The sequence below is a fragment of the Stegastes partitus genome, unplaced genomic scaffold, assembly GCF_000690725.1.
Source record: "Stegastes partitus isolate 25-593 unplaced genomic scaffold, Stegastes_partitus-1.0.2 Scaffold9, whole genome shotgun sequence".
Classification (NCBI taxonomy): domain Eukaryota; kingdom Metazoa; phylum Chordata; class Actinopteri; family Pomacentridae; genus Stegastes; species Stegastes partitus.
Window position 1 is genome coordinate 1,212,963 of NW_007577740.1, and position 57,938 is coordinate 1,270,900.

A 57,938-nucleotide genomic window follows, 5' to 3' on the forward strand; every position below is an offset into this window, starting at 1 on the left:
TTCTCCTGGAAGTTTCCTGTTCACTGTAAAATTTGTAGTGGACATGAATTGCATTTTGTCACATCAAAGACACACTGAATTGAGCAGGAATTCATAAATTAGACTACAAACATTCTGTTCCAATGAGGGAAAATCTTCAGTTGGTTAAATCACCACACACTTGGCATTTTGTGGCAAAATGTTTCTCCTTTTATCCTTGAAACTGCTGTCAAACTGATTTTTTTCTATTTTTATTTTTTAGCATTTCTGGCATTGCTCCATAAAACCGAGGGACAGAGCTGTGTTCAAAACTGTAGCTAGTTGTGCCTCTTTATTTCAGGCTAAAACAAAATGAGACACATTTTTCCAAGAGTGTGCAAAGTGTGTGGCGGTGACATATGTTTCATTAAAATTCATGTAGTTTCTTTAACACCAGCAGCCTTTGCGCTGGTCACCAGCCGCACCGTCACAGAGTCCCTCCTCCTCCTCCAGAGCAGCAAGATTAAGCTCATCATTAATGGACATCCGGAGCAGATCCAGGTCCTTTTTATTGGCTGCCAGCACCTGTTCAGCCAGTCGTGTAAAAGTCTTGGAAGGAAACACAGCCACAGGAGAAGAACAAGATGAGAGATCGAGTCATTTCTGTTGAATGCATATTGTAATTATGGCATGCGTTGATTTGATCTTGCTACTTTTCTAAACATGGTCATAGAATGTCATGAGTTCCTTCTGAACAGCAAGTCTTCAGACCTCACCTCTGTTATATTGTGGTTGGTGAAGGCACTTGTCTCAAAGAAGTCCATTCCATAAGCCTTGGCAAGCTGGAGGACAGACAACAGTGACAACAACAGGATTTCAACAACACAAGAAAGGCTTTTTGTTTTGAATTCGGAGCACAGCTTACTGACTACTTATTTCCTCTCACGCAGGTGTAGAATATGGGTTTATGAGTGTCTGCTGGCTTTCAGATGGAATTACATGTTCAAGTGCAGCTTTTAATGGGAAATGTCAGGCAACAGGAGGTGAAGCAGTAGTTAGTCTTGTCCTCACAGATCAAATTGGTGCATCAGGGACCTTAGAGCTCATTTTAGGACTAGAAACTCATGTTGGATTGAGATCCACAGAATCCACAGGGCCCAGAACTCCAATGAAAAGGTCAAAAGGGTAAAATGCGTTTTCCCCAAACCGTATGGAAATGGAATTGCAATCTTGTCAGTCAGTATTTTGGTATGTCTACATGCACTCACAGTGCCGTCTACAAATCTTCCCAACACCTTTTGCACTAATCTTTCTGTATATTTTATCACCGTTGTGAAGACTCACAATCTGATTTTTCAGTTCCTCTGGCAATTCCATTTTCCATGATGCTGACATGCAGATAGACACAGCAAATACATCTAAAACCGAGAATGTTCTGGTGTTTACAGCTCATTTAACAACCATGGTTATGCTGTTAGACTAATTAGAGATATGGTCAATTTAGTTTCACTGATCACAGCTATATTCACTTTTGTCGCTCTGTATTTTTTCAGTGTCGTCCTTTCAAAGTGTTTGTTTTATTCATAAGAGGAAATACTCCGCTGCTCAACTTAGAAATAATGCAATTATTAGGAGGTGGTACAATTTATGAATCATTTGACATTTAAATAATATTGCACAGACGTGTACTCACTGCTGTTGGATACTGTATGTGTAGTTATTCCCGTCTAATAATCCTTTGCGATGTAGTTAGAGAATAATGCCGGCCACTGACCCACCTTGATTCCTTGCTCCGTGGCCACCTGCCTCTTGTCCACCTCATCCGACTTATTCCCCACGAGAATCTTCTGGACCTTGTCAGGAGCGTACTGCAGGGGTTGTCATGTGGATATGAAGGGATATTTACAGATAAGGAAGAGGAATAGAAAACAAAATTAATGAGATAAGGGAGAGAGCGATTTCGAATGTCAAGAGACGACAGAGGGGAGAAAACACAGGAGAGACAGTGTTCAGGAAATGAGACCTAGATTAAAAGTAAGTGGGGAGCATGCCAAGATCAATAGAGAATATATTCGGACAGACCCATAGAGGAAATTAGGCCCATAATGACTAAATTAAAAGAATAGAATCATCTGGGAAATGACAGGGGGAAGTGAGGCAGACAAGGGAGCTTTATGAAGACTCAAAGCCAACAGAAAAAGTAAGTGCAAGAGGAAAAATATCTTTCCGATATTTCTGACTCCACATTTTAAAATATGATGACATATATTTGAAATGACGATGAAACATAATAAACAGAGCATCACACCATGTCAGGCATCTGTTCTTTGTCCAACCCGAGGCCTCTGCAAAGGCAGCTGATTTATTAGTTTGGTCCTTTCTACAATCTGGAAAAAATGTTTGTTGATTTCCAATGTGTCTGATTTATCTTAAATCCACAGTCTCAGTGACTCACCTCATCCACATCACTGGCCCATTTCATGATGTGCTGGAAAGATCGCTCACTCGTGATATCATACACCAGGAAGATTCCCTAAAGAGAGATTTGAAAACAACGAGCATACTTTAAAGCACCATAGAGAGTCATGTTTAAAAAATGTTCTTGAACCTTGATAGGAACTTTTTTTTTTTTAAGTAGATAAAATTGGAAACATTAATATGATTCCTGCAAGCAAACCAGACTACCACTTGGAAAATTGGCTGCCTCTACCAGCAGTGTATTTTACATTGTAAGCCACAGGCTGGATGGGAAATCCACTGAACTGTTTTATAGCACATAACTGGAACAAGACACTTGTCCTCTAATTTCATTACCAGTTTCTGGTAAATAGACAATTCACTTTTAGCCATTTTAACCCATTTATGTGCCCAAAGCAAAGGCAAAATTCATAGATAACAATGTCAGGGTGGTGGTGGTGGTGGTGGTGGTGGTGTGTGGCTGTGGAGGGAAAATCACAACATCCTCTTGTTTTTAAAAGGAAGAAACAATACATTTACAATACCACCGGTGTGAGATCAAACCTTCATGCAGTGTTGTTCTAAAATGCTACATGTAAGCACGATCCCTTTAAAAGTAACTGAAGTAGTGCCGAGGATCAGGCATGAGTTATTCTTGCAGCTGCAACAAATCTAATTTCAGGAAGAAATTAGATTTAAATTAGTTTCAGCGGTAATAATATTACATTAATATGAGGCAAATCACACACGTCACAGTAGAATCAGTGGAGGTGACTTAAGGTCAGCTACCTGTGCTCGTCTGTAGTACTGCTTAGTGATGGTCTGGTATCTTTCCTGGCCTGCAGTGTCCCTGCACAGACAACAAATATTCAGGAAAATGCACATTTCACCATTTGTAAGATTATAACACAACGACAAGCAGGGCAGTCACCAGGATTCTAGAAACTCTGAGGTCATGACTGCACACGCTCCCAGTGCAGCCTGCTCAGAAACCTGACCAGAAACCTAAAACACAATGAATATAATATATTTCACAAGCTACACTTTCTCATGAAATAAGAAAGACAGCTTTGTTTTACGCTTTGTGATGATGCATCTTGGGGGGTTTTGTAAGGGATGTCATAGTCCACTTTCAATGGATGGACCACTGTAAAATTGCTATTTTGTATTCCAAGAAAATGTGTTGGCATTGATGCTCACTCTACGACAATCATGAGCTCATAATGCTGTGCCTTGCGTTTAGTGTATGTGGGTGTAGCCAATGCAAAACTATCTTACAACACCATGCCATCAATGACCACTACATACAAGTAATAATGACTGTAATGTATGAAATCTTCAGCATGATAAGGGAATATTAACATATTTAAGTCACAAATATGCAAAACACATCAGTAACAGAAAATGTCTTTACTGCCAAAATATCCAATCTTTCAGCGCAATATCTCGCATTTTGAACAGCACATTGACATTAAAGGTACTTAAATAGTTCAAGTCATATCTGACAAAAAAGAGCTTCTCAGTTCACATGGACTGCAGAGCTGCTTATTAATGGGGACCATCAAGGCTCCATTTTGGACCCAATCCTCCTTTTAGCCCAAATAAAATCTGGTTGGATCTAAATTTTCTCAGTCTAAATGAAAATAAGACTAACATGGTTATGTTTGGTCAACCAGGCCTCTTCAACGACAATGACAGCCCTCTTGGCTCTTACAAATGATATTTTGAAAACCCTTGGACAGCTCCTTCAGGTTTAACAGACAAGTCAGCTCAGTGGTCAAAACTAACTTCTTTTCCCTGAAGACTTTCAGCTAAGGTGAAGGTTCATCTGTCTCCCAAACACTAAAAGTTATTCATGTCTTCATTACAACTCGGTTAGACTGTCGTAATTCTTTATACGTAGCTGCTCGTCTTCCAACAGGAAAAAATAAAGCGTTTCAGGATTGAGTTTAAGATTTTGTTGTTTGTTGTTGAGGTTTTTAACTGAATCAACGCCACTCTTCCATCTTTACTCTCTGCTTATAACACCAAGATAGACAAAAAAACAGAAGTTTTTGGATGTTATGAGATGCAGACACAAAAATAGAGGCAATGGAGCCTTCACAGTGGTTGTTCCTAATCACTGGAACAGTACTTAAATGTTAGAAAACAAAAAGTAGCTGCTGAAGACCTACCTCTTTTTGCATGATTACTTTGTTGTCATTTTCCCTTTTTTTTGGATTTGTCTTTTAATCCTTGTGTTTTATTGTGTTCTAATGTCTGCAATTCTAGTTGTGCTTCAGCTCTTGTTGTTTTTAAATGTGCTCTTTAGATTTGACTTTGATTTTCATGCCAGTCACTTGTGGTAATTGCAGAATAATTCTATGTTTTTATGGTTATGTTGGGACACTGTGGTCTGCTCTGACACAGGAAGGTCCACAGTGATCTGGTCTTTCCCTAACTTTAACCGAAGTGCTTTTGTTGCAGTCAACAGAAAGGACTGTGGATGTTTTTTTAAACCAACGTTCAACCCCAAACATAACCTCAAAGCTCTTCATACATGTTTCACCTAAATGTAACTGGAAAGAAAATGTAGCTATTTATAAAGTCCTAGCCTTGGTCTTTTCATTTTACTGCCAGACTGAAAGTTGATACTGGATGCTTTTTAAAAAATATAAAAACGTACACACTCTAAATTTCTTTTTTTCAATAATATCAGTGTTTCGTACCTTTGGCTAGGTTTAGAAAAAAGTCATAACTCTGCTTTATAAAGACAACTTCAATTGCAGATACATGGCAAGACACAAACTCTGGGCTCCTTAATTAAAGTGTGAATATTTTTTTGGCCAAAACTAAAACAACTGGAATCATAATACAATCAGTGACCACATTTGGCAATACAATATCCTGCAGTTTGCTAAAATCCCAAATTACCTGGATATAATAAAGACAACACAGCCTAAATAGTGCTCGAATAACATTGACTAACATACGAGTATTGTTATTGTCATGCACAAGGCCTTCCAACATTGTGTCTCGTTTCTTACCATATTTGTATCCGTACTTTGATACCATCTATTACTAGTGTCTTCATTTTGAAGTCAACTCCTGTGAGAGAAAAGACATGGTCAGGAAATGCTATATTACATTCACAGAGGAGCTCTTGATTTATTCAATATTTCTCCAGATCCAGAGAGGGCTGAGCAAAGGCTAAACGCTTTGAATGTTCTCAGAGACGAGTGTTCTTTCCACTCTGTAAGTGACTGAAATCAATTAACCCAACACGTCTTCTACAGACACGAGTTCACCAGTATCTACTCCAGCTTGGAAACATCATAGAACACAATGAGAGCTGCATCACCCCGGTATAATCAGCCTGTTAAAAGATCGAGCTAATGATTCAGCGAGCCAAGTCCTCATTTAGTTCCTCTCGGTGCATCGATTGGATGGGAGGTAAAAGGGGGCGGGGGCAGGTGGGGGGGAGGCTGAGCTCTGCATAACACCACATAGAAGAAACGAAGAAAGGAGGGCCGAGATGTGAAGGGGTTAAGTAAGAAGCCGCTCATGCTTCACTGATCTCTGATCTATCTCTGATGGCTGAGTGTAATACTGTTCACAGAAAATCACAGCCAGTTTTATATTTCTATCATGGACTGGGCATTTCTGAAGGCCAATACATATACCGAGGGAGTTTGTTTGTTTTGCATTGCTATGATAAAAACTAAATCTAAGCATTGACTAATTCCTGAGGAATGTATTCCTGTCAGGTTGGGAGAGGAGGGCTTGTAATTCTCTATAAAGAATAATAAATGGTACTAATACCACTGAATGCTGCAGCCAAGATTTCAGAAAGACTGTGGTCAGGAGTTTAAATTTCCCCCTCTCCCAGATATATTGTGCTACATGGTAGGAGGAGATGCTTCTGTACAGCTAATCCCAATGACAACAATAAGAAACAACAGCTACAGTCAGTCTATGACAGAGGTTGACCAATATGGTTTATTAATAGTGAAGAAGACCAATAACTGATATTTAAAGCTAACATACATTTAGTATAGATCTTTATTGTCAGTGTTAACAACAATGAAAGGCAGTTTAGCAGCCCTTTGGATTCAAATGTAGAATAAGACAAATTCCAACACAAAACTTCATTGAAATGTCTTTGTTTACAATGTGAACATATGTTTACCCCTCTTGGAGAAAAAAAAAAAATGTGCTCCTTAGCTCTACCAGGAAGCCATGACTTTTTTTTTTTAGGTATAACTGCAGGCTGTGTTTACAAAAAGCAGACAGTGGGACAGTATGGATGCAAAGTAAACAGTAAAATGTCTTTCTTATGTTCACCATTGTTCTTTTTTCCATATTTTTTCCAAGTATTGGTAACATCTGTGGAAACCTGGCAAAACGTTGCACATGTTGACTCCAGATTGTTACATTTTTTATTTTTTTTTTGTTAAACAGGTAAGTAAAGAAGTGAAACCTTTGTTGTTTTCTTTACTTTATGTTGCAGTGAAAAATGGAGCCGCAATAAAGAAACATGAACCCAGAAACTGCTTGGAGTTCAGAGGCCTAAACAAAGGAGAAGTTTCCAGAGTTTATCCCTGACTGTTGACTGCCTGTTGCTTGTGACATACAACCAGTCGGATAACCAGACAGAGCTGTGGACGGGACACTGCTAGAGATCCCACAGTGGAGACAACAGATAGAGAGAGGCAGCTGCATCAGAGCCAAATTAGAAGAAATCCCAATCAGATTTTTGACATTGAACTCTCTTTTTAATTTTTTTTCTTGTCTCTTTTCTCCATCTATCCTCTCAAACTAATGCATTTAGGTCAATAAAATGCAAACTCTGGCTCCTATAGACCACTACATTTCCTGCAAAATCAATTAACAGCTCATCCCAATTAACCTGACACCCGAAAACCGCATGTCACAGTCGGCATCACACTCAGAGAAAAAACTAAAGAGTCTAATCAATTCACATAACTGGAAGACCTGCTGTTTGTGGTTTTTAGAGCTTCATTTCTGCAAGGTTTATATTTCAAGAGGCTGACAGAAGGAAACAGCTGACAGATGTAGTATAGCTGGCCTCGCTAAGATTCAGACTGTACGTTTGCAAAGAACAAGCTGGAGTCAAGCGGAGACTCCTCGGAGGCTGAAGTGCTCCGGCGCGACAGCATGAGGCCTCATTTGAGCTATAATTCAGCCTTTGACTTTGCCTTTGACTAGAGAGCATTCAGAGCAAGACCGAGTGAAAGGTCAGCACAACAGTCAGTGGCTTGCCTTGCCTGAGGCTTGAGACAAGAGAGGAGACTTTTCAAAAAGGGGGCTGTCTTCCTGTGTTATCGTCCCACTGTAGTAGCAATGTAATGAGCTCTGGTTAGAATTTACTCATGCAAATTGGAACATTTTAAAGTGCAGATACAGACTAATGGATTCTCCATCTTTACAGTCCACAAAATCATGATACCTACACAAACTGGATATGTGGAAAATCAGCAGTCAGTGAGTTCTATTTTTGAGAAAACTAAACAATGCTTCAGCCCACACTGTCTGCCTCCAGCTGTTAAACAAATCAGTAGTATGGGCATCCATCTGACTGCTTTCCATTGTTTTATAACAGTTGAGCCAAATGAGGCTGTTTTGTCGAGCTAGGTGCGCTGCAGGTGGACTCCACAGGGGCAAACCAGAGTGCAAACAAGTGAATGCTAGAGACACGAGGTTACCAAGGTGTAAAGGTCTTATTAAAGGTCTGGTATTCGGATATTTTAGTTGTTTTTTTTTATCATTACAGCATAAGTCTCACTTGCTGCTTGAAGAATTTTGTTGGAAATCCTGAATGCTAGTGTTTCAGAGTTATAGGACTGAAAGTGCATACATGCTACACTGTGATGTCTTTCTATCTACCTAGAATCTAACTAAGTCTGCACCAGACACCAACACATTTCACTGACAGACTGTTTCCCGTTTGATAGGTTTTGATTTATTGCACTGTGTTTTATATGAAACGTACGACCTCCTAGGAGACAGTGCTGAGAGTCTATTGTTTTGGTTAAAGTAAGTAAAGATAACTGAAGCAAACTGTATCTGTGACTTCTACATGTTTGTATTAACCGTATGTTCACTGAATACCAAACCTTGCACTCAGCTATTGTCATTTTTTGTGTATGTAAAATCCTAAGTCTTAAAGAACAGCTTGAAAAAAAAAAGGAGGTTTTCAGGTCCCATCTTCCCTTCACAGACAACTGTGACAATGGAGACACGTGCAGCGTGCACAATGTGAGAGACAGCAGTTAATTTAACATGGCAGCATTTGACAATCAGCAGTGTGAGAGCCATGTAAAAACTAATGAGAACACACCCAAAATTGACTCGACTAATTACAAGGATGGCTATGTTTGACTATGCAAGACGGATTAGGCGCTGAGACGTGTCAGCGTGCTGTAGGTAGTGGTGACAGGCCTGCTAATAGATGGATGGATGGATGGATGGATGTTCTGGCACTGACACTAATTCACTGGGGGATGGTTCTGTCACCCATGACTATGAATACTAGCAGAAGACAGACAAAACTGTCAACAGTTGTTGTCTTTAGGGCACAGCAAGACGAAGACTGAACCTTTTTAACAATTGCAATGTTGTCACCAATCTGAAGTGAACAATTAAGCTTTGTATTAACCTACTAGACACAATTAAACATGTGTAATAACTAAGTGGTTATTTTGGTGAGGCCAGAATTAACAGCATTTATATCTGGGTCCGTACTTTAGTCCATAAGATGACTGAACCTAAGACCAGCAATCAGTTTAGCTGATGTTAGTTTATCACAAATATACAATATGCAACGAAAGTGAGTGAAATCACCTAAATGTCAAGTGATTCAGAATTGTATCTCCTCTCAGTAATGAGCAGTATTGAGCTGCTGAACAGCACAGGATTTCCTCTAATGAACAATAAAAAGCAGATTCTTTAGAAAGACTACATCGTAAAAACACACCCCAAAATAGAAAGTCAGTGTCACAAAAGTGAGTACATCTGTGATCACTGACACGCAAGTCAGAAAACCTGTGATCATGGAAACAAAATTGAGTTCCCCTGTGATTTCCAGTCAGTCTAACTGCATGAATACCTTTATACAATGACCTGTAAACAATAGAACCTTCTCCGTTCTGGACCTCTGGCCATGTTTGCCTTATGGCTCCACAGGAACTGAAAAATATAGCTAAGACTTAACACAGATGAAAAAAGATACAGAAAGAATGGTGACAAATAAAAAAATCACCACACTATCTTTCTGCCATAGAGGAAAAAACGCTGTGGTTTATATTTCTTTAAACCAATCACTGTCATCGTTGGTGGGGCTAAGCAAATGCGGGTTTGGTGTTCACTCAAAATACTGACAAGTGGAATTCTTGTGGTGGAACATTTGCAGGCAGGGAGGCGAGCACTGTGATCAAATGGGTGCTCCACCTAGAAAACATTATCAAGGCTGCCTTACTGCATGATCCAAAACCCCCGCAAAACCTTTAAGTTCAACTTTTTTGAAAAACACGTGTATAACAGTAGAGCACATATCTTTAAAAAAAAAACATTTTACACAGATTTGGCAGATCAAGATCTGGTTGCAAGTCTTGGGGACAACTAGAGAACAAAAGTTATATAAAGCTTTAGGAGAGGTTGTGAAAAACATGATGAATTTCCTCAAAAAATGTTCTGTTCTTCGGCATTGGTTGAGGCTTTAGACTATGATTTTTAAAAATAAAAAAAATATATAGAAATTTTGGCAGTGTAGAGACAAAGAGGAGTAATCTCATTACAACTGAAGCAACACCTCATCTCAGCTCACCTGTGTTGCCTTCAGCACCCCAGACCCTCCTGCTGACCAGGAGCACAAAGACCCTCTGCTGGTTGCTTTGCGCTGATTCTGAACTTTGCAGTTCACTGTGAGTCTTGCAGTGTTGTTGGAGTCCATGAAAATTAGCATTGGACAATTTTTCAACATCATTTTTTAACTCATATCAGTATAAAAATCTGGTCATGTTTTAGTTTACATTTGATTTAAAAGTAATGTGGAAAAATTTTACTTCACACTGATTTGGATTTGTTGTTCTATAGCCTATATTTAAAAGAAAAAACATTTAGATACATGTAATTGCTTGGGCAGGGGTTAAACTAGGATTTGTGCAGAAGGGAAGTCCTTATCAGGTGAGGTCGGGGCTCACAGTAATATTGACAACTCAGTAGAAGGTAGTTCTAATTACCACTGTACACAGTGTTCTGCCAATGTGGATTGACCAGAGTAACAAGGGCTGAGTTCCTGGAAAGTCGTGTTGCAGCTGAATTTTCTTAATCTTAGTTTTTCATATTGCACCACAAAATGAAATTTCTTTCACCAAATCAGTCAGATTGTACTTAAGAGAAGCCAGAACATTTTTATTTTTGTTTTATTTGTGAACGCTGTGTATTGTATTTAACTGATGGTTCAGACTGGATGCTGCTGCTATTTAATAAAGTCAACAAACAGAAGGTGACATTTCTACATTTGTTTGTTCAGTGCCACTCAGTGACCTAAAGCACCTTTCACAAGTTGTTAGTTAGTGATACTGTGATGCTAAAGGAGACAGAGCTGAACTCTGGCGGGGGGGGGGGCTCTGGCCGAGTGTAACCCCTGTGTTTAGGGTCTGTTTCATGCCTTTATAAGAAAGACACAATAAAGACAAGACCAGAAATGCGAAGAGAAAGACATGCAGCCACTTTCCAACCCTGAGGATGCCACGGTTCACAGCACCTCTAAAGCAGTTTTGAAGAGATCCTGTGACTATAATGAAAAAACAATCAGACAGTACCACACCTATAGCCTCCTTAGGGGGGTTAATAAAGAACACATCTTTCATGTTCTTAGAAAGCCAAGGAAAAGCTACATTTATGATATCACTCTTGTTCCACTGATAACCACTTTACAACCGGATAAGCATCTGTGGTGGCTGTGATGCGTCAGACTGCTGAGCTTGTCAAGCAACGGTGAGCTGAGCGTATGACCAGGTTGTGATCATATCACCACTGGGATCTCCACTATGAGGACAGCTGCTTATTAAACTATGATATATACAGCAGGGCCAGGCTGATGTTTTATAGGTGTTCTGACAGCCAGGAGCTCCGAGGAGTCCAGTGAAGAGATTGTGAGTTAACGGTGAGGAAGATTAAACTCAGCAGTGTGATCATTACTAAATCATCTCTACAGCTGTGCTTAGTCTAAGAAATATGCTCTCTCAAGTCTAGAACACAGTGACCTGTAAAAATAAAATGGGACACCTTAATAAGTGAGGGGGCACCAGTCATTCATCTAAGATCAGATTTCCACCTGCTTCAATTGCTGTCGATTTGTTGGGTTTTTATTGTTTAGGCTTGCATTTTATAGAAAACAAATAGTGTATCTGTGTCAGTGACAAGGTTTTTTACTGACTTGCCACAAAACTATTCAGAGACCATGTTAAACATGAATACAAGGGAAGGAATAAACTGCTCTGGAGACACAGGACACCTCTGTCCAACCGGGTTTGTGTAGTTTTGGTCTGAGGCTGTTGTTCATGATTTGAACCAAGCCTGTCAGTTCCAAATGAGCGACCTCATGTCGACATGACAACACCGCGTAGACAATGCAACATCCATAAAGAAATGGCTTTCTGGTGTGGAAGGACTTAACTGGCCTTGCACAGAGCCCTGACCTCAACCCTTCCCCACACCTCTGAGATGAACTGGAACTGTGTCAGACAACCACTAATGCTCCTGTGACCGAATAGAAACAAATCCCAGCAAAAAGTCTTCCTACAAGAGTGGAGGCTGATGTAGCCGCTGATAAAGATCCATGAAAGACCAACAATAATCAAAAGACACATATGAGTTTACTGTTCAGGTATCTGCACATTGCATCACCATCTGCTCATCCTCACTCTGTTTGCTGGGAGTTGTTTGTGCTGGAATTTAGGGGTTTTGCTCTTTTGAGTGACAGCGGAAGGTAAAAGAAGATACTCATCAGCTTTTTATCCTCTGATGCTTGCGGTGAAGAAAAAAATTACAGGTGAGATGTCCTTTTTTTCTGATAATTAATAGCAAAAATGGAGTGAAGGGAGCTGATGAATAATGGAGCTGCCCGTGAGGGAGACAGGGGGGAAAATTTATATCCGTCTATCACTGTGAAGGTTGGCAAATTATTCAGTGATTCTCCACAGGGGAGCACTGATGGCGGTCACTCTTGCCTGGCTCTCTCTTTGGACTTTGCGGACCTTGTTTATCTGAGGAGGAGTTCTAATCATTGCAGGCCAGTGAAAGGCCTCCCATCGAGGATTACAGACACCACCCGCTGCCCACAATTATTCTGTGCAGTATGAGTATCTGGACCTCAGCGCCAGCATCCAGCTGCGATGGTGATACATTAGGTACACGGCAACAAAAGCGCAGAAAGATCACTGCATTCATCTTTTTTTTCTGCGCACAGGTTGAACTTTTCTTGTAAGAGACAACAGAGAGGCTTGCAATGATCAGGGTGAGCATCACTCTACAGGGCGGAAGTTTCCTGTAGAGCGCTATAGGTCTTTGACTTAAAATAGCATACTGCAGTCTTTGCAAGCATTGAGCATATATTACAACAGGCAGGTGCAGGTGAGACAACACCGGCATTTAGAATTCTGTATAATGAGGCTTGAGTAATGAGCACATATAGAGACTCAAAATAGATTTTGAGCTTCGTTTTCTGTGGGGTGTTTGCAGGGCGAACACTAAAAAAAAAAAAAAAATTGCAAAGGCATTCATTTGACTACTAAAAGCTTCCAAGCAAATGCACAAGTGGAGCAAAAAAAAAACACAGTTAAAAATCCTGTTAAAATGAATAAATAGTGGTGCAGTCACATTCTTGTTGCCAGTATCTGTCTATAAATTCAAGGCTTGCCACCAGTTTCATAACTGATTGCCTTGATCTTACTTGTACAACATGTGCTCCGTCTTTTCACTAAAGACCCACATATCCAACACAACCACAGACTCTTTCTGCATCCTCCAGTCACAGCAGTTTGTCACAATTTAAAATTATTTATTGATTTGAAAAGGGAAATAGCAATTTGCAAACAGCAAAGGCTGCAGTTAAGGTGAATGTTGCAGCACGTCTGACATCACATGTTTTAAATCTGCTACATGGTAAATAGTGAACTGAAGCGTGACTTTTAAACTGCAATATCTGTCAGAAAATTTTAAATTAGATATTTTCCCCAGATCACAAAATAGGAGCTGACTGGGAGAAGATCTCTATTAAGTGGAAACACACACACACACCCAGAAAAAAACGGCCCAGTTGCCTCAGAAGAGGAGATAAGAGACTCCACTGCAGCATGTGAGGAATCCACAGCTCACTGTACATCCTTATTTCCCACACCTCAAAGTGAAGCACGGTAATGCGCCCGTAATGGTCTGCACTCTGAATCCTAACTGAGAAGGTAGAAATACTGCACAACCCGTGTTGAGGACAGGAGCTAGTTATGCTTTGCTGAGTCAATAGTCATCTTTTACCGATGTGACAAATCCACGAGTGCAGAAATGGATGCTGTAAGTTTTTTTTCTGCAAATAGATAGGGAGCTGTTAAGGCCTTGTCAAGTAAACACAGAACATTTGATTTGTGCAATAATCATCCTGAACAAAACTCATTCTGTAAATTGAGATTTAGCTGGTACTGTTCCTATTTTTATTTATTTTTTTAGTTTATGTTTCCAAAACCCTCCTTATCAGATTTCATCTTACAAGAATATGGAGTCAGTCCAGTGGCCCACATCAGCAGGAATAACAGGAATCATTCATCAGTTTGTTCAGGAACCTCATGGAGCCAACTAAAGGATAGACTCCCATATGCAAAAATCTGTGTATTTGTTGTGTGGCACTGGGCTGCCAGTGGGTGCAAGTGCTGATAGTTGGTAAACTCATCTGCATGGCTGCCAAGTGTTGGCTCTCCCCCCCTCAGGGACTCTCCAACCAATGCAACCACTGCACAGGTAACACTCTTTCTCCCATATGAAGTCACCACTCTGATTCAATCATGGCAAAGCCTTTTCAATTCCTGTTGCAACCGAATTTATGGAATCCACATTGAAAATTCAGTTTCCATAAAGACTGGCTGATGCGCAAATGACATCAATAGAAAACAATGGAAGACCGTTTAAACAAATGGAAGAGCCAGTTAACACCAAGTGCAGGGAAAAAATGAAGAAGGAAGTCCTGCTGGCAGAGCAGTGTCTTACCAATGGTGGAGATGTGAGACGGGTGGAATTCGTTGTCCGTGAATCTGCATAACAAACATGTTTTTCCAACCCCAGAATCTCCGAGAAGCAGGAGTCGGAAGAGCACATCGTACTGCTTAGCCATAGTGTTGGACGTAGTGTTGGATTCTATAGCAGCCAGAGTCAGCTAACTCAGCGACGGATGATGAGCAATACCTCCCCACCTGCAGCCCATGTCTGCTCAGAAGGTCAGCATTAGGCTTTGGCTTTGCTTCTTTTTGTTCAGTGGTGCTGGAACAAACAGGGATGCTCAGCTCTGCCTCCAGTCAGCCTCCAGCCTCAGTGGGTGGACCACCGTCAAGTTACACTCACTGCTAGACGGACACATCCGGTGGAGCTTTCCACAATAAAAAACCCATCTGCCCTGGATAACGTGATTTAGTGATGGAGGTTCTGCTGGTAAATCAAATCAAAATCACTATAAGCGCTGTGCTGTGTTCAGTGGTGGAGCCAGACAGTTTTTATATGGATGGCCAGTCTGAAAAACAATTACTCACACCTAGGTGCCAAATTGTCTCGTTCAGATTTTTATTTGCAGCAAATCTCTGCAAGTCAGACTGTTTATGTATGTATGTATGCATGTATGTATGTATGTATGTATGTATGTATGTATGTATGTATGTATGTATGTATGTATGTATGTATGTATGTATGTATGTACGTATGTATTTACTCTTATCATTATCAAGCACATGAGAACTCATATACAGTATAATAATATTTTTAATGTGACTGATAGGACATAATATGGAACGGTTTTGCTTTTGGGCTTTTAAAATTATTGATAAAGTTCATAAAACAATGAAATAAAATGAAATACGAAAAATTCATGTGAGAGATCTGCAGTGGGTGTCCTTGTTCTCTTCAGGACACCCACCTTGTTGGGACATCACACTGTGTCCATCCTTCCTTCAGTTTTGGGGGTTTTTTTTGGGTGCAGGTTCTGTTAAAGGAATTAGTGAACGGTATTATTATTGATCAGCTGCAACCATCTGAAACTGTGTACCATTACAGCTATGCATTTAATCAGGTGGTGGGAGTAGATGACTGGAGTTACTTACCAGAATGTGGGTCAGCCTTGGATTGTTCAACAACTTGTACCACTTGTTTCCAAAGCTCCTCACAATAGGTTACAGATGCATTTTTATTCTCTCTATATGCTTAACATTAATATAAAATTTTTAAATTGCTGCAATATCTGTGTCAATATTTTCTGGTTGGTCAGAAGTTCTTGCTTAAATGTGTTTAAATGGAGGTGGTTGTACTGTTAAAATCAAGTTAGATCCTGGTAATGTGATTACTTGCAAATTTGTTGTGAACATTTAGTATCGAAAACACAATATCAAATGGGTCCTCCATTATAATATAAAAGAATTGTCCCATTGCAGGATGACCACTATGGCTCTAATTAGTGGTGCTGTGGCTCTTTCTACACCTCCCCATTACTACTGTGATTGTTCCTCCACAGATTTTTAGTTGGTCTCTAATCGATCTGCATCCTTTATCACCTTTGTAAAGATTTATAATCAGATTTCTCAGTTCCTCTGGCAATTCTTTCCCATGTTGAGCCATGATGCAGACATACAGATAGACACAGCCAATACGAGTGTTTATTTTGAAGGACCAGCTGCACAGTTTCTGGTATTTCTGTGTGCAGCTCACTGCTTTCACATCAAAGTAGAAATAATACGTGCGGCTGCATTGTCTCCTCACTCCCTCTTTCGACGCCAGCATTAAAAAGCTACATAATGAACACATGACCGAGGACACACAACCATAGACAGCATGCTATGACATAAGTGATGATGAAGACTTTTCCAGGAGGCAGTACGCCTTCCTGCTCGGGCTGGTCTCCTCAGTGAGTGAAGCGGATTGAAGGATGTTTGTCCCCACGGAGACGCCGTAGCGGGTGCGTGCGCAGCTTCCTCCCACTCCAGGCTGAGCAGGAAGCGAGTAGAGTCCAGTGAAAGTGAGCGAACTACCAAAACAAACTGACATTATTGAGTCACTCTCAGTATCCTTGCTGCTAACGGTTCCCACAATCATCATGGACGGTCTGCCGACGCCTCTGCGGTGCTTCAGTGAACAGCACGCTGGAGAAATGCTGGCGGACGACGGAGTGGAGACGGTGACTTCAGTGGAGCAGGTGAGCGGAGCACAGATTAGCTCCGTTAGGTAATGTGGCTAATGCTAACGTGCTCTCCTCTCTGGATGGAGGAGTCTTTAAAGTGTGACACACATTTATCCGATGTGTATTTATACATCTTCGGACATGCGATTAAAATAGTGGTTGTTAGCTCGTTTTGCTTTATCCAGTCTGAGTTCGCAAACTTTAGGCTTTAGACAGCTAGCATTGTGCCTTAATGAGATTAAGTTTAAATGAACTTAGCCTAGCTGTTAGTTAAGTAGTTAGAAGAGATAAACCTGGGACGACACAGCCCACTTCAGTTTAAGTAAAGCCGTTAACGAGACCCCAGCGGATATAACTCCTCACCAGTGTGTTATCTAATGGTCTCCACTTCCAGCCAGTGTGTGGTACAGTTCATTCAGCGCCAGCGTTGTGCCAAAACGCGATCCACTGCCACAAACTGATTTCAGTCTATGGGAGCAATTATCCGAATGTCTCTGCATTACTGTAGCTGCTTTGTGCCCTGTACCCTGTACCCAAGCTAGTTGCTCTTACCGCATAGAAATGGCTTTAAAGACCAGTTCAACTCATGTAATGCAGTTTTGCACCTGTCAGAAAGTGATTTTAGCTTCTGCATCGTGACTTAAGTGTAATTAATGCATCAAAGTACCATGATGACTTTGTCCCTTACCATGTATAAAAGACTGTAGCTCACACTGGATAACTCCAAAAGAGATGATTTTTAAAAATGTATTTATTTCTTTTATGTCATGGTTATTACACTCTAACAGTAGACTTAGCAAACACCTTCCCCCCGATCATCAGAAGCAGTAGTATTGCCTGTCATCCTAAATGTGTGGCCTGATTACACTGTAAATTCACTTTCACTTTTCCTGCTGGGTTCTCACAATACCCCTTTACTAAATCACATCAAGTAGGGCTGAATGATGTGCAAAAAACGATGTTGAGATTATTTTGACAGATTGAGTATATTCATTTTCTCGTTTATTTTCTGCAGAAACAAATATAAAAAACAATGCTGTGATTTTTGCTGTGTTTTGTGCCACATAAGTATGTTCCCTTATATTTGGAGAATACGATTAGTAGGCTGGTGCATCTCTGTACCAACACAATGCTTCATTTATAATTGTATGCTGTGACACATTTCACTTTTATCAAGAAATTGCAGCTTCACTGATTTGAATATTGCACTTGTCCATATTGCCATTTACATAATATTTCAAGTCATTGTTCAGCCCAAGTGGTCACAGTTTCTGTTGAATAAATCATACCAGCTGTCCAACTCAACTAACAGAGTTCTCTAAAGTGAGCTGTACAAAATACAGCCGAGCTAACAAAGTTATAATATAGTAGGAAGCAATAAAACTAATAATGAATTAGTATTGTTGTGGATATTCTGTCACAGAGAAATGAGACGAGTCATACCACATTTATATAGATCTTATTAAAGCTAACAACTATTTTAAATTGTCACTAATAATTACATGATGTTTTACAAGCAGCCATACAGTGATAGTTAATGGAAATGAATATATTCTAGAATCAGCATGGTACAGTGTATGTATGTATGTATGTATGTATGTATGTATGTACGTATGTATGTATGTATGTATGTATGTATGTATGTATGTATGTATGTATATGACGTTCATGATGTCTGTTCTCTTCTTCTCTCTTCAACCAGAAAAAAGTAGAACACAGCATTGAAGAAATCATCAGTGTTTACAAGCAAATACACAGCCTACCACAGTAAGTGTCCACAGTGTCAGTGTGCTGCCAAATGAGTAGCTTCTTAAATAATGACAGGAAGTGGCAGAACTTGGCGAGTTTTGTCTTAAGTTTTTCAATGCCAGTGGGGTTTTTTGGGGGAGTTTTTTGGCTGTATTTTCTGTTGTGGTGCTGTTTCATTAGATCTAAGTAGTTTTTATGTCAGTGGTTGTTATGATGGTGCAACAACTCAGCACTTACTGCCATTTATCCCACATCTGACATGAAAATGCCCCTTACATGAAAATCCTGCCTTACTAACATTATTGTTACCGTGTTTTGTCAGGTATCAAAAGACAACAAAAAGTAAACTATCTGATTTAATGTATGCATTTTAGAATGACTGGGAGGAGATATAAACATGAAACTGTTTTTTATGTCCTAATTTTGAAGCATAGGTAATCAAATCCTGCATTGTTTTTTGGTCAGATATCCCTAGATGTTTACCTGCTGGCTTTTGAGATGAGAATACAGGATTATTTTCACTAAATGTGAATTGCATTGTGAGTGAGAAGGTATGACAAGGCAGAAGAAAGTACAGAACAAAGTTTGAATTGTGAGTCTGAATTGGTATCGAGGGCCCCATTTTTCACTGCTGTATGAAGTCCTGCACCTTTATGGCAACAGCACAACCATGACTAGAGGTAGCAAGAACTCTGTGCTATACTTGGGCAGTATAGCACAGTTGTATTGCTTTAAATTGTTTGTTTGTTTGTTTTTGTTTTTAATTAAAACAAACCTGAAATCAACATGTAAGCCCTTTGACATTTTTCCAAACACCCACAGGTGTTAACTGCGCTGAAGAAATAGTGGTTCATGTACTATAGATATTTAACTGCTTATATTTTACCATACTTGTCTTCTATCTGCTCTTTGTAAACACAACCTGCAGTGTAGCTAAAAAGTCTCTGAATTTTTGCCAGGAGACTGTTGGTCATAGTCAGTTGTCGCTTCTTGATTGCGCTCAGGAGCACAGCATTTTTTTGTTTTTGCAGAATCTGGTGCAAATGGTTGGTTTTTAGTAAATTTGAATATAGCATAAAGTAATTTTGACGAGGATTTCAAGCTTGGATTTGGTTTATTTTCCAGACAGAACTACATGTCACAACTGATGAGTTAAGTAACCGTTAAAAAGTGGAAAATCTAATAATTTTCTGTTTTGACCGTTTCTAACTCTAATAAATGGGGTAATTTTTTAAAACAACAAACATCTTTTATCCCTGCTGGCAGGTTTTGAGGTTCAGAGGCTTAAGAAGATGGAACTACCTTGTCTATTTGTAAAATATGAAAAATGATGTGGTTTTGCCTTTGATTCATGCATGTGGCCCTTTTCCAGTATTGTTACAGTAATTATGTGAAATGAGGACACTAAACTGAACTGAACTCTTCTACGTACATCTGAAAAGCTTCTAACATATACAGCTGAGTTTATAGAAGGATGTATCTTCAGACCGACGTTGACAAATAGGTCTGATATTGTGTAGCCGTACCGAGAATGGTCATCTTGTCACAGGATGCTCACAATGTTGAATACATCTACAGCCATTATGAGGCATTTCCAAGAACTCTACTGATTGGCTGTGGCTGGTTTTGATCACAAACAGCTGCTGTTTGCTAATAGCGATGGCTGCACACTGATGTATGATGGCTGTTGATCAGCCCACGTACGTTGCTGCTTTTATCAGCTGTCATCACTTCTCAGTGGGGTGACTCATTTAATTTCTATGACAACTGCTGGACCTGAATGTCACTGGTACTGCAGCCAAATGGGGAAATGCATTTGGTACTATCAGAAAGTAAATGCTATTCATCGGTAGAGGTCATGCATTTAGTAGTAATCATCTGTTTTCTGTGCTCTGGGCTGAACTCGAGGTTTTGAGGTTAATCGCTGTTTTCTTACATGACAGGAAGGCATCCAGGGTGTAGTTATTTTCTGGTCTGCATATCATACTTTTGTAGCAGTTTAATCAGAAATTCCCTGCTGCAATGTATTTGATATTGATGCTGACATATAACATATTTATGAACTGTTGTTAGAATTTAATAGAAACAAGTACTGGTGTAAAACAGGTTGTGATTTATCTTCAGACAAAATAATGTGATTGTATTCTCCTGATAGTTTGACGGTAGTATTATTAAACATTTAAAATGAGTAATAGAGCAAAATGTGTTGAAGCATTAACGGTGATTTTAACAACAAAGATCCGTATACACTTCACAAATAGTCCAGGTCGGATGAGCACCTGAATTTTCTTTTTTTTCGTAAACACGTGCATCTTTGAAGATTTGCCATTTAAAATAAATAAATAAATACATAAACACATACATACATACATACATACATACATACATACATACATACATTTTTATTTATTTATTTAGTTAGTTAGTTAGTTAGTTCGTTAGTTATTTTGAGGTTGCCTTTATTTTGCAGTTGACATTGTAAAGAGAGGCAGGAAACATGAGCAGAGAGAGATGACATGCGACTGCTGTCCATGACAGAAACCCAAGAAAGTGCTCGCTCTACGTATTTTTGTGCATGTACATATCGCTAAAACAATTTATTGTGCAGCCCTGATCTTGCGATATATGCATGCACAATAGTTACATAGCAGGAGATGTGACGTAAAGTGAGACAAATGAACTTAGTCTTTTTTGCAGTTTCATACAAAAAGAAAGCTGTGATTTTCCATGACAAGTCTGTCTTATAGAACATCATTTACTGTGATTTCAAGGTTCTCTGAGACACTGAGGTTTTTTTCTTTTTTAATTCTAAGATACAGAGTTTGTTGATATGCAGGCTCCACATATACACAGTATAGCTGGAATAATTGTGATTATGATTTTGGCTGTAATCATACAGTTCTAGTCTGTTGTATGGCTGACATATACATCTTTCAGCCACAGAAAGGATGAAGCTGAGCAGCTTTCAGGTAATGAGACGAGTCTTTCAGTCAACACGACTGATTTGTTAGACCATTTCATCAACACCAAAAAGCTGCGTGCAAAGGCAGATCTAAAGTGTCATCCAAAGCAAAAAAACGATTTCAGATGCCTTTTACCAGCCTGTGTGTGACTGTAGAGAGCAAACCTCGACCCAGGTTGGTACAATCTTCAACATTGTCACAAACATTACTGAGAGCATGACGTTGATGTTGTTAGTCATAGCCTTCAGCCCTCTGGACTATACGCCATAAGCCCATTACTTATTCAGTTAAACATTGGTAGTAAAATAAATATGACACAGATACAAATTTTAACCATTACAGCTAACATCTCTGCCCATGTCTTTGTGCAAGAATAACAGAAGTAGAAATATGAAGATGTCAATATTATTGTCCGTCAAACATCAGAGAATTAGCTCCTTTCTTCTTCAATATTTGCTCTGCTGAACTTGAGAAAGAGATTATAGGTTTAATTTGGCACGCTCATCTGTAGCCTGCTCTGCCCTCAGCATTTAGTGGGGCCAGCTGAATCCTCATGTGATGTGGTCAGTGGAACGGCTTTTAGCTGCTGAGCAGTAGTCCTGCAACACTACTGCAACGAAACCTTGATGAGTGTTCTTTGACTTTGCCTGTGCTCGCTAGAGTGTAGTTACAACCGGTGTAGTGAACAAAGGGCAGGCAGGGAAGGAACTGGGTGGGTGTTGAGGAGGGAGGAAGGGAGTGTCAGTTGTCTTTCACTCACTGACACATATACTGTCACTTGTGTGTGTGTGCAAGGACCTACAGATGCACTGTTCTTCCTGTGGTGCACGCTGACATTAAAATGATGAAGGGAACAGCTTGTGACTAAGAACCCAAAGAGATCCAGTTTGCTGTCATAGAGGAAGAAAGAAACCAGAAAATACTGACACCGAAGAAGCTGCAGTCAGAGAATTTTACCCTTTTTCTTAAAAATCACTCAAACTAATTAAGCACTTGTGAAAACAGTTGATGATTAATTTAGCAGTTGGGTGTTGATGAAGTATTTGTTGCGATCATTCCACTTGTGAGACAGTCCTCCGAAATCTTTGTTTCTTAGCCATGTTTCACTTTTTCAGTACAGTTTGATGCCATTTTTACTTTAATGTTTATTTTTATTTGCAAGTCTATAACCCAAACCAGTGCCATGTACCACAGCAGGAATGGCCTGTGTTAGTGCCAGTCCCTTAATGGTAGTGATGTGCGGATGGATCCTGAAATATTGATACTTCGGATACCAGATCTTTATGTTCTAAAATCGATTCTCAAATCTCAAATATATATATATATCTCAAATATCGATACTTTTGATACTTCAGTCATTTGTATCGGATCGGTATCAGATTGGTATCGCCGGTACCAGCCTGCATTTTACTCAGTATCGGATCGGAAAGGAAATCGGTGGTATCGAACATCATTGCCAGAAAGGGAATTTCTGTGTGTTTCTAAGTATCCCACACTATTTCTCATAGTTTCTAAATGTTCCATAGTGTTTGTCATTGTTTCTAGACTATTTGTCTTTGTTTGTAGTTATCCCAGACTTTTCCCCGTTGTTTGTAGGTGTTCTAGACTTTTCCCTCTTTGTTTCTAAGTATTCCAGACTATTTGTCATTGTTGCTAAATGTTCCATAGTGTTTGTCATTGTTTTTAGATGTTCAAGAATGTTCTTTCTTTGTTTTTGACTGTTCCAGGTTCTTTCTCATTGTTTGGAAGTGTCACGTATTATTTCTCGTTGTTTCTCGGTGTTCTAGACTTTTCCCTCTTTGTCTCTACTTGATGGGCTTTTAAAATTCTCCACACAAACAATGCGCAGTCTTTCTTTTTTTTTTCTCCCTGGTTTTGTCAAAGAAATTTCTTCCTAAAAAGAACAAGTCAGTTCAATATGATGTTTTTGTTTACAGGGATTTTTTTTTCTTAATGAGGACAGACCTAAATACTCTAGTGAATAAAAATAAGTGAGAAAATAAAAGAGAGCTACTAATTAGGCTGCTGAGACTGTGAAATGCCTGAAAGTTACAAGTAAATAAATCACAGGGGGATATGATACCACACCCTTGCATGATGAAAATAATTTTATTAACCCGTTTTCTTTAGGTTTTGTGGTACCTCATGGACAACTGATTATTTAAAATTTCTAATTTCTCATTCATAGGTTATAAATCATGTACAAGTGAACTGTGTGCTTAAATTGACATTTTCTGTTGCGTTCAATCTGCTACCTGTTTGTAATCCATCTGTCTGTCCTGTGTTTGCTCTTTAGGCCAACATTGTTGCGGGAACAACACTACCAATATCTCAAGAAGGGCTTACGTCACTTATCAGATGCGTATGAGGTAAAGTGCACTTCATTAAATAAAGAACACAAGAATTTCCTGTTGTGGATGTGTACATAGACGGTGGACATCTTTTACAAACCCAATGATACGTAATTGTTTCCCTGCAAACCATTTATATTCACCTAATTTGCCGGAGTTCCTGTTTGTGAGTAATAACCAGCGCTGACCTGTAGGACAGTGGCTCTCACTGCCACTGGATAGGTTCTTTATAAGCTCGGTCTGTTTTTCTGCTTTAAATAGAAATATTGCTAAAATATGCTTTTCTGCTTTTGGGAAAGTCACCTCTGTTTTCTGTGTGTGTGTGTGCTTCACTTTACACTCACCAGAAAAGAAAGGAAAACATTAGTGACTCTCCAGTCTCAGCTCATTTACATACTGATTTGTCTTCGGCATTTTAGTGATGTTTTCTTTAAAGGCACAAAAACGGTTTGTGTATATATTCTTTTAAACTCTGCAGCAATGGTACACAGACTCATGATTTCATATAGTAAAGCCAGCACAAAAGGCATCATACAGTCAGGTCCATAAATATTTGGACATTGACAAAATGTTCAGCATTTCACCTCTGTACGCCACCACAATGGATTTGAAATGACACAATCGATATGTGCTTTCAGTGCTGACTTTCAGCTTTAATTTGAGGGTATTTACATCCAAATCAGGTGAACGGTGTAATAACAGGACCCGCTACATTTTTAAGGGATCAAAAGTAAGTGGACAATTGGCTGCTCAGCTGTTTTATGGCCAGGTGTGTGTTGTTCCCCCATTATTTTATTTACAAAGAGCAGATTAAAGGTATTCCTGAAGTATTTCCTACACCATTCACCTGATTTGGATGTAAATACCCTCAAATTAAAGCTGAAAGTCTTGCAGCACATCGTGATTGTTTCCATTGTGGTGTATGTACCAAAACGCTAAAAAGTTGTGTCAGTATCCAAATATTTATGGCCCTGTCTGTAACTGTTCTGGTGTATCATATATACTAAACATGGTCATATTTCTACCTTCAACAGAAATAAAGAACTAAGTGGTGTAATCTATTTCTGTGGGCTGCACCACTTTCATTTTCTTCCTCTGTCTTGCAAGCTTGTTTTCCCTCATCTCTGTCTTTGACTGGCAGATCCCACTATCTCGTTTATTGCTGTAATTGGTCATCTGATGCACATTTGATCATGTGACGTGTGTGTGTGCGTGCGTGCATGCGTGTGTGTGGGGGTGGTGATGTGTTTCTCTGTGCGAGTAGTGTCTGGATGCTAGCAGACCGTGGCTTTGCTTCTGGATTCTTCACAGTCTGGAGTTACTAGAGGAGCCTATTCCTGCTGCTGTCGCCTCAGAGTGAGTCACACACAGACTCACACTCTACAACTGCACCGCTATCAGGGGGCATAAATGGAACCAGATAAAGCCTGTGTGCTGCCAAAGACTTTCAATTATTTATTGCTGTTGCAAAGTCCCCATAATTACTATAGAAAAGCACATTCCATGTAATGCAAAGATGGTAATGTTTGTAGTTGCTGTTATAGAGTGAGCCATATGTGTATAATATAGGTGGTATATTGTACATTTGCACCACATATGGACTTTTGAGACACCCAGTGTTTATTTATTTTTATGAATCTTCAACAGCACACAATTTGTAGGCATAACATGTTTTAATGCCATGTGTAGGATTTAAGGGAGGTCTGTTTTCACATGTTTAGAAGTGTGTAATCCATGGTAATTCCAAGTTGCTATGTTCTCATTAGCTAAGAATGAGCCCCTTTATTCTACGTAGGACGTGGGTCCTCTTCCACAGATCCCGCCATGTTGCGTCACCATGTTTTTACAGTAGCAAAAAATGTAGGAGTAACAACACACTGGCTCTAGAGAGGATCAGAAACACTCTGAAGCTCAAGGTGCAGGACCGGTTATCACCTGTATTCACCCCAACATCAAGTCTGTCTGCCCTGGGAGCAGGCTGCCAGGAAGGTGTTGCTGAGGTAGAGATGGTGGGGGACGCAGAGTTCTGGTTATTTTTAGACTGTTGGTCCCCATTGGGTATAGCCCCCACTAGTTTAAGTCTTATCTAGGGATGTTATCATATCCCTTGAAAATAGAGTCCTCTGTGGTTTCCGTACATGTCTCCTGAGGCATGCTAGTCTGTGACCAACTGGGTGTTTCATCTTCTCAGGGGAGAGTGAAGGGGCTCCATTGTCAAGATATCGAAGACTGTTTATGAGCCAGGGAGAGCGCACGATGAAAGTTTGCTTGTGCTACTAAAATTTTTTGTTTTCGTTACGCACTTTCATAGTGATAAAGTGTCTATTGCCTACATATATCGGCATTGTTTTAGCGCACAGGCCTAATTGTAGATTCCCCATTATAAAAGAAAAAGGAAGAGTATTCAGCTGCTTGCAATCTGCAGCCTCACCACTAGATGCCACTAAATCCTACCCACTGGACCTTGAACGTTTTTCCAAAATGGTCCCCAATATGTTAAAAGACAGATGCAAATCTTGTAACATATGTGAAATATCAGAATTCTAAAACCCAAGCTGTGTCAATGCAAACTAAACCAAAAAAATAGACAGATTATACACAATAAAAAAATAGCACACATAAAATTTATTTTCTATCCCATCGCTGTATTCCATAAGCAGACCTGATCTGACCATTTACGCCTTTGTTTCGCCTCTTATTTTTGATATTTAATGCATTTCTTGTTAGTCATTATATGCTGTATCCATCCATCCATTATCGATACACCGCTTAATCCACACTGGGGTCGCAGGGGATTGGAGCCTATCCCAGCTGATTTAGGGTGAAGGCAGGGGACACCCTAGACACGACACCAATCTATCACAGGGCTACACTTAGAGATAAACAACGAAGCACACTCACATTCACACCTACAGACAATTTAGAATCACCAATTAACCGCAACATGTTTGGGAGGAAGCTGGAGAACCTGGAGAGAACCCACACTGTATGGGGAGAACATGCAAACTCCACACAGAAAGATCCCGGGTGTCCTGGGATGCGAACCGGCGACCTTCTTGCTGCGAGGCAATGGCGCTAACCACCTTTCCACCTTGCAGCCCTCTACATGTAACATCTGCCTCAAAAACCATTCACTTCCTAAAAGACAACTCGTTTTTTAAATACAAATCCAACCAACAAAAGAATTGATTAGAGATCAACAACATCTTCCAACAAGCTCACTTAAATTATCATATGAGCAGTAAAACAAAATGACACTGAAGATATTGCTTACTCTTCCAATCCAGCTACAACATCGATTCCGGCTTTATTGTTAAATCATTTGTCGCCCTCGTTGTTTCCGTTTGTGGCTGCATCAGCTTATTCTACCTCTGCAATGGACCTCACAGTAGCCATGGTGTTGATGTTAGCAGCAGTGAGATACCGTTTTTTCTTGAAATGATCATAACTGATAATTGGCATTAAAATAAATTAGCAGAGTGGGCAGGTGTATTTTTACACATGTTCATGCAGCCATGACTTCAGACAGTGTTGCTGTTATTGCCACCAAAATGTAATTTGATTAAATTACTGCCAGTCGAAAGTAACACTCTGCTAACCACGTAGCCAGTAGCGATGCCAGGCTCCCAACCCACTCTCTCATTATTACTGTGCAGCGTGCCAGCACACCGGCTGGCACTGCCCAGCGCCAACGTGACGCCTTCGTGCTTAGACACACAAACACACTGGACCCGTTCAAGGATTTATAACAATGCAACCTACAACAGATTGCTTTCTCTGTGCCATGAAGTGCACACTGTTCTCAGGTCAGTATTGGCACCGCGCTGGTTGGCCAAAGTTAATGTAGGCTTCCCTTCCAACTCAGTTGGCTCAAGGCATCCTTACAGTTTTGTGATTTCTCTCCATGACGGAGGATGAAAAGGACATTTGTGAGCGCAGCAGCTTGGTGCACGGAGGCTGGGAAGAAAGGAAACTGTGGTTGAGATGGCCTGGGTTCTGTGACACGTCAGCTAAAGCAAAATAACTAAGTGGTGCACCAAGTTTGTGCAGGCCTGAGAAGCAGAGTTAGAGCTCTGATACTGCAGTAGATTCAAACAGTGTGTATGTGCAAGAAAACTTCGCTCGCATGCTTGTTTGCATTTGTTCTTGAATGTTAAGACAAAATTAGTTGTTCATGTGGGACATTTTTGAATATGACTCTACATTATATTCAGCATTGTGATGTGTGCGTGCATAGTAGTCCCATCAGAGGAATTGTGATGTAAAATAAGGTAAATGAGCCTAAACATATGATGCAGTAGGTTTCTTGCTGTTTGATACTAAAAGAAAACTTGCACAGTTGTCATTTTCCATGACTAATCGACAAAAGAAGCTTGTAGATTTTTTTTTTGACATGCAGGCTCTACATGTGCACAGCAAAAACAGTGAGAAACAGTGAGAAGCACTGAAATGGAAGATTTGGGTGCAGAAAGAAGCATCAGCTGTTTGATCTTTTAAATTAGCAGCACAAAGCTCTGTATTTCTAGTGCAAAGCCAAATCTGAATGTCATCCAAAGCAAAAATCTATTTTAGATGCCTTTGCCAGTGTCACTCCATATAGGGAAGGTTTTAGACTTTTTTTGTTTTTTTGCTGTGTTTAAGGTAGATGCACTCCCCCCAAATATCACCCCATTTTTTCTAGATAATCAATTCTTTGTAGAGTTATTTAGGTTATCTGTTGACAATTTCATATCACAATATATATTACAGAAAAACAAATTATTGCAACGTCAGTTTTCTCCAATATTGCACTGTTTTCATTTGGCTTTACAGACAGAGGTCACACTGGAATGTGTCCAGTGTGACCTCTGTTAGAAACTGAGCAGCTTCAGTAGGAGTTAGTGAAAGTAAGAGAGGATTCCTTAAACATAAGCAACAATCTGATGCAAAAATGTTGGACTTGATAAGCAAGTTGTCTTTGGATATAAAGGTAGGGGAATTTGGGTTTTATTAATTTATTAACTTTTTCATATAAACTACAACAATTGTGCATCAAAATTCACAATGACCATAAATCTATGCAGAGTCCTGTATCATTTAGGTGTTATCTACTGTAGCATGCTGCAGAAGCTGTACTGTAAAAGTTTTCATTATATTCATCCTGAACAGATTTTCCAAAATTGGAACCACATGGCCTCTGGTATACCTTACCTATATAAAATAATACTATAAATTATAATGTATAGATTCCTCTGGTGTTGTTGAAAGTCTGTTTTCCAGATTAGGCTCATTTCCTCACACCTACCAAACAAACATTCTCATGTTTTAGCACTTTTGTTTTAACATCTCAGTGTTAGTATAGCACCATTCAGCTGCTCATTATTCTGTTTTTTAAAATGAATTCAAACATATATTTTTTCTTCTCTCCAGTGTGTGTCAGTTTCTTGCTCGCTGTCAAAGCCCAACAGGGGGTTTCGCTGGGGGACCAGGGCAACACGCCCACCTCGCTCCCACCTACGCTGCTGTCAACGCCCTCTGCATCATTGGCACAGAGGAGGCCTATAATGTCATAGACCGGTACAGTCATGATCACACAGCCACACTAACCTCACTGTTCCACCAAATAATAGCAAAGTGGTACAATTTGACACTGACTAACACAGAAAATTTTCAGTTAAAGCAGACTTACGGATTCAGGTGATTGTCTTGTCTGCACAATCTTTCCTATTTAGTTAGATTCGGCTAAGACATCTAAAAATTAGGTCAAATACTTTCAAGCATCAGGCATGTAAGCAAAAAAATACAGTTTTGTCAATAAAAGGCCAGATGTGTGCATAACTTACTGACATTTTCTGTCATTTCTGGCTCATGAAATATTTCATTCTTTAGAAAAATCCAAACTACAGCTTTGATGTTGCAGGAATGTAGTTCACAGAAATACTTTGGATTTAAAAATATTTTTTTTTTAAAAAGCAGTCAGTTTTCCGTATTGTAAGTCTTAAACAAAAAAAAAATTAAATGCCCCAGTCAGCATTCTGTCATGCTAAAGTATGTTGGGGTACAGATAAGATTTACTAGAAATACAGGCACCACAGCAGGGACAGAAGTCAGTACACCTTTCACAACTTCATATGTCCATCTTTGTTTTCGATGACAGAGCCACATTTCTGCAGACATGTTTGCATTGTTGAGACTTTTTTTTTTTTTTTTAGCTGTGTTGCTCTGTTTTTTCTTTTTTAAATACCCAAAAGGTACAATGCCACATGGTCCGCACTTATATAGCACTCTTACCCAAAGCGCTTTACAATGTGTTTCTCATTCACACACACATTCATACACCATGCAAGGTGCTGCCTGCCATTGGGAGCAACTTCAGGTTCAGTGTCTTGCCCAAGGACACTTCGACTGTGGAGGGGCGGGGGATCCAACCACCAACCTTGCAAATGGAGGACAACCCGCTCTACCACCTGAGCCACAGCCGCCATCATCGTAATAACCGCAATGTTCTTGTAGTTGTAAGGAAACATAACAGACATACAGCATCATTTTAATGTTGTTTAAACAGTCGCTAATTGTATGAGCATTCAGAAATAATGTTTCCGTGATTTTTTTTTCATTTTCCTGAAACAAGGTGGCGTTGCTCTTGTTTACAGTGGGCTTGGGGTTCTTGTGTCACGGCACTGAAGCATATTTAGACAGCAGGTGTTGACTTTGCATTAGTGCTTTATTAAATTTGCAGCAGTCACACTGCTTCACATTCCACCTCTTTACCTTTCTTCTCTGCATTTTTGTTCTTCCCTCTATCCTCCTTCTCTTCGTTTCATCCTGTTCTGCATCTCCTCCTCCTGTCTCTAATCAACCCCTCCCTCCCTCTCCCTCCCTCTCTCTCTCCCTCCCCCTGTGCTAACCTTCTCCAGGGAGAAGCTGTTAGATTTCCTATGGTCAGTGAAGCAGCCAGATGGCTCCTTTGTGATGCACGTTGGAGGGGAGGTGGATGTCAGGTGAGAGAAGATAAAGCTGCCTCCTCCACTCTCTGTGTTCTCTCATGTCTTTTTTTTCTCCTGCAGGTTTAGAATTCCCTTTATTAGCGCCACACAGAAAGACCCACCAAAATAAAAAAACCTACAGCACAGTCACAATAAACACCCCCATATTGTTATTCATTATTGTGTATATTACAGCCAAATTATATTAGTATTCTTACCAAGTAAGACGACATTTTTGAGACTCAACCCCCTTTTTGTCCTTTATCCCTTTTCATTTTTTATGCTCTTCTGTTCCTCTTTGCCGTTGATAGAAAAGAGGAGAAATACCCACATCTTTGTTGCATAAGAGCGGATTTCTGTTGTTTGAGTTTCAGTGGGCCTGTGTTTGTTTCTCTTTTTGAATCTACTATATGTGGCTGTGGGTTTTTTTTCTTAATAAGCAGCTTTGAGCTTCTGTCTTCTATTTCAACAAAGAACGTCACAAGTCAAAGTTACTTTTCCACTCTCCGAGGAGCCTGTTATCTGTTGCCAACCAATTAGTGTCGAGCTGTCATTATGTATTAGTTAAACTCTTTCTCTCCCATGGTTTTTCTTATCAGTTCCTGTCCTGTGAAAACCGTGTTTCTCCAGAGTGTCAGCTTTTAACGAACTAAGAAAAGGAGGCTTGTTTCATTTCTGAGCTGCTCCAGTGGGCTTTAGAGCAGGGGTTCTCAACTGGTCTCACCCTGGGACCCACATTTTCCCATGGTCATTAAGTCACGACCCAGTTTTTTTAAGAATTCAGAATTCAATATATTTTCCTGTGTAACGTGTATTTCAGAGCATATAACCATGCATAGTAACTGGACCATGACCACTGCGTGTACAAAACTGTACAAAATAAATAAGGCTACAAAACAACATGTTTTCACTCCATTTGGAGCAAATTAATAAGAAACTAAGGAGGACCATGACAACTGCATGTACAAAAGTGAATAAAATAAATATCAAAACTATCGCAGTGTTATAGTGTTATAATATAATGTAAACTATCGTCATGCATCTAGGTATGTTATCTAAGTCATTGGAGACGCTGCCATTTTTAATTTCCGCAAAGGATAACACATTATTTTTATTATAAGCAACAAAACCAAAATAAACAATGGGGTTTATTCTCATGGAGTAGCTTGTAATTTATTTCCCACCCCTGCGTGACTGTTTTAGTATCTCCATGTCAGGTAGACATCACAGAGCATGATCAGAGACATCCACGAGTCGAAAATGATAAACTATAGTGGACATAGTCACTGTAATGCCACACCAGAGGGGTGTACTACGAAGTGATATTATTGGGTTAGTGAGGTATTTTGAACCTAAATCCAGAGTTTTTAATGTTGTGAAAGTGACACTGACCTGCTAGATCACGTTCTGTTTAGAGTTTGGGATTTAAATGGGATATATGAAGCTCAGACTTTCACCACTGCTTTACTCTATTCTCTGTAAGTAGTTCATCTCAGCTGAGGGGTTGTGTTGTATCTGCACACCTGTTGAGCTCTGTGTTAACAATGCCATGAACAAAAGTGGTTTTTACGCTTTGTTCTGACTTCGCTGCCCAGTCAGTTTGACACTGCTGGACCTAAATGCACTTACAAGTGTCATATTTAAATGTATGACATTTAAAGATTTCAAGCTCTAATGTGCAGCTGTCACATAAGAAATAAGCTGCTGCTGACTCCACTGAGTTGTAAAACAAATATATTCATTTACCATCAGCATTCCTCTCTGCCATCATTTGCAGCATCAGCACTTTTTTGCCAGAGAGCATTTTTATTATTTTCTTCCAGCTCTACATTATTCCAGCGTCTTCCTTGTGACTGAAGTAGGCAGTACGCCATCGGTCCATTTTGTGTGGAAAAAGAGTCACCCCCTTTTACAGGAGCACGTACAGAGTCGGAGGAAGAAAGCCTGGTTTTAAAAAAAGAAAGGTTAATAAGCACCATCATCATCATCCCAATTATCTGTGCTTGGAGTTTTAGGTTTTGTCGAGCCTGGCCTGATCGAACTTGCTTCGTAGTTCACCCCTCAGGTCTGTTCAAGTGCTTCGTTTATAATAGATATAAATTAACCTTATCCTTATCCTTGAATTCATGAAAAGTTACTAAGTCTCAGGGTTTCAAACAAACAAGCCAATATGACTTAGACATAGAAAGCAACATGGATGTGGATGTTTGGTCTGCTGGCAGTCGACAATTACAACCATTTGGAAGATAATGTTTAAGTGTAGCAGAAGCAGACTTCCTGCTCAGCCACATCTCTTGTTGTTGAGCCTGTGTTTTCCTTTTACAGGAGTGCATATTGTGCAGCGTCTGTAGCATCGCTCACAAACATCCTCACATCTAAGCTGTTTGAGGACACGACCAACTGGATCCTCAGGTACAACAGACCACCACAGCCGTCTTGTTTCTCCGTAGTGCAGTGGGTGCTGGCATTGCATGTGTATGTGACTGCTTCCTGGGTCTCTAGGTGTCAGAACTGGGAGGGAGGTCTGAGTGGAGTACCGGGTTTGGAGGCACATGGTGGTTACACTTTCTGTGGCACAGCCGCCCTCGTCATCCTGGGCAAAGAACACATGCTGGATCTCAAAGCCTTGCTGGTGAGCAAACCCACCCTCCCATCCCATAATAACCCCCCCCGTCCCAACAACCAAAAAAAGATGCAATCAATATCATTCACAACAGAGCCTTTGTGCTCAAGTATTTTATAAGAGGCTGCTCAGTGCTGTAAGCGGCCAATCAGAAACTTACAGCTGTGGTAAAATAAAAATAAAAGGTTATGACCCAGAACCAGATTCATTACATAAAAAACTGCTGGGAGATATTACAGCTATTTGTGCTTATTTTAGATGAACTGTTTTTTTTTTTTCCTGTCCCTGAGATGAGTTTCCCTGTAGGATTTTAAGAGCTTGAAGTCCTATCCTGAATTTATTCCATTTTGTACCTGGCTCTTGGCATTTTGGAGGACAAGGTTCACATCCATTTTCCTACAGCTGCTTCTGCTGCACTATCGGAATACTTTGTTGACCCCTGCAGGGAAATTCACTTGTCATTTTCATGCTTCTAGAGAAGAAGGGGGTCAGAACCACAGCCCTGGAGCTTTGGTATGAGTAGAACTGTGAGTCCTGCTCAGGGATTCTGCACCAGCATGGGTGTTTGCTGACACGAAGCTTCAGGTCATCTGGAAAAGACAGAGGGAGAAGTGTGTCAGCAGTAGGCCAGCCTGCAGCCTGTTTTACATCTTATTGAACACAGCTTGTGTTCAGAGTCAGTATGTCAAAATATCAAGCTTCTAAAGTGCTCTCTCAGCAGCTGCCGTCATACTGTCACCATCCTGCAGCTCCCATTCAAATACTGTGTGGTTTAAGTTCAATTTGCATGTGACTGATCAGAAAACCTGTTCTCCGCCTGGCTGCTCATGTCCTGTCCCTCCTTCCTCAAACAACTACAGCCCCGTAGTAACTTTCACTGATCACCCAGGCAAAGTCACAGGTCAGCTGAGCTCAACCTCTGAAGTGTCTGGTGTCGCTGGTCACCCCACAGAGACACCCAGCACATGTCTCCAGCTGGAGCAGAGATGTTCCTCTGTGGTTCAGTTAAGGTTGTAAGATGACACCAGGTCGAGAATATCTACAGCAGTGTGACTCACCTGCTCTGTCTCCTCTGCACACTTCAGTTTATGTCAGCAACTGACACCGACGGCAGTAATGCTCAACAGTGCTGAGCATTTCTCTGTTTCATGTCATCATAAGACCAACAGGTTCAGGTTTTGTAATGTTGGGCAGCGGGAAAAAAAGCAATGTTTCACTTAAAAATTGAACAGTTGATCAACAAGATAATTAACAGAATACGAAGCAATGAAAATACGCATTTATGTGTAGACGTGCTTGAAAACAGAACTAAACAGTAGCTCAATAATGATACACATTTCAAGTTCCTGAGTACCCAGTTATATAAATATTTTTGACAGCAATTTTGCTGTAATTCGCTGCAGTACAGGAGTGGGTGTGAACAAAAATGGCTTTCATAAAGTTGTCTTTTATCAAGTAATGTGGGATGAGTCACTGCATCAAAAACAGTCCCAGTTTCTTTGAGAGAATGAATTAATCAGTAACCCAGTAAAAAGATAGACGGCAGCTCTCAGATGTATGTGGCCTCATTGTATGTTTTTTTTTTTGTTTGTTTTTTTTTTTGTAGCCTAGTATTACCAAAGCTCCATTTTCATGGGGAAATATTAACACTGTCTTGATGAGCAGTTTTCTGGTTGGGTAATTTGTGCAGCAAATGCAAATCTGTGAGAACATCTAAGTAAACAAAACACACCTGCTTGTTCAAATTGCTCAAATGAAGAATAATAGTGTAAAGTAAGAAAATGCAAATTTTGCAACTGCCACTAATTAGCAACATGTATGAGTGCCAGCTACTTCATTTGGTGAGCGGGTGTTATTGGAGGACAGTAATGTACACTGATGAGCCACAGCAAGAAAACCAGTCACAGGTGAAGTGAATAGCACTGAAGATCTTGTTACAGCGCCAAGTTCTGCTTGACATTCACATGGATGACACGTACCACCCACGTACACACTGTTTAAACTGAACAAAGCTCAGCATGCATGAAGCGTTTATGATCATGCAAAAGGCCTTTTTAGATGACTTCGTGAGGAAACAAGCGTTCCATTTTGTTAAGTCCGTGAATAGAGGCGCTCAGATAGCTCCCCTTGCTGAGCGGTGCTGCTGCACTGGGGCTAGATGTCTCCACCACAGGGTTGTGGGCTGGCTACATGTCACTCCCACTTTCTACCCCTCGTCTTGCCTGTGCCTCTCCAACTGTCTGTACAATAAAGAAAGAAAAAGGTCCAAAATAATTTTTAAAAAACCTTGAATTTCAGAATGCTGCCATGGTACCAGTAAATACCCATCTGTCTGCGTCTGCTTGCTCTGTGTGCAGAATGTGTAAAAGCCAGGGTGATTCTAGAAACATCACGTGTTTCATAGTTGTACATTCGATGTATGTACCCTCTGCTGAAGCTGGCATAGTTTGAAGGAATAAAGAAGCACAGCGCTGCAGCTACACTGGACCTCCTCTTCCTCCTCCACGTCTTATTTCTTTGCTAAACATTTTCCTTCTTTAGTGACTGAAATGAATCCTTGAAGTCGTAGGCTAAGCATCCCTCCTCCCTCTTCTTTAGGCAGACTAGAACAGCAGTGTTACCCCCAATATCCCATAATTACTCAATCCAAGCTGAGCAGACTGAATCTGTGCCAATTAGCAGTTTCCATGGCAACAATATACTGTAAATTCCTTCCCATTTTGAACATAATAGACATTGCTTTTCTTTATCCTTTTTGTGGCGGCTCTGCCTCTGGTCCTGTGTGACCCTGTGGGGTTTCAGCTTGAACTCATTTCTCTGCTGCTGCAGTGCAGCAGAACACAGTTAGACTTGGTCAAAGTGTTGACGTGATGTGTTTTGTTTTTTAAAAATTGTATTTAATGCATGTTTGTGTCCTGTCCTCCTCAGCGGTGGGTGGTCAGCAGACAGATGCGATTCGAGGGAGGTTTCCAAGGCCGCTGTAATAAACTTGTGGACGGCTGCTACTCTTTCTGGCAAGCTGGACTCTTGCCTCTACTACACAGAGCCTTATTCAAAGAAGGTACCTGTTCATTTTACCTCACAGCGCTTTTGCTCATAAAAAGAAAAAAGTTGGTGTGTCCCGGCCAAGTGAATGCTATCATCACACCTTGTTAGAACGCAGGTCAGTGCTGCTTTCTTACTTCAGAGTCAACTCAGTATGATTTCACTTTTCACACTAACATGTAGGGAATAACAATTTAACCGTCTGAACTCCAAACCGTTTCTGGAATTTTTGCTGCTGTCCCCATTTTTACTCACTGTGGGTCATTTTTCACTCCAATATAAAGTCCTGCCCCTCTGTGGAAACACAACCACCATGGCTAGAAGTCATCAGAATAAATGAAAGTTAGATTTCTTGGACTATTTCGCAAATGGGAAAAACTTGATTCAGCATACAGTTACCTCCTCTCTGCTCTGTGTGAACACAGCCTGTAGTTCACCAGAAGACTGTCATGTGACTGTTGGTCATAGCTGAGTGAGTCATGGCTTCTCAGTGGAGCAGAGGAGCTCAGATTTTTATTTATATATATATGCATAGAATCATTTGCAAAGCTTTTTGGGGGAATTTTAAAATGAGACATGTAAAAGTGTAAAAGGGGTTTTAATGAAATATCTCAATTTTAAGCTTATATTTGTTTACTTTTTGACAGAACCAGAAGTTGAAAGTGTTGGAAATTGAAAACCCTTTTTTGTTTTTCACACCTTCTGGTACTGATAAATGGTCATTTTGAATTTTTATTGTTTCCTTTCATATGTGCCAGCAGGTTTTAAGGTTCACAGTGTTCAATTACTAACATTCCTATCTTCATTTTTACTTTTTCATTATTTTCATACATTTTTTTTACCTTCTCAAAACTAAAAAATAACCACTGATACATCCGCCTAATGTGTCTTTTTTTTTTTTTTTTTTTAAAGTCTTTGCTTTTTGAGACAAAAGGAAATAAAATAATGAATGATAAAATGTGTTTGTTGATGTTTGCGTTGTGGCTGGACTGTGTCTGTGCAGGAGAGTCGGAGCTGAGTCGGCAGCGGTGGATGTTTGAGCAACAGGCCTTGCAGGAGTACATCCTCCTGTGCTGTCAGAACCCAACAGGAGGCCTTTTGGATAAGCCTGGCAAGTCAGTACCACACCATCTGCTCACACACACACGAAGGCTGGCAGCAGCACACGTGACACACGCTACACAATCGAATAGGATTCATATTGTTGTTTTCTTACATGTCACGCATGCATCACTGTCCTGTACGATGTCTTCACGTGTCCAGATCCAGAGACTTCTACCACACGTGTTACTGCCTGAGCGGCCTCTCCATAGCACAGCACTTTGGAAACATGGACCTCCACCATGAGATGATCCTCGGCAGGGAGGAGAACAGATTGGTGAGGATGCAGCAGGGACAGGGAGGGAGGAGTGGAGCAAAAATGGTGGATTAATTCAGAAATGGAGACTTTACCTTTGGGAATAGAGTCATTGCAGTAGAGGAAAACAGAGTGGAGACCTCGGCAGCTGCTAATAACTTAAACTGAGTTTGATGAGAAAATAGAGGCCAGCTGGTACGTCACAGGTCTAACAATGCTGATTGCGCATAATATGTAAGCAAGTATAAACAAGCCATCGACAAATTCACAGTTTATTCTTTTCTTTCTTTTTTTTTGCTATAGATTTTTGTTATCAGTATTTGCTTGCAGATAACTTGGTTTGTAGCTTGTCAGGTGAAGCACATGTTGGATAATCTGGGTAAAGATATGTTTCCTTTCAAAAACGACCAAAACGACACCATTTATCAGAGTCAGAAACTGTCAGTCCCTTGAACTAACAATGTGTGATATATAGTTTTATCAGTACAAATATCTGCTTAAAAATCTTAATATTTCATTAAAAAAATGTACAGGCGCCCCAGTAGCTCACCTGGCAGAGCACGAACCAAGACTGCAGTTGTCCCGCCCTCTCTACTGCCACTCTGCAGCTGTCTCTGTAGTAACAGCATGGAAAACATCTTTAAAAAAAGATTCCGCCCTTCTTAGTCTAACTGAGAATCCTTTACTGACAGTCATGTGACAAAAACTCATGGACTCGTCAGGCTGTGTTCTCGCAGAGCAAAGAGGAGACAACGAGAGAGGCTGATAGAAAAACAAATCAATAAAAGAACAAATGCAGCATGGCGTAAAAAGGCGTATATAGAAGAAGGGTGTCAGTAAGTTGTTCAGCGCGGTGAGCTATCTTTCTAGACTTGATGTGCAGAGTGAAAAACAGAGTATGTAGAGGTGGTTAAAATGTAAAATATCTCAACTGTGTAGAGCCTCCTGTTATCCGCTTTTGGTAAAACCTGTGGGCACCTGAAAAAATGTTGTCCATGTTGATTTTAGGGTTTTTTTTCCCCCATTTTTGTGACAAATAATTTTAAGAAATTCCATTTTATTGATTTTGTTTTCTATTTATGGTGTGGTCATCGTGTCATACTGCACAGAAGACATTGGTGACTTATTTCTAGCCGTGGCCATGCCGTTTCCACAGAGGTGCAGAACTTTATATTGCAGTAAAAAATGAGCCCACGATGAGGAAAAACATGACAAACAACATGATGTAACCTTTTTCGCTAATTTATTGGCCGAGTCTGCAGCAGTGACTCAAGACTTGTGTATCTGCAGGTCCTTCAAATAAAGAATGACAGTTTTACAATCAAATTAGTTGAAGGCCGTAAGCCTCATTAAGTGCTTCTTTTATCTTTTAAATTTCATTTCAAGTGAATTATTAAACCAGTGACTTTTTTTTTAATTTTTTCTTTTTTATCAGGGAGCAGAAAGCATTTAGTGGAACACCTGCAATGACAGTGAATGAAGGATGAAACTGTTCTTTATTTGTTTTAAATGCACTCATTTAGTCAGTGCAGTCTGGCATTATATGAATAAAATCTAAAATGAGGAACAGTGACAGATGCTTGATGATGGGTGGAGTAGAAAAGTGAAGCAACTGAAATAAGATAAATGGTATGTGGTTCCACATTAAGGCATGAGTGGCATCAGCAGTTGTTTTTGGTTTTGTTTTCCTGTTTCCGGCTGCATTACTGACACGCACAGCAGGTTACAGTAAGTCTGCACCCTGGGCCTGCACATGCTCATCAGGCTGTGCATTCAAACAGCAGCACGGTTCAAACAGGGTCCCCACAGTGGGTTAGTTTTACCATGTCTTCAAAATGAGACACAGTCAGGTGAAGGCAAGCGTCTAAGATGTTTTGGGTTTTTTAAAATCAGAAATATTGTTTCATTTCGATTGAAAATACCATATATACCACAGCAGCCAGTTCTCTAAATCAATAAAAAGTCTCTTTGGTTTACTGTAATTTAAATGTTAAGACACCGTATAAGTCATAGTGAAACTATCATTACACCCACACCATGTCAGAAACTGGGCCACTGCTGCTATATATATGAGGATATAAAAGAGTAAACGTAAGGTCTTAAATGAAATACTGTGGTACAACAAACGCCTTGTTTTGCTCTAACTTTTAGGCTCCAACTCATCCGGTTTACAACATTTGTCCAGAGAAGGTGGCTCAGGCCGTGCAGCACTTCCTTCAGCTGCCCGTGCCCGACGACAACAGGCAGCCAGGGGCGGCTGCTGACAGGCTGGCCGAGCCCACCGCTGCCTCTACATCAGCTCCCTTTCAGTCCTAGTTAGCCCTCAGCGACGTGTCACTGTGTGTGAATCGTCCGACTCTGGGGATCGGACTCGAGCCAGAAAACGGCGGTCAGGTCTGATGTGGACAAGCCCAAGAAGCGGCAGGACGGTGGACCCTCGGCGGAGACGGGGGCTGGAGTTTAGGAGGAGTTTGCTTGAGTAAAGGTCAACAGTTATGTGTGGGCAGCTTCACATTCGGCTGAATTTTTGCTTGCTATTGTTTGTAACCTCTGAAATAAAAGTGGAAATTTCTAAGGTTTCAGTATGACCCACAGTAATAAAACTTTATATAGCTCTTCTCATAACGGTGTCATAAAATGCTTTTGAGTTCTAAATGACTGGTATGGCTCCTCAGACACACTTCAGATAAATCCTTAAGAAACAGCAGGTACAACAGTTGAGCAGTATGAGCCTCGTGGCTGACTATACACTAGTATGTAGATAAATATAAGTTGCACTTAGTAGGTTTGAGGACTTGGAGTTTAGGTTCTCTGTATTGTTCTGAGGTTGTAGCATCCTTGGCAAGTCTATGTTTATAATGTATATTTTTTATACTCTATAGTGCCAATTAGACTTATAGGACAACAAAAGATGATTCAGTACGTCTCGAACAGGAATTTGTTTATGTTAAGGAAAAAAATGTTAATTTTTTTGGAAGAAAGTTTGTATCTTGTACCAGTTACAGGGAGAGTGGAGTCACAGCTGTGAGACAGTTACTTGAATCAGAGAATTTATTCTCTTGATTTATTTACTTTGGTCCATAAAATGTCTTCTTTTCAACTTCCTAAGCAAAATAAGCAAGTACTCCAATTTTAGAAGCTCAAATGTTTGACAGATTTGCCGAATGATTGATTCTAAAAACATAATTTTTACTTTTTAATGAGCTGCTGATTTCCAGAGGAATTTCTTTGAACAGTTGAAATAATTGGACAGGCCAACTGTGTAAATAAATATAATACACAACTAATTCAAACATTTTAGATGGTTGGGTTTTGGTGCTTTGGGGTGTGGAGATATTTCTCAGATCGCCGGCTCTGCCTGAAAACGAAGGTGAAAAACAAGTCCATCCTTCAAATAAGAGACGCCAGTGTGCTGCTCTACGTCGGCTGCTGCTCAACGTGAGCTGGCCCAGTTTACCCTCCTGACCACATGGTTGAAAAAGTACTGTCGTCATGTAAGGGGAGAATTATTACATAAGCAGACAGTCTTTATACTAGACACCTGCCAGCAATCGCTGTAAACCAGAAAAACCTGAAATGATGTTTGAGTCGTCCACACCAGCACACAGTCCTTGAAGCTGCTCTGAACCCCATCGTTAAACTCACAGCAGACGCTTTTCAGAAACGCTCCTGAAAAGGCTGATACTTCTGCACTCCTTACTGTAACAGCTCAGTAACCACAGGGAGCGTGTTAAAGGATAAAATAGTTTATTTTATAGTCTCATAGTAAAGGTAGGCCTCAACTTGCAAGACAATTGTTGGCAGTATGTACAACATACTTGTAATTTCCATGGAATGGAATCGGACAAACAAAGACCTACTACACTAATTATATCCTCCTAAATGGAAATAAAATGGAAACAATATACATACACACACATTTCCTAGACACGCAAAATGGTTTCTTTTTTTCCTTGGGGGGGATTCAGCAACATTGATTTTAACTGTGTAAAGCACAACACATTGACAGGGACTGATTTTGCTTCCTTTTACTGCAAAAGACGGGAGCTACCTTTTGACATTCAATATCTATTTCATACCCTTAAAGAAAACTACAAGTGACAAATTGGTATTTTCCCATGACTTGTGTGGTTACTACAAAATGCATAACATACTTTTGAACTTGAAAACATCCAATCAATGCTTTTTTTTTTATAATATATAAAACGAGATGCCTAACGTATTCAGCCACCTAAAGTCATTCACTACTTCAAGCTAAAGGACAAAATACGATACAAGTTTAGGAATATTCTCCTTCAAAAACATCAATTTCAACAAAGGAGTTTTCTTTTCTTTTTTTAATCTTGTGTTAACAAACGTGTCAGGCAGAAAACATCTGCAATCCAGTGGGCCTGAGGTGGGTATCACTTTGCTCAAAGCATCTTCACATTCTTTAGTGGAAAAAAAGTAAGCTACAAATGTTTTCTTTTTGTATTTTAAAAAGGTAAACTTTTCCAGGACAATTTATCTAGGTGTGTGTGTGTGTAAATTCTAAACAGGTTTTTTTTATTTTTTTTTTATCAAGAATAACAAAATAAACAAAAAATATATAATATAGCAGTGCTTGGAAGAGTACACCTGGCTCACCCTTCCTCCCCAAAAAAACAACCTGGGAAGGAGGAGAGGCTTTATTGAGGGTACAAAAAAAGCATCAAGTCCTTAAGTAGCCAAGCTGCCTCTTTTTGGGTTTTGGATTGTTGATGTTGCTAGGGGGATACCAATGACGGAAAACCAAAAATGAATCAAGAAAGGGGGATGGGGAAAGGGGGAAAAACCTGAAGCTCTCTCGATGGACTGAAGCAGTCTTCCACCCTGCTTGCTTCCTCTCTTCTGCTGATGGGGGCTGGCTGGACAGACGGTGGTGGTGGCGGTGTGAGGAGATTTGAGGGGTCATGAGTCTCCAGTGCGAGCCCACCCAGAGATGGAGGAGAGAGAATGACGAGGACGGTGAGGGAGACTGGGGGTGTTGTTGGCATGAGGGAGGAGGGGTTGATAAGCCTCGAGAGCTTTGAAGGCTGCGTTTCCTCTCACCCTCCCTTGTGCCCCGCCGCCTCGGTCGTAGCCAGGTTTTAGCCGCTCGGCCGTCTAACTGGCCTCCACACGCAGCTTCTTCCTGTTGGGCGGCTCCTCTGCCTCTGACTCGGAGCTCGAGTCAGAGCCTCCATCGAACGCCGACACGGCGCTGCCTTTGGGGTTGGTGTACAGGCTGCTGTCAGACGACGAGTAGCTGGCCTGGAGTTGGGCAGAGCCCTTCACCTTCTCCAGAGCACGGACTGAATGAACACGGACAGAAGAAACGAGATAAGTAAACAGAGCGATGGAAGACACGACAAGTGCTGTTAACTCGCTGCAGTCCAGAACCCACCAGCAGGCTCCAAAGACATCTTATCTTTAAAATAATGTCAAAAATGACACCTTTTATCAGAGCCACAAACTGTGGTCACAAGTTCAACTTTCAGAGTTCTGAATCTGCTGATCTGTGACGAAACATTCCTTTAGGGGAAATAACCAAAGATATGTGGAAAAGTGATATTTCATCAAAATCACTTATCTCACTTATAAATTTGCTAAAATTAAACAGTCTGTGCCAGATCCTGTGCGAAGCACAAATCATCGGTGACTCAGCTGTGACCAGCAGCGACGTGACAAAAATTCAGAGCTGAACTGCAGCCTGTGTTTACACAGAGCAGAGAGGACACAAAAGAAATACGTAAAACTAAACATCTCTAATATGTAACGCTAACATTTCTTACCGTATTTGTTTTTTTTTTACAGATTCCAGGTTTTTATATTGTAGTGATGTGATCAAACGTGGTAGAGAAGCGTTTATCATTTCACCTGTCTGTCATGCTCTCCTCTCTCTATTTGTTCAAGTCAAACTTATCTGTTGGAGTTGAAGCAGTTAACAGCAGGAAAACATGACTAAACCACGCAACTGATCCAAACTAACGCTCAGTCTCGATCTCAAGTCCAGTTTCCCCAGCAGCCTGAATACCAACCTGACAGTGGTATTGTTACCTTGTTGCTCCAGTAATGCGTTCTGCCTCTTCAGGTCGTCGATGTCCTGCTGGTGTGTGTGGTTTTTTCGCCTCATGTACTGGATGTACTCTGTGGCTTTGTCTAGGATTTGAGCTCGAGACGCCTGTTTGGTAGACTGCTGTTAGTGACACATGCAAAAATTGAAGCAATGACGCAAGTATACAGAGTCCTTATCACATTTCTAACACAAAACATTTCTGCTCCTGTCATGATGCTACACAGACTGGCTCAGACATCAACACACTGCAGACTCAAACCACTGCAGGAGGAATCTAGGACAGCGCTGTGTGTGTTTCTACACAGCTTGCCTCCTCTTAACCTCTTGAAATCTGCTAGCACTTCAGTCTGACATCCACAGGCCAGGTCATAACCCTGAAACACTACTGTCACAGTGCTCTCCTCCTTTACAGCAGACTAAAGTACTCCAGCAGCCGTCAGAAGACCAACAAATGCTAATTTTACAACCTGCATCTCTACATTATTGTTGCTTTGCTATTATCCCTCCTTGGCGCTATGAGCTATGTGGTGAGGCCACTCACTCACTGACTTCAACTCAATAAGGCTGGGTATCATCTCCCAAGAGAAAAGCAGAGCTAGGGCCACTAGGAAGGAGAATTTGATTAAAATGCAACTAAACAACTGATGATCAAAATAGTTTGTAATAATTTTCTAATCTATTTCATATACAATGTATTTGCCGGCTGTCTAATCTGTCATCGGTGACACACCACCACAGTAAACCATTCACTGCAAAACAGTATTTTTTGATACGTTATGTAGAGATACATGACCATAGTCCAAACAACCCAATGTGTAGCTTAACAAAAGCTACCAAAAAGTTATGAAATATTGTATTTTATTTAAATGCAAGCCCAGTTCTAGTACTCTGAATGAAACATTTTGAGTACCAGGTTCTATAACTTGGCGGTCTTTGATACTGTTTGCTTTAGACACATTGAGCCTGAACTAAAAAAAATAAGTAGTGAGATGTATCACCCAGCCCAATACTCACTGCTTCTATGCTGTTCGTCTCACTAGAAACAACAGAGCATTCTGCCCCTGAGACCACGCTGCTGCCTGGTCCTGGGAGAGAAGTGGAAGCTGAGACGGCTCTAAGTCAACACTTCCTATTACTTCAAAATCACCAACAGATATTCCTCACATCGTTTCTACAGGCCCCAGCCTTCATGCTCTGTGCGATTCTTGAACTAGTCTTCTAGGGGAAAATAAAATACTGTGCCCAGTTACTGAACTCATTCCAAATGTTCTCAATGTCACTGATGTCAAAACAGGAAGAGAGCAACAAAATTTCCTCATAATAACTTCCTGACGCTGCTCCAATTATTTAGACTACATCACTGCATTGCTGCTGCCAGTCTGCACTCTTCCACCATCTGCCCTCCTCCTAGAACCTTCAACCATTTCCCTCCACACAAAAAAAACTGTCAAGACATCTGCATCCCTGAATATTCACAAGAAATCATTAAAATGACATCATGGCAGAAATGCCCTCATGGCTTAACATCCTGAACAACAGAATTCACATGTAACAGAACAGAAATGTTGTACTTCACATGTTAGCAAAATCATTGAAAAATGCAGTTGAAAAGAATCTTGTATGTGTGAATATGGTTTGTGTGCCGGGGAACTTACAGGCTGAGCTTTACCAACCTTTTCTCCCTGCAGGGCGGGTACCGAGTCCCGGAGGCTGTGAAAGCTGTCTTTGATGTGGTCCCTACGCTTGCGCTCCAGCGCATTGTGGTGTGCCCGTTTGTCTGCCTGCAATGAGAAGAGTCACAAGGCCTTCAGCCTGGCAGCAGAGCAGTGTGGGTAGAGGACAGCCGCCCCTGGTCAAACCTACACAAACCACTCTGCTGCCAAGTGCCACTCTGTCTTTACGGTAACAACACTCCTGTCATTGTGCTTTTGAATTCTGTGCAATGATCAGTATTTAAACTGAAAATAGACATCCTGATGTGTTCAAACCCAAAATATCACAAGATGATGTCAGGGCTTCAACTAATAATGGTTTGTTTTTTTGTTTTTTTAATCTGCAAATTCTATTCTTTTTTACCTTCTAATCAATAATAATATAGCCTTTGCTGACATCTACACACTGGTCTGTCTTACTAATAATCCAAACCTACTCAGTTTACTTTCATTTAAGACAGAGCAAAGCCAATCCCCATTTATGCTTCAAAATAATGTCTACTAATTATTCTCTACCTGTTCAGTATGAAAATAAGCTCAGTCATTATCCTTGGTTGAACTGAATTAAAAAATAAACTACTTTACTACAAACAATCCACACAATCAGCACTCAGAATGTTAATTAGAAAGATAAAAACTCGTGTTCAGAAGCCACCACCGGGCCTTCCACTGTGATGAGGATGAATCTAAAGATCAACTTTCATGGTCTCTACTCAGGAAACGTAGCGGCATTGTTAAGGTTGGTAAATGAGACAACACAACAGTCATACTAGTCTGCATTGTTGTGGCAGAAATGTATGCGGTTTGCATGCAGACTCATTTAACTTAATTAAGGTACTAGAATGGCATCATGTCATGTCACAGGTTTCTATTAGAGCCCAAAGCGATATTTGAAAATTCTGTCTCATTCAGAGAAACTATGTCTGTTACAACAATGAAATGACTAAAACCAAGCCATTTCAGCTATAAATACAGACTATTTGTTGCTTTGTTAAACAGTGAATCTCCAGCAAGGCCGTACCATCTAAAACAATTTATACAAACTGGCCCAATGATTTAGGGCTTTTACATTTCTTCATGAAATGCAACATGCTTGGTTTACATCTGAGAACATCTCGACGGTTATCTCTTTACTGTCCAACATAAGCTCACTATCATGGAAAAATCCACAATTTGAATACTTATCAAAACACACTTAGCAATTAATAAGATATTTGTGGGATTTATGTGCCAACTACAACAAAAAAAACCAAAACTTAAAAAATAAAGTCCTTAACAAACATAAAGACAAATAATAAATGATGCCTGACGTCAACTGACTCATCGACAGTCAGCAAAGTGAGCCTCTCGGTGTTAGAAGGACAAAATGAACTCTTGTGAGTTCAGTTGCCGTGGCCAGGAGTAGCTGTATTGTGTGGCCGTTTGCCTTCTGGCCCCGTCCTGTCCTCCCACCCCCCTCCTCCGTGGCCCATGTCGACCCCCTCCCTGCATATCTGTCCCTCCTCTCCACAGGAGCACACAGAAGTGGCCGTTCACATTCATGAGCAGGTCACAGTCAAGACATTGCAGCCATTGAGATGCATTGAGAGTGAGGGATAGGCCGACAATAACAACTGATCCTAGCTGAAGATAACACACAGACTACAACATGGAGACCAACAAAGGCCTCATGAAATGTAGACTTGTGAAGGTCTAACTGAAGATTTGTTTTTAATATACCTTAAGATTTGAGGTTTCTAAACAAAAGAATCGCATGCTTTCTTTTAGTCTCCCGTGTGATCAAACTCCACATCTAAACAACGGGCTTCATCATGACAACACAATCCTTACTTTTTGTGGCTTCCATTACCACAGATCATCTGGGAACGCACGTGTAACAGGCTATGAATTTCAATCACACATTCATATTGTAATTAGACTGTATAGGCACAAGATGGCTGCCATTATCACATGACCAGATCCAGGCAGGAGATCAGTTTGCTGCCTGTAGTTCGACCCGTTTTTAGGCCAAACCATCACAGCCTCCAATCAAATCTGATTCTGAACTAATCCATGCTGTCACCGGGCTGAGACATTAAGCTCAACACCCAATCAGAGCCTGCACAGCTCAACTGATCATCTCGCCCCACACACCTCCAACAACGCAACGACATGATTTAAATATCAGCAATCAAATGGAATGTCTGTGGTCATGAGGTTGCCTCGAGACGATGGAAGACAAGGTAGACGTCATGTGACTTAGTATCATCTGACTCATTTTGTTCACAACAAAAAAGAGTGGCCACAAGTGACACAACACACAGGTTAAAACAGGTCTCCAGTGTTTCATATGTTTGGTGGGAGGAACGGCACGTAAAGTGTGACTCAAGCACTACTTAGAGTAACAAATACAGGAGAAACATCCTGCTGAAGCAACCCACCTAGTAGCTAGACAATACATGTTGAAGAACAAGAAGTCCGACAAGCAGCTTAAATGTCGCTCGTATGGAACTGAAACTGTGTAATGACAACCAATATTGCAGTAATATTACCCACAACGCCTGTCTTGTGATTACTCTGGCTGGCACGGTCACAGCTGCTTCTGTGGACGTTTGCACAAGAGCCTCAGACCATCCAGAAGAGACAAATCCACAGGACCATGTGCTCTCAGGATCATACACTGAGACAGCGAGAGGTGTGACTCCACTCCCTCCATTATCCCTGGCATGAACAAACGCATGACTGCTGCCGATGATGTGCACAATTACAAGTCTGGCAGCCATTTTCATATGGATGGTGTTAAAGAAGAGAAAGAGAGGTTGACCAAGTTTAAAGTTCCTGTGTCTAACTGCAATACAACAGAGGGACCCTTTCTCCAGAGAACTACTTCATATCAGTAATATTTTTAAAAGGATCCAATTTTTAGACATTAGGTGGCCTTTAAATATTTACATGCATTTTTTTTTTTAAATAAACACTAACCCTAAAAAAATAAGCTTTTCTGGATGAAACCACCCCACAAACCCGAATCCAGTGATCCTACAACATTTTATATTCTAGCTGATCTCCAAAATGTTCTTTTCTCGTCAAACCCCTGCAGCATTGTTACAGGGCTTGTCACAGATATTTATAGAGGAGCTGGACCACCTTGTGTGAAACAAAGGCCACTTCTGTTAACAACAACAAAAACAGTTCATGAAATGAAACATTGGTTTTCAAGGAAAAGACGAGAGATTCTGTTTTACACAAGAAACTCAGTCCTTAACAGGTGGGGTTGTTGACTAGACACTGCTGCACAGGCATGTTAGTTCTGCTTGCATGCATGGTTTAAATTAGCACATTTCTTTAATGTCCGCCACATTAGAGAATTTGACTGATCCCTTCAATATTACAATTGATACTGAGGGTCTCCACTGTTTACAGGAGGTCAGCAAAAAAGTTATTTTCTCAAAAATAAATAGAAAATAGCCGAATGATTAAAAAAACAGACAAATTAAACAAGTTCTATACCTAACAAATGAAGCAATGATCTGAAAGTTTACACAAAAATTAAGTCAGCTGATTCTTGCTGATTTACAACACTACAAACAGCTTTTATGGAACAGCAGAATCTCTAAGGGTCTCTCTGTATATACTGTCATACTGCCCAACACACTCTACAGTTCTGTAGGACTTCAAACCCTACTTGGATTATGTTGCAATGTTTTTCATAACACTGTAGCAATGTATTTTTTATGGCGTGCTCATTTTTATTAGCATCTCATTTCTAGATTGTAATTTATAGATTAAAGAACAAACTGAGCAGCAGAAATCATGTCAGATAATTACTGTAACCTGCTCTGTGAAAGTTCACTAATATTTAACTGCTTCTATAAATACAGCTAGATGTGCTCAGACATGTTGTGGTGCCTTCTTAGCTGCATGGTATTTGCTATCTGAGTTGTTAAGCACATCAGGCCCCACAAAAACAGGTGTCCAATTACCTGAGTGCTACCATTATCAGTTCATCATAGAACCGATACCTTTTGCTGGCTGCCTAAGAGGACATGCCAGCTGAGCTGCTCCCTCCATTCTATTCATACCTGACCATGAAACATTACATAACAGCTCCAGGTGCTGAGTGGAGGAGCTGGTAGCTGCTGCTTCCAGGCGACTGATGGCCATCTCACATTCTCTGCATGAAAGCCTACACTTCTTATAGGCTGGTGGAGAACGTGGAAAACCTTCTTGCACTAACAACGGTGGAAACACCAATAAACCAGACGCTCCAGCAGGCAACTAAGACCACTGTTGCAAAAACAAAATATATAAAAGCATGAGGTTTAAAGATCGTGCTTTTTTCCTTCTTGAAAACCATTTTTAAGCAGAACTGCAACAAGGATTGGTTTCACTGTTGATTAGTTGATACATGATGTGTATTTACAAAATGTCAGCAAAAACTGAAATGTTTTCAGAGCCAACAGTGGCATCCTAAAAATATCTGGCTTTGTCTACCCAATACTGAACCTAATCATTACAGCTCAGTAGTTATGCCCAACATATGAGACAATGCAACTATACATTTCTACCCACTTCAGTCCATGACTACATGCTGCCAGTCAGCCTCTTATCTCACCTTGTAAGACCTATCTACAAACTGCAGACCCACCATATATCACTATCTATGTCTGGAAACATATTGAATGTCTGCCACACTGGAACCACCAATAGTGCTCAAAATTCCTATTTCCACACCTGTATGAACAGCTGAATGCTTGAAAACACTGTTCTGATATAAAAATCACATTTTGTTAAAGTGCAATTATAAAATCACCTATACCACATGTTTAATTAAAACATACATCATGAACAGTGCTCTAACAAGCTGTTAAAGCTTGCGGCTGCTTTTTTACAAACTGTAATGACTGCCGTTGGTGTTAAATTTACTCAGCTGTTGCTAATTCTACACAAATTCTGTAAATTTCCAAGACCACAAAAAGAAGAAATCTTGGCTGTTTCTTGGTTTACTGGTTCTCCGTAACCACTATCAGTACATTTCCACCGCACGAGAGACGGTTTTGTGAAAGAAGAAACACGCGCTATATCATATTTGTTTTGGGAAAAAAAATCAAGGAGTGGGCAGTGAGTGGTATTTATAAAAGAAAAAGACTGAGGTGATAAATGCTTTCTACATAAGCAATCAAGGTGAGCTGTGTGTTTGCAGTGTACATGACATAGCTAGTGAAGACAGCTGCCAATTATGTAATTGCATCTACACATACAGTGCTTAAGAAATTCATTAGACCACCTATCTAATTTGTTAAGCACCATGCAGCATCATGAAGTGCTTTAATGTAAACTCAGCTCTCGATGTTTTACCATTTTGAACAGGAATGAGGCCAGATTTCACTCACTAGGCTTCTCTGACAACTCAGAAATGAATCAAGCATAACATTCAACCACTAAAACTAATTTGTCTGTTCAGGAATGCAAGTAAATAACTATAATTTGACATGTTAATGAGGAAATAATGTGCTTTACTATTTTTTTTTTCTCTGTAGAACAGTACATTTAAAAATCATGGATAACAATGATGATTACATTTTAGCATTAAAAATATCACTTGGGTTAAAGAGCTTCTACATACTGGTGTATTAAGCATTACAGAACCATAAGAATGATTTTGGTAATTACAATATTGTTAATTTAAGGCAGCTGTGGCATAAACCTGACATTGAGTGGTGGTCTAATAAAATTGTTAAGGACTGTAGAAGACTATTTTTAGACGCCATTATTGCATTAATATGTTTTTGGGTTTTTTTTAAATACCACTAATGTAACATCATAACTGTTAGCTAAAATAGTGAACTTTTATATTTATGCTAAAGTTGACTTTTCTCTGACTGACGTGTGTAACCTATTTACTGTAGATTATTAATACATGACTGTAGTTCGATTTATCAAGTAACATTTCTCAATAGCAGTACTGTTATGACATAATTTCTGCATATTACTAAGGCCTATTTGTATAAGTGTAGGTTTCACAATCAAATTAACCAACAGAAACTGAACATAAAAATCAGTTCTGGGCACTAAAGTAAGGCGATCAACAGGGATTGACCAGAGGTCTGTAGGAGGGCACAAACAGAAATCTTCTTTTTAATCTTAATATCACTAATGCACATTCTACAGTTTAGCACTAGTATTTGCTGTATGCCATTTCTGCATTTTAATACTGGTTATGCGACTGGAGGTAAGGCATCGTTTTATGCAGCAACCAAGCCGTGCAGGGTGTTTTTCTCGCCGGTATGCGATGCAGCTATACGTCATTCATTTAGGCTGCCAGCCCTTTAGTGGCCTGTAGAGAGAAGATGGCTCTAATCACTGGCTGCAATACAGGAAAACATCCCGCTGCACCCCTTCCTGACACGAAGCCTTGTCCGAGATGCAGGCGCGGCTCCTCTATACATGCAACAGCCTCTGTACGCATCCTCATCACGGATACACAACAAAATATTAACCATCTCTCTTTACTGGGATGACCTACATGTGTAATTTGCAAATCTGATCATGAGCGGAATCCCCGCGGTGTGAAGTCAACCACCGGGGAAAACGACTCCGGCGACTAACCTGCTGCCACGAAGCACCGAGGGCTCGAAATTAAGCCGAAAAAATAACAAACATGCAACAAAAAAGCCTTTGTAGCGGGATAAAGCTTTGGTCTAAATATAGATGTCGTGTCACCGTCTCCCTATGGCCGTGTACACAGGATGGGGGATACCCTGCAATGCTCTGCTAGCGCCTATACCGACGAACAATCGCTACACTTTTGAAGACGCATGACGAACCAGTTTAATGCTGGAAAAAACACGGAACATTGCTGCGCACAAGCGCTCATTTATAACATCTATCTGTTGTTCTACGACACAGCAGTACTTCCACATTCGCTTTAAGGTTATATCAACCACAACTGTACAATCTTACCAATATACCCAAAAAATAAGCAAAATATGATCAATTAAATAACTTTGCACCATGAGTGAAACATTTTTTTCGACAGTGGACAAATCCCCCCAGCATTACGCACCACAGAGTGATATCTCGGTGAGTCTTCCTGCAAAGAAACAGAACAAAAAGTACAATTGTAGCCATAATTGTTCGGCAAATCTTACTGTTTCGCTGAAGTCACTAGAAAGTAAAATAATTTAGCTGTTTAGCAATGTGTTGATGCAGAAAAGGCTAGTGTTTGTTATTATCAAACTAGAAACCCGACAAAAATATTTTAAAAAAGCAAAGCTAGCCAGCTTATTGGTAGCTAACGCTAGCTGAGCGGCTAGTTCAGCTACATCGGCAGTTAGCAAAATAACATCGTTTAAGAGCGAAAAGTGGCCATACTCACGTCACTATCGACTTCGATATCATCGTTATCACTCATTCTTCGATAAAATAGTCTAGTTTAAAGGGACGGGTGGCTAAAAAAACAACATGAATCAGTTTAGCACCGAGCGGCGCTTCAACGGACAGACAGCTAACAGCTCACGTTCTGTTTGGACAGAACCGAGGTGGACTCTACCGTCTCCACGTGACTACACTCCACACACACAGCCTGCCGCTGGCCAGCACGCATGCGCAGAAACTCTAGGCCATATGGGAAGTGTAGTTGCTTGGTGGTATTCCAGCTTTTTATCAAAAGAATATCTCTCATTCTTGAAGTCTTTTTCTGCAGAGATATTTAAGAATGGATATTTTCCACATGATGATCTATAGGAATATGAACAAAATGTTTAAATATTATTTATACAACAAGGAATATTTATTCGTAAACTTCAATACCCAGGAGTCTTTGAGCTTGCTTGCAACGTCACAGCATCCTTTTCTCGAGGTGCGTTATGGGAATAGTAGTTGGAGTCATATTTGTATGTCAGATGGGCTAAATAGGGCCATGGCTGAGACACGTGGATTTCAAGAAAACACTCAAGAAACACAAACTCACACACACATTCAGGCCCAGTTACAGCGTCATACAAGTCTGCGCCTTCATCCTTTTGCTTTTATATTTTCTTGTTATTTCTCCCTCTTTTTTTTTTTTTCATTAAATCCAGATTCAAACGCTAGTGGACAAACTGATTTGTTAATCAAAAAATATTAGAATTTTTAAATATTTGAGATAATGTGTGAATGTTTTGGTAATTCTTGGCTGTTCCAGCCCCTAAAATACAAATCTTACATCGTCTTCTTGGTCTTTTATAATTGCAAATTATTAATTTTTGGATAAAATAGGTCTGCAATGTTTGATAGGCGTATAAAATTGACACAGTTGATCAAAGAAAGATTAGTGTACTAGCTAGTATGATGCAGAACTCTGTGCAGCTTATACCTTTAAGACAACTTTACATAATACTGGTGGTATAAATGTGTTGTCTAGTGTGGGGGCTGGTCTCAGAACAAATTGCAAATAATCTGCTCTGGTGCTTCCTTTTTCACAAAATTGTGCTGTAGATAAGGAGCTTACACTGTGGATTATTTTGCACTGCAACAGTGGATCAGCAAAAGTGTAAAAACAAGCTGGGGGCAGCCTCATCCATTCCTCCAGCAGGTCAAGAGGCCACAGCAGCTGCAGGCGAAACCCTGCCCTCCATCACCTCCCTGCAGATACAGAGCATTAGACCTGCACTGACCTTCATCCTGGGATCTCTTCTTCCACCTTCAAACCTCCCCTTTCTGTCTTACGTCTGTTTCTAGTCCTCTCAGCCAATTCTTGCCCCCCATCTTCTATTTCATTGAATTACGCTGCATGTCCTGCAGCGGCAAAGCCAAACAGGGTCACCCAGAAATATGGTCTGTAACAGTATAGCCTATTTAAAAGATGACAACACAATAAGGCCAGGCTTTAATAATGCATCTGCTGCAGTGAAGCCTCTCTGTCTTCATGGGTGACAACAAGAAACCATCTAGCTGTATTCATGCAATTCAATTGCATTTAAATTACCTCAAGGGATGGGTAATGTCACCGAAACATATGATAATGACATGGAGCTCACAGAAACCTCACATTTTCTGCTTTCTTGCCACACCCTTAATACTATTTCCCTCAGGCTGGACCTGAGTTATGAAGTGTTTTAGCACCATTTCAGCTCATAGTATTCAGGCTGCAGGGAGGTTCTCGAGAGCAGACACTGATTAGCTGTGGCTGGGACCGGAGAAGGAGAAACTAGTAAAAATCTAGGCATGTGAAGCACTGGGCTGTAATTATAGCTAGAGAGGTTGATCAGTCCGGGCAGAGCTTCCCTCCCCTCCCCCTATGTCCTTACAGGGCCGGCCTGTTAAACCATTAAAATGCCCTCCTTTTGTCCCCTTGCAGCATATTGCAGACTCTACTGGAAGGGCCCCAGTATGCAGTCACCATTAGAGATTTTTTTTTTTTGTTCTTGCCATTGTTGTTGATGTATGACTTATGAGATGGAGGAAGGGGGTGCGGCGTTAGATATAAAACCAGATTAAGGGCAGGGTAGTTTCAGTAAGAGAAGCATCATGTTGTTTCCAGTGCAGAGCAGCAGATTTTAAACAATCAGTCAATTAACTGCAGGGTCAACTTTTAAAAACAAACACAGTCTTCAGTTAAGAAAAACATAAATAAATTTAGAAGTGATCAAAAATATCTGATGTTTGGCTGTTCTGATGCAATATGGTCCTAGTCACTATTTTTGCTTTGTAAGACTATAAGATTTACTGTGCTGTAGGGCTAAATGATATGCACACAAAATCATACTGGAATTATTTTTGACTGATTGTGATATAAGTACACTGTAACGAAATTCCTGTAAAATGTTTCTGATCACAGCTGCCAGTATTGTTTTACAGTGTTGCAATTTACATAAACAGTTAAGAACTGTATCACTGATTACAGGACTCTGCAGGAGAACATGAGGTTTAGTGTTTAATGCTGCGGGTTCAGTCCGTGTCATTTCAGATGGTGGTGTTGGTAGATAAGTCCATATCACCATTTTCACATCTCACAATAGCAAAAAAAAAAAAACTGGAACCTTGGCTTGTCATACTTGCCACAAGAATTCACCTGATGTTAGGGGTTTTAAAAATGGGTGAGATGTCAACCAAAGGCTACAACTTTAGTATGGATACATCCACATATATACACTTACAGGGACTTTGTATGGCCTGCAACACCACTTTTGTTTGAAATTTTAAACTTTTTTCATTTCCAAGGGCATGCAATTTTAAAAAATTGCCTCAGCTAGAGCCATTAACTGCTGGAACAAGTTTTCTTCTTTTGAAATGTCTAAACAGTACCATGAAGGGCAGACAAACACCGCAAACAATAATATTTCTTTAATCTTTTTGCTCCAGACATGAGATTTACCAATGCTGTTTGACATTTTAAAAAGTATTTATTCCTAAAACACAGAAAACAATAAGGGATAAAGGATAATGTTACATGAGTTACATTTTAACACATTTCCCAAATTGTATGACAAATTGTTGTCTAATAAATCTAATTGAGAAACTAAGGAAGAACAACCTAACTTGATGTTAAAAAACATGTAAAAATGGCCTATCTCAGGGCATCCGAGTAAAGTTAGCAATAACAGGGGTGGCTACATGATTCTAGTTGCTGCTCTGAACAGCTTTTCAGCTGTTGAGTGAAGACTTGATGCTCAGTTCACACTGTCAAGTTTTACAACAGCCTGCTGTTGATGGACATTCTTGTTTTTGGCTCCAAGAAACATAATGTTTTACAGTTTCAACTGCTTTTCTTAAAATGCTGATAGAATTTGGCAGTATTTTTAAAGTAACATATTAAAGTGTGGCAATATTAGTGGGTATTGTTTTGAGGTTTTGTTTGCATTTTTTTTTCACTGCAAAAAAACAAAAACAAAAAAACAAAAAAACACAAGCATATTAATGTTCCTTTTTGTGCAATCTGTACCAAACAAGCACATTCCCTTATGTCTGGAGAACTGAAGATCATTTGTAAACCGGATTATCTCTGGAGCACCATAATGCTTCGTTACAAAATGTCACATTGTGACACATTTTACTTTTATCTAACAGTTGCAGTTCCTGTGTTTTTAATATTTCACTTGTCCATGTTTCAATTTTGATAATATTTAGATCCGTTGCTCAGTCTTATTGGGCTGTAAACTGTTTTATATTTGTAGAAATACAAAATATTCCCTGTAACTAAAACTGAAAAATTTCAAATTCCTAATTTGTTCACATTTTTCCCCACAGTCTTTCTTATGTGGATGATCTTTAGGGACATTTCCACTACAAATTAGTAGCTAAGAATGAGGTGTTTGACATGACTTTTTGATAATGACCACTGTGTTTTTAAATGCAGTAGTGGTGAACTTTAAATGATGATCCTTTACAATAGTGTGACTCTGACAAATTTGACCTCAAAAAAGTCAGTCATGTTATGTCAGTAAAACAGATCAAGACTTGTCTGCTCAACCTCCTCCTTTATTTTTCATTTTTTACAGCAATGACCAATGCACTGTTTGTTGTTTCAAGGAAACTGTGTTATACTGAACTGTAAAGCAGTCTGTTTATGACTCAGTATGATTAAGTCAGATAGAATCCAGTCCGTGCAGTTTTTCAACTATACATCCTTTGGCGAAATTGAGAGTAAATAATGTTGACCTTCCAGTAAATCCCAGTCACTGAGCCACCTACAACACTCCCTCCCATCTCCTACATTCAGTCAGTCTCATAAAATAACGTCAGGCCTAACTTGCTTTACTGTACCCACACAAGCTCAGGTACTTTTTTCCAAAGTCAGAAGTTTACACACACTAAAATTACTGTGCCTTCAAACTATTTGGGAAAGCCCAGATGATGATGTCATGGCTTTGGAAGCTTTTGATAGGTTAATTGACAACATTTGAGTTAATTGGAGGCACACCTGTGAATGTACTTTAAGGCACACCTCAAACACACTGCTTCCTTTTGTGACAACATGGAAATCTAAAGAAATCAGCCAAGATATCAGGAAGAGAATCGTTGACCTCCACAAGTCTGGTTCATCCTCGGGTACAATTTCCAGATGCCTGAAGGTTCCATGTTCATCTGTTCAAACAATTATACACTAGTATTTAACACCATGGGAATGTCCAGCCATCATACCACTCAGGAAGGAAACGGGTTCTGTGTCCCAGAGATGAAGTGTTTTGGTTCAAAATGTGCCTATCAACCCCAGAACAAAGCAAAAGACCTTGTGAAGATGCTGCTGAAGCTGGTAAGAGAGTCATTATCCACAGTGAAACCAGTCCTGT

General features: G+C 40.1%; 3 protein-coding genes across 9 annotated transcripts; 1 reads left to right on the forward strand and 2 right to left on the reverse strand.

The window, feature by feature from the left end:
• Positions 1-405: 405 nt before the first annotated feature.
• Positions 406-14,820, reverse strand: rab15 (RAB15, member RAS oncogene family). Its single transcript, XM_008284680.1, has 7 exons — positions 14,677-14,820; positions 5,442-5,502; positions 3,205-3,265; positions 2,414-2,491; positions 1,737-1,826; positions 735-800; positions 406-567 (listed from the first exon to the last, which is right to left on the reverse strand). Exons 1-7 carry the CDS (start codon positions 14,798-14,800, stop codon positions 406-408), a joined length of 642 nt encoding a protein of 213 aa, XP_008282902.1. The 5' UTR covers positions 14,801-14,820.
• Positions 14,821-16,635: 1,815 nt separating this feature from the next.
• On the forward strand, positions 16,636-40,524 carry fntb (farnesyltransferase, CAAX box, subunit beta). The gene is made up of 12 exons (XM_008284693.1): positions 16,636-16,861; positions 18,549-18,613; positions 23,855-23,927; positions 25,174-25,265; positions 29,319-29,465; positions 30,806-30,889; positions 33,200-33,286; positions 33,377-33,506; positions 36,426-36,558; positions 37,546-37,657; positions 37,806-37,920; positions 40,051-40,524. The coding sequence occupies exons 1-12, from the start codon at positions 16,763-16,765 to the stop codon at positions 40,213-40,215; spliced, it is 1,302 nt and encodes a 433-aa protein (XP_008282915.1). The 5' UTR covers positions 16,636-16,762; the 3' UTR covers positions 40,216-40,524.
• A 1,105-nt stretch (positions 40,525-41,629) lies between these two features.
• Positions 41,630-53,200, reverse strand: max (myc associated factor X). 7 transcript variants are annotated; one of them, XM_008284736.1, is made up of 5 exons: positions 53,045-53,200; positions 52,733-52,759; positions 45,649-45,756; positions 43,957-44,080; positions 41,630-43,211 (listed from the first exon to the last, which is right to left on the reverse strand). In XM_008284736.1, the coding sequence occupies exons 1-5, from the start codon at positions 53,078-53,080 to the stop codon at positions 43,024-43,026; spliced, it is 483 nt and encodes a 160-aa protein (XP_008282958.1). In that variant the 5' UTR covers positions 53,081-53,200; the 3' UTR covers positions 41,630-43,023. The 7 variants fall into 7 exon arrangements, with proteins under 7 accessions (XP_008282958.1, XP_008282941.1, XP_008282933.1 ...); XM_008284719.1 differs by having other exon boundaries at positions 43,957-44,095; XM_008284711.1 differs by having other exon boundaries at positions 45,631-45,756.
• Between the last annotated feature and the right edge of the window lie 4,738 nt (positions 53,201-57,938).

What these genes read in the sequence shown, in the direction of transcription:
- max (XM_008284704.1), bottom strand. Translation starts at nt 53,080, where the DNA reads ATGAGTGATAACGATGATATCGAAGTCGATAGTGAC. An exon ending in CACCGAGATATCACTCTGTG is followed by an intron (nt 45,757 to 52,732) that starts GTGCGTAATGCT and finishes TTCTCATTGCAG; the next exon opens with GCAGACAAACGGGCACACCA. An exon ending in CGCATTACTGGAGCAACAAG is followed by an intron (nt 43,212 to 43,956) that starts GTAACAATACCA and finishes GTGTTCATTCAG; the next exon opens with TCCGTGCTCTGGAGAAGGTG.
- rab15 (XM_008284680.1), bottom strand. Translation starts at nt 14,800, where the DNA reads ATGGCTAAGCAGTACGATGTGCTCTTCCGACTCCTGCTTCTCGGAGAT. An exon ending in AGTACTACAGACGAGCACAG is followed by an intron (nt 2,492 to 3,204) that starts GTAGCTGACCTT and finishes ATCTCTCTTTAG; the next exon opens with GGAATCTTCCTGGTGTATGA. An exon ending in CCAACCACAATATAACAGAG is followed by an intron (nt 568 to 734) that starts GTGAGGTCTGAA and finishes TTTCCTTCCAAG; the next exon opens with ACTTTTACACGACTGGCTGA.
- fntb (XM_008284693.1), top strand. Translation starts at nt 16,763, where the DNA reads ATGGACGGTCTGCCGACGCCTCTGCGGTGCTTCAGTGAACAGCACGCT. An exon ending in CGGTGACTTCAGTGGAGCAG is followed by an intron (nt 16,862 to 18,548) that starts GTGAGCGGAGCA and finishes CTCTTCAACCAG; the next exon opens with AAAAAAGTAGAACACAGCAT. An exon ending in GGAGGGGAGGTGGATGTCAG is followed by an intron (nt 30,890 to 33,199) that starts GTGAGAGAAGAT and finishes TTCCTTTTACAG; the next exon opens with GAGTGCATATTGTGCAGCGT.